The sequence below is a fragment of the Thunnus thynnus genome, chromosome 8 (assembly GCF_963924715.1).
Source record: "Thunnus thynnus chromosome 8, fThuThy2.1, whole genome shotgun sequence".
Classification (NCBI taxonomy): Eukaryota; Metazoa; Chordata; class Actinopteri; order Scombriformes; family Scombridae; genus Thunnus; species Thunnus thynnus.
The window spans coordinates 15229079-15289241 of record NC_089524.1 but is presented as its reverse complement, the minus strand read 5'-3'; the positions used below and the strand labels follow the sequence as shown (position 1 = coordinate 15289241).

General features: G+C 39.0%; 3 protein-coding genes, 1 long non-coding RNA gene and 5 other non-coding genes across 13 annotated transcripts; 2 read left to right on the top strand and 7 right to left on the bottom strand.

Moving 5' to 3' along the window:
* Nucleotides 1-8969: 8969 nt before the first annotated feature.
* Nucleotides 8970-13335, top strand: b3gnt7 (UDP-GlcNAc:betaGal beta-1,3-N-acetylglucosaminyltransferase 7). Its single transcript, XM_067596727.1, has 2 exons — nucleotides 8970-9216; nucleotides 10720-13335. Coding segments are annotated over exons 1-2 (1257 nt in total). The 5' UTR covers nucleotides 8970-9214; the 3' UTR covers nucleotides 11975-13335.
* A 5176-nt stretch (nucleotides 13336-18511) lies between these two features.
* ncl (nucleolin) lies at nucleotides 18512-28374 on the bottom strand. Of its 4 annotated transcripts, none has more exons than XM_067596735.1 (17): nucleotides 28217-28374; nucleotides 27001-27102; nucleotides 26786-26900; nucleotides 25050-25178; nucleotides 24605-24718; nucleotides 24136-24252; nucleotides 23769-23906; nucleotides 23253-23339; nucleotides 22948-23071; nucleotides 22362-22498; nucleotides 22071-22197; nucleotides 21682-21818; nucleotides 21250-21379; nucleotides 20639-20781; nucleotides 20260-20386; nucleotides 19582-19874; nucleotides 18512-19279 (listed from the first exon to the last, which is right to left on the bottom strand). In XM_067596735.1, the coding sequence occupies exons 1-17, from the start codon at nucleotides 28232-28234 to the stop codon at nucleotides 19215-19217; spliced, it is 2103 nt and encodes a 700-aa protein (XP_067452836.1). In that variant the 5' UTR covers nucleotides 28235-28374; the 3' UTR covers nucleotides 18512-19214. The 4 variants fall into 4 exon arrangements, with proteins under 4 accessions (XP_067452836.1, XP_067452837.1, XP_067452838.1 ...); XM_067596736.1 differs by having other exon boundaries at nucleotides 23253-23336; XM_067596737.1 differs by lacking the exon at nucleotides 24605-24718.
* LOC137188539 (small nucleolar RNA SNORA75) lies at nucleotides 20102-20228 on the bottom strand. Its single transcript, XR_010929429.1, has one exon. It is a non-coding gene; the product is annotated as a small nucleolar RNA SNORA75 (small nucleolar RNA).
* LOC137188540 (small nucleolar RNA SNORA75) lies at nucleotides 20992-21125 on the bottom strand. The gene has a single exon (XR_010929430.1). It is a non-coding gene; the product is annotated as a small nucleolar RNA SNORA75 (small nucleolar RNA).
* LOC137188542 (small nucleolar RNA SNORD82) lies at nucleotides 23149-23205 on the bottom strand. Its single transcript, XR_010929432.1, has one exon. It is a non-coding gene; the product is annotated as a small nucleolar RNA SNORD82 (small nucleolar RNA).
* Nucleotides 24406-24544, bottom strand: LOC137188545 (small nucleolar RNA SNORA57). Its single transcript, XR_010929435.1, has one exon. It is a non-coding gene; the product is annotated as a small nucleolar RNA SNORA57 (small nucleolar RNA).
* On the bottom strand, nucleotides 24850-24988 carry LOC137188544 (small nucleolar RNA SNORA57). Its single transcript, XR_010929434.1, has one exon. It is a non-coding gene; the product is annotated as a small nucleolar RNA SNORA57 (small nucleolar RNA).
* On the top strand, nucleotides 27110-34023 carry LOC137187669 (uncharacterized). Of its 2 annotated transcripts, none has more exons than XR_010929254.1 (3): nucleotides 27110-27496; nucleotides 32778-32823; nucleotides 33173-34023. It is a non-coding gene; the product is annotated as an uncharacterized lncRNA (long non-coding RNA). The 2 variants fall into 2 exon arrangements; XR_010929253.1 differs by lacking the exon at nucleotides 27110-27496 and adding an exon at nucleotides 28472-28901.
* Nucleotides 34024-34918: 895 nt separating this feature from the next.
* nppc (natriuretic peptide C) lies at nucleotides 34919-38710 on the bottom strand. Its single transcript, XM_067598101.1, has 3 exons — nucleotides 38467-38710; nucleotides 37043-37336; nucleotides 34919-35550 (listed from the first exon to the last, which is right to left on the bottom strand). The coding sequence occupies exons 1-2, from the start codon at nucleotides 38557-38559 to the stop codon at nucleotides 37064-37066; spliced, it is 366 nt and encodes a 121-aa protein (XP_067454202.1). The 5' UTR covers nucleotides 38560-38710; the 3' UTR covers nucleotides 34919-35550; nucleotides 37043-37063.
* Nucleotides 38711-60163: the final 21453 nt, after the last annotated feature.

Sequence of the window (60163 nt, the reverse complement as noted above, 5' to 3'; positions counted from 1 at the left end):
AGTTTTGGAATATAATACTTGTGTATAGCATATAATCAAACTGCAGTTCATTCTCAGCACACAGATGCAAATGTAATGTAGTTTAAGAGCCGAGCCGAGCGGCATAATGTGATTTTTTTTTTTACAGTTGTGCAGAATAATTTTTAAGCACTAAGATGACATGACATTGCTGGCAGCAACTTTTCCTCACCATGTTCAGGGTGTATTATACTGATCATCACTGATGGAACTGGAAATGATGGAATGAGAAAAGTGTGTAATTTGAAAATGGAAATCAGCAGAAATGCAGGATTTATGTTACTGCTTCACACTCTTTAGTATCACCAATTCTACATCCATGTTCAAGTTACATGCTCAAATATGACAAGTCAAAATGTCTTCAATAAAAAAAGGCCTACACCTTAGTTTACTATACTTTTTACACACGCCTTAATCTACCAAACATAAAACCTTCTCTCTTGAGTAACTACAACTTAAGTTCCTTTGACCAAGATGCTCAGTACTCTTTAACACCTCAGCAAGACATTGCTGAAAACAATTACAGTCACATGGTCAGTCAACTTCCCCCTGATATATAAAGGCTACAGGAATTACACAGCTAGTTTTGGCTCTGTAATGCTTACTAACTTTCACATTTGGTCTTCCCAGGGGTGACGTGTTCAGCCATTAACATTGCAGACGCTGCCAGTGAGCAGCAGCACAATGCGAGGAAACAGGCCGCACATGACAGACTGACGCACTTGCAGCCAGGTGGCCGTGTAACCCTGAGCTTGAGCCACGCTGGTACTGTCCAGCTGTAGCAGCGACAGGGAGGAAGCTGCTGCTTTCTATCAAAACAAAAGTGTGAGTAAAGAGTAGGGGATAAGGCTTACAGATATGGAAAAGTTATCAGTAACTTTGGCTTTTATTGCACTACAGGGATTCTGACTTGCTCCATGACTCACCATGTGCCGAAAGCGACATTTCATCTGTAGGATTTATCAGACTTGCCATTTAAATTTTAAAAGGTTGTATCAAGACAAACCCCAAAGGCTGGATTATCACTCAAGCAAAGCGAGCAGCTGCCCTGAAGCCCCAGAACTCCAAGTAATGAAAACTCCAGGTTTAATATGTGTTCTTTTTTTCTTACTTAGTTAAAAGTTGACATGATGAGGGCCTTAAAGGATGGGTTCACAATTTTCAAATCTGTCTTAAAACAATAGTCAGGTGCCCAAATGAACATTGAAACAGATTTTTCTTGCCATCATCATTCCTCCTGTTCATACTGGCCATTAGAGGACCCCTTCATTATGCACTTACAATGGAAGGAATGGACAAAATTCACAGTCCTCCTCCTGTGCAAAAATATAATTAAAAGTTTATCTGAAGCTTTATCAATTCAGTATCTTTCAGCATTGTAGTCTTTCTAGTGTAAAAGTCCCTCCTTTTGTTTCCATTGCAGCTCAACGGAGAAACACTGTCCGAGGAAACACAAAGGGGAAATTTTATGCTAAAAAGACTGTACATGTGGCAGATATCCACTTGGTATGACTAACACAGACTGCTGAAGCCTCATATAAGCTTCAGATGAATTTTTGAATGCATTTTTGCACAAAATGACTCTGTGGACACACTGGATTTCAGCCCCCATCACTTAGATTGAAAATGCATTTGAAGGGGGTCTTTTAATAGCCAGTATGAACAGAAGGGATGATTACAGGAAAACCTCTTTCAGTGTTCATAGGGGCACCTGACTGTTGCTTTAAGACAGACTTGGAAACTGGTGAGCCTGTCCTTTAAAGTCGTTTTATTGCATAATCTTGAGGTCCACTATGTGCTTCTTATCTAATCTTGGACCAGGTATTATTCTAGCATAGACATACTGTAATTACTGTACAGAGAGATGGAGGAAGGAGGAAGGAGGATTTACAAGGTTTAATCAAGATATGATTATTGCTCAACAAAATGACGACATTTTCATGTCTTTATTGTGATAATTCTGATCACCTGGATCCTCTGTAGTTTTCGCTGCCACACCTGTCACTTACACCTTGTCATTTGTCAGTGTACTCACCAGTTTTGTTGTTGAGATCTAAGGAAGCAACTTGGCACAAGACAGCGTCCACAGAGCAGGTGTTACACATCATCGCCAGCAGACAGATTGTAAACAAATTCCAAGTTACCTTTTTTATATTTGAAAGTAGAGAAAAGTGGATTTGCATCTGTATTCATATAGTAAGTACAGTGGGACAAAGCTGAACCGGGAAACAGCTTGTGTTCCACATTTTGGGTCATTCTGTCTCTTGTAGAGAGTCAGATGAGACAACTGATACCACTCTTACATTTGCTTGTGGAATATAAATCTACAGCCAGCAGCTGGTTAGTTTAGCTTAGCACAAAGATCGGAAACAGAGGGAAACAGGTTGCTTGGCTTGCTTAGGGGCATGTTTTTGTGGAGCATTATCAGGATTACTGGCATCCCTCTCAGATATGTTTATCAGTAGACACCAATGTGCTCTACTGATAAAAGGTGACGCCAACCAACTAGAGAGAGCATTTCAGTGTCTCTGTCTCCCGACCCTCCTGTTTCCTCCTGACCAATCCTTTTGAACAGACTGATTGAAGTGACCCCCACAACTGCCCCTTTGTCACAGATACTTGAAGCTGTGTGTCTTTCCTTTCAGGCCATGTTTGGTAGTTTTGGTAAGTGTAGCGAACTAAAGAGCGAGGAAAACAAAACACTGTTTAACTTTCATATTGACAGAGGGCGGCGTTCTTGACAGAGCTTCGAATATGTTCAAAAACACGATAATGTTAAAGATCCAAGAGGCCACTCATCAAACAGAATAAAGACTGGAGCTTATTTGGAATTCACCTTTTAAATTTCTGACCTTCTCAGGAATGTCCTCACAAAACTATCCATTAACCTTTAACGTGGATGCACTTTCTCTGTGTGTACACAATTGCAAATCCCAGCTGCGGGTTAGCATGTTTTGTGGGACGGTGTTGGTCTAAGGCTGTTGATTCTTGAACAGGAAAGAGATAAAAGACAAATCACTGTTGCAAATGACAGCTGCATCGATTTAACAGCAAGCCAGGCTAGTTGCCTTCCTGTGGGTCTGTATGCACCATGGGTGACTTATCTCTTGATGACAGCGACATTTGTGGATTTGAGCTTGACAATTGATACTTGACATCAACAACAGCAGTTGACTCAGTTCCACCTAGGTCCACATATGTGCTTGTTCTGGGGATTTTGACAGTATCACTTGGTCTTCATCAGCAGATGGAATTTGCTAGAATGGAACAGTAGATGTTCAAACTTTCCATTACTCTGAGCACTTTTAGGACTTTGGGCTTGATAGTAGATTATTGACATTACAAACAGCAGTTGACAAAACAATCTCAATTCAAGGTCCACTTATTTGCTTGTTCTGGAACTTTCAACCGTATCACCTGGTCTTCAGATAGAATTTACTCAGTTGTTGCGGAACGGTAGATGTTCATGTACATGTACATGTTATCTGAGCACCCAAAGGTCAGGCTTGATAGTTCAGACAGTTAGATAGTTGATAGACAAAACTACCTCAGGTCAACATCCAATAGTCGCATGTTTGTGCTCCGGAAAAAGCGAGCAAGTTGACATTGAGTTGAGACAGTGAGTAAATTTCTCTGATTGTTTTGATGGTGCAAAATGCTGATCACACAATGAACACACCAGGTTTCCCAAAACAGCGTTGTGTAAATCATTAACATAATTCTTGTGACTTGTCACTCTCTGCCTGAGGCACACTTAAGCCTAAATCAGTGATGCATTTGAAACAAACAGCAATGTATGTCAGCACTACCAAAACCTTACCAGAAATATTTGCCAGAAGAAGTCATCAGAGCATGAATGAGTATTTCAGATTATGCTTTGTAGCTGGTGACCTTGTTAGAGTGCTAACTAGACCTATATGGGCCTCTGGCTGGTTAGAAAGGAGGCAAGTGTTTACCTTGAGCCACAACGGACAGGGGCATTCATAACACATTCTGATCACATCTCCTTTGTTCTATCAGCCTTTTCAGAGAAGAACATCCTCAGTTGATGGCTGAGTGGAAAAGAGGGAGGGGAAGGTGAAAAGTAAAAAGAGGAGGGAGAGAAAGATCCCCTCAAGCCACTTTTTCTTCCTCAGCAGTAAATTCTTTCATGGTGACTGAGGAGCTAGCAGCCAGGGCCCCTCACTTATCTAAAAGAGGAGGGACACATGAATTTTCTGAGGCTTGTTCATTCTAGGCAGATAGCTGACAAGAGTCGGACAGACCAAAGGTAATCCTCTCCCAAGTCTCCCAGGTGTGCTAAACCCAACAAAGGATTAGCACGGACTTCCTCTGGGCCAAAAGTATCAGCAAGGTTTTCCATTTCTTATTAACAGTCTATTTTTCTTACCAGCCCAGCCCCCTGTCCCCGGCTCACCTTGAATTCCTCATTCTTGCGTAAACTACAACAAAAGGTGAAAAGGAGCAGTTGAGTAGAAAGTTATCACTGATGGAGTGGTGGTGGGAGGGAGTTGTGTAAAATGAGGGTGGGTCAAATTAAATCATTTCATCACTGAAAGGTTTCATCAGACAGGGACACAAGATTTCTTTAAGTATTAACCCCAGTATCTCGATTGTGACCTTGGACCTATGTTCCATCCATGGAAAAAATACTTATTTTGAGATTTCTGTGATTAAGAGCCCTCTTCCTTACGCACCCTATCAATATTCCCTGAAAGTGCATATTTTCAACCACTCAGGGATATAGGAAAGTGCTATGCACATTTTAGTATGAGGGATAAAACATTAAAAAATATATAATATAATATAATAATAAATATAACGTTGTATTTTAGACCATCTTTTTTCTTGTTTCAGCTGGATCAGGAAGTCTAATGATCTCTACTGTAATATTGTTTTAGTTTCTCCATTTATGAGAACATGATCATGTGGTCACACAAGTGCCTACGTAGTGCCTATGCCTACTTGTGTATGTGGAGATAAGGACTATCATTTTATTGCAATACCTACTGGTCCACAGAAGTCATTTAAAGCCATAGATTACACCATACTAAAGTAAGTTAAAATAGAATTTATAGATGTTTTTAACCTGTTGGAGGCAGCATAACAAGCTGTAAATACAACATTGACATTATTGCCTTATAAAGTTGTTAAAAGAACATGTCTGGCAATTTTCTATATTTCTTTTTATTGTCAAGAAATCGAATGTGCAGAGCCAAACCAACAATGAACTCATCCTACATACAAGTATTGTGTGTGTATCCAAAGCCTGATATATCTTATTCCTCTGTGCCATAGACCTCCATTGTTATTCAAAAAGTATTAAAAACACATCAGTGAGCCACACCACTGTAGATGAAGCACTGTAAATGGAACCACAGTCATCCGTAGTGGCCCATATGTCACCCAGTGCAACAATTTGGCTCATTGATATCTTTTTAATAGTTTTTGGACAACCACAGAGGTCTACGGCACAGAGGAATACAATATATCAGACTTTGGATACACACACAATACTTGTAAGTAGGATCAATTAATTGTTGGATAGCCTCTGCACATGAGATTTGTTTACAATGAGAAAAATATAAAAAAAAATCACCAGTCTTATCCTTTAAGCAAACATGTTTTCTATACATTCAGAAGACACTGAGCAACATTAACTTTCATCTGTAGTTGTGTTTCTGGCCACTTGATGAATGTAAGTCAATAAGCCAAGTCAATATTCATTCTCCTTTTAGCTGTTTTGATCTTCACCAACTCTTAAGGGGAAATATCTGTCTCTTTAGTGAAAGCTTCACTATGTTCGTCAGCAACTTCTTTTGTCTGCCGTTTGGTGCTGGGCAGAAAGCACACAGTGGGCACATCAAAGCTTTTTCACTGAAAACAGCTGCCTGGTGCAGCTGGGAACAAGATTGATGAGAGCAGTGAGGGTGAACCAAACCAGTAAAGTTGTGGGATGTAAAACTAAAACAATGAGCTGAGAGATGCTAAAATGGTCCATAGAGGTGAGCTAACTGCAGAATAGGGTGAAAATTATCTGTGGGTTTGTCAGTACAAGCCATTGTCATTGAATCCGTTGTTAATATAAAAATATAGATTAGTGCAGCTTTAATGTAGCTGTTTTCATATGAAAACCAAAAATATAGTGATCAGGAAGCTCAAGAATCGTTTTGCAATTTGTAGAAGAATCATTATAAGTTAAACATTATCAATGTTTTTTAAAATGCCAGTACAAGGTCATATCATCACATCAATAACACATAATGAATCATTGTGCTCACAGAGCTCAGCTTTCCTTAATGGCCGATGACTCCGTTAAACATCAGTGACAAATGTCGCCTTGCCAGCCAAGGGAACGATGAGGGGCTGAGGTGTCCATCACCACTCCACTTCAGCAGTTTCAGAGTCTGAATCCACAGAGAGGAAAAAAAATCTTAACGGGAAAAAACACTGCCGGCAGGCAACAGGATGCACATGGCTAGGGAGAAGGATGGCTGGTTGGATCCAGGAAATGGAGAGAGAAGGAGAGGAAGTAGGGATTTTGGATCACAGCTGTGTTCGGATTGAAAAATTCCTGTTTTGAAGCGCAGAGAGACATTTTGTTGTTCTTTCCCCAGACCATAAAGAGGCGGAAGAGCACAGTTTGCCACAACAAGGGTTAAGTGTGGTTGTGGTGCCATCACCACTCCTTATTTTGTTTTCATGGCTGAGAGACCTTAAGACTGAAAATGAAATACAGTATTTACAGTACTTTGTGATTTCTTAGATTATAACACCTGACAGAAACCAAAATCCTAAGTTTTTTTTTGATATCCAGTAACTGTAGGCAAGATGTGTGAGTCCTGTTGCAGATATGCATTCATCAGAAGTGATGACCTTCTTTTGGTAGGCCTATAAAAGTGATATGTCACTTTTATTGGCTGTCAAATATATGAAATCCTTACTTACACAATGGCTGTGAAAGGCTGGCAAGCTGATAAAAACCAGTGGAGTTTGCTCTGTGACATCACATTAACACCAGGACCTCTTGCTGACGTCAGTGACATACCAAACAGTACAGAATAATACCACTAAGAGTTTAGCAAATTATTATGGCGCAGTTAGTTATTGAGGCTGCTCCCTCAAGGTCAATATCACAAGCAAACAGTTTATATAAACCGAAGAAATTCACAATTTACAAGTTTCCATTGTCACCTCATGGTAGACATTTTGATTTGAAGTGGTTTGGTCACTTTATATATTTAGCTTCACATAAAGTTGCATTTATGAATTTCTGGCCACTAGAGGGCTGAAAGCCAACAAAACCAGCTGACAATTGCATAGTCATCACTGTATCACCAGCTTGTAAAGTTGTTGTCGCGAGTGTGTTAGAAAACACCCATTTACACATGAAAGAGACATGGAGCAGCATTCGCATTCAATTGCAGTTTCTCACCATCTGATGGATGTAAGTATATGGTTGTACCTCAGACCCAAGTGCACAGTAAATGTGCAAAGGTTATGACACTAAAAAAGCTGACCTACATAGCAACAGGGATGTGTTAGGCAGAGGTGTGTTTAGGGTATAATTAGATGGTTTGAACAGTTATGTGCATTGAGCTGTAACAGTGTATAGTTATTAGGCAAATAAATTTGTTTTTTATTATCTGTTTCTTGTGAAGGTATCATACAGTAGCATCTAGCTGCAAATAGCAGTAATAGTAGAAACGAAACTACTGGTGTCAGTTAATGTTATACAGTGATAAGATATATGGCATAAGTATTAATATAAGATGTAAATAGCCATTGTTCAGTGTACACTGGTACCTTAGTGTGTTGAGTTGAAGAGATGATGGGCTTTTCAAAGATGTTACTTAAGTATAAATGGGGATTGGTGCAATAAAAATAAGTTCCTTCTATGTCGTCATTTTAGTGGGAAATTATTAATTGATTCTGATAAGTGAACACGCCTGGAGCAGCGAGGTAAGTTGTCACAGTGGTGGAAAGTAAGGATACATTTACTCAAGTAAAGTATACTTGTGTAAATGTGTCGTTACTTACTTTAGTATTTCCATTCTCTGATATTGCTACTTAAGATATGATTTTAGTTCAAAAATATGAGGAGACCAGGATAACTATTTATTACAGGAAAATGCAGATAGAAGCAGGAAAAAAAATCAACGCATGACTGTGTCAACTATGGAGCTTTGGAACTTCAGGATACGTTTGGATTCAAAATATAAATCACAGGGCTGTAACAACTATTGAGTACATATAGTCCTCAGCATTGTTTGAGGATTTTTTTCAGGTTTTTAAACCTGAAAAGGAGTTCTCCATTCTAAAAGTATGATATTTTTATAATCAGAATTCTTAAATTTGACTGTTTTGGGCTAAATGTATATATTAAAATAAAGGGATTTCATATTTCTTGAAATTTATATATTATTCCTGCAAGTGTGGGTCTGTGAAACACTTTTTACACAATAATGTAGGGAGATCAAATTTGCAGAAAATGCAGTTTATCACTTAAAGTGGTGTAGAAAATGCTGAAAAACTAAATTTTACAGTCATTTTGGTGGTTGGTTAAACCTCGTGTCAGAGCCGTTACAGGGAAGTGAAACTCAGTTTCACACGTGAGAAATGATATGCACGACATGATTGCATCACATGCCAGTTCCCCTTATCACATCCAGAACCTCCAATAAAACGAATAATACTTGTTTGGTACATTTCACTCTCACAGGTGACGGTAACAAAAGAAATCCAAGAGGCTATTTTTCTTTGTCTTAGAGGTTATTGTAAACTATGATGGATCTTGCTTGTGGTGAAAGTCCTGTGTGTACACTCACGGACTCTTGCCTCCCTCCATGTCCATTCATCATCCGCGTCCTGTGAGTGTGCGTGTGCGCGCGCGCGCGCGTGTGCGTGATCCACGTAACGGGGGCCGAGTCTTTAAAAGGGGATCTCGGCGAGGGGGTGAGAGCAGTCCTGAGCAGCGCTCATTACACAGCGCACATCTGCAGCTTCTCTGCTCCCTTATCACAACTCAGTTTGCAATAAGACTGTATCGGATCTAAAGGATTATCTTATCATTTTGCCCCAAAGCCAAAGCGACATAAACTCAAAGCCATTCGACTTTTCTGTGCTCAACAATCAGCATTTTATTGGTTTATTTCCTCGAAGAAACCCTCACAGATCGGATAAATCATTAGAGAAAATGTAAGTGCCTTTTTAAACATTTCTTTTAATAGTAGGCTATTTAACTTTTTTTTTTAACGCTCGTTATCTATTTTATCCTCTCTGCATATTAGACACAGAACCATCCTTCCAAAGGTGTCGGACAACGCAAAATGTTAAAACTGCCTTGAAGTAGGCTAATTCATCAAGATTTTAACTTATTACTTTTACGGAATACTTCTTGCAATTAGGTGAACAATATGTCGCTCCAATCAAAGAGCAATTTTTGGGAAAAACAAGAGCAACAAAAAAAAAGACAAGGATGAGCTTTTAAAGCATGAAGCTCTGATTTTCAGGCAAATTTTCAAGGTGATACCGTGGATCTGTAATAGTATAGAAGGGGGTTAAAATATGGAAAGAATTCGACAATATAGACTTTCTTGAGATTGTCTGAAGTGTCCCGATCGATTCTGCCTTCGTTTGAAGATGTATCTCCAAAAAACTCTGAAGTGAATTGTCATTGACAACAAGTGTAGATGGCTCTAATTTAAAGGCTGGATTTCGTTAAAATGACCTTTTTTTGATTGCATGGACCTGGTTCCAGAATTGGCTATATAGAATTCACACTGTTTGTAGTTATTAAAGGAAAACTCTCCTTCAAAGGTAGAAACCAGGGGGCCCCACATGGGAGTGTCTCTGGGGTCGTGTGAGTGTAACGAGCCCTGGCATGACATGATGGAAACGTGAGAATTTGACGTGCAGTACTTACTTCACTCTCCAAGTACATTCCACATGTTCTTTCAGAGGTGACAATGGTTCAATAAAAAGTGACACCTTATGTGAGTCAGTCTGACTGTTAGCGTGTTGAAAATTATATTACCCTGCTGCTTGTCTTTTATTGTTGGGCATAGGTTAGATTACTGTAAAACCTAGGCTATGATGGAAACAGTTACCTTTTATATATATATATATATATCATATTTTATGGTGTGTATGCAAATATGAATTACAGAGAAAGCTCATTGTCATCATATTGAAATTTTATTCTCTCAATATGCTGTTCTTTGCTTTACCGGCTACACATAAAACAACAAACATTCCTCTTTAGGTATAGTAAACATGATTCAAAGGATCATTTATTACTTTTGTGCATTTTCATCTATATTTTCATCGTTTTTTGTTTTTTTTTAATTTTATTTTAGACCTAATGTATGTCCATGGTATCAATGAATAACTAATTTCAATCATTTGGTATGTGATTCTTACTATTAGACCTATAACAGTTAAATAAATAGAAATAAGACTATTAAAAGATTAATTTCCACATTTTAAAATAAAAACAAGACAAAAAACAAAAAATCTCAGCTAACTTTTAAACTCATTGTATAATACACTCAGTAATATGTAGGGCTTCTTAATGTATCATATGATGTATCATGACATTTATATAATTCAATATTTACCTTTTCCTCTATCAAAAGGTATATGAGTTTCATAATTTTGCCGTATCTGTGACCGACAACTGTGATCTTTGTCTTCACCTAGGATGAACAACAGAGATCGCTGGAAGGTGTACAAGAGGGTGAGTGTCATGTTTTTCCTGGCAGTGGTGGCTCTTACTGTCGTCCAGAGAGGGAGCATCAATATGGGGGCTTCGTTTGAACTCGAGAGGCAGGCTCGCATGGATGCCTCTGAGGAAGTGGAGTCTGGTGCTGCCCTGCAAAAGAGGACAGATTCCTACCTGGGGATGAAAAGCTTCTGGAAGGTTAGCAAACACCAACCACTGCCTCGATCTCGGGCCACCACACAGAAACCCAGTGTCACTGAGGACAACAGCCCCAGAACCTGGGATGTAGCCAGCTCCAACTGCAGCGCCAACCTCAATCTCTCTGGCCAGGATTGGTTCAGGGGCCTGGAGAACAATTTCAAGCAGTTCATGCTTTATCGACACTGTCGTTACTTCCCCATGCTCCTCAACCACCCAGATAAGTGCTCAGGTGAGATATATTTACTCATGGTAATTAAATCGGTGGCCACCCAGCACGACCGCAGGGAAGTCATTCGAAAAACCTGGGGTAAAGAGCAGGTGGTGGACGGCAAGAGGATAAAGACCCTCTTCCTTCTTGGTAAACCTTCCAATGAGGCGGAGAGAGCAAATCATCAGAAGCTTGTGGAGTATGAGGACTACATCTACAGGGATATCCTCCAATGGGACTTCTTGGATAGCTTCTTCAACCTCACGCTCAAGGAGACCCACTTCCTCAAGTGGTTCCACACTTACTGCCCAAGAGTGCGCTATGTCTTCAAGGGGGACGATGATGTCTTTGTCAGCGTAGAGAACATTGTTGAGTTCTTAGAAAGCAGCAACCATGCAAAGAACCTGTTTGTCGGGGATGTGATTTTCAAGGCTAGGCCCATTCGTAAGAAAGAGAACAAATACTACATCCCCCAGGCTTTGTATAGTAAGACACACTACCCTCCATATGCAGGTGGAGGGGGTTTTCTGATGGATGGCACCCTGGCGAGGAGGCTTCACTGGGTCGCAGACACCCTGGAGCTCTACCCCATTGATGATGTCTTCTTGGGCATGTGTCTGGAGGTGCTTCAGGTCACTCCTATAAAACACAATGCCTTTAAGACGTTTGGCCTGGTGAGAAATAAGAACAGTAAGTTGAACAGAGAACCTTGTTTCTTTAAGAGCATGATTGTCGTGCACAAGCTGCTCCCTTCGGACCTCATGCACATGTGGAATCTGGTCAACAGTGACCTGGTCTGCTCGCAGAAAGTGGAGATCCTATAGCTTGACAAAAGCACCGAGTAAGGACAGCGCTGACAAGCTGAGCTGAACCTCGGTGGATGCTAGTATGAAAGTAAAGTCAAAAGTAAATGTTAACAGCTCTGTTAACTCTCCTTTCTGTGGAGAGGGACCAGGACGGTATTTGCATTCACTGTTTCTGTGCAGTAATGTGATTTTTGGAGGAGCTTCCTTAAAAGTTAAGTAAATTATACAGAGTTTTATAAGTTGAAATTAGAATTGTGTATTTATATTGGCATTTTGAAGGTCTCACACTGTCGGCACACAGATTCAGAGACAATAACCAAAGTGACTTGCCCTTCAGTAACAGGCTTCTTACACTGTTGCACCATCAGACCCCCTCCCACCCCACCCCCAGTAAACACCTATTATTCTGTTTTTTTATCAGCCAAGAACCTGAGAATCTTGTGGCAGTGAGCTGACACCGAATCACCAATTATAACACACCCCTTAATGTGAATACACATCAAATATTTGGGTAATATTGATGATGAGGACAAGTGGTAAACAAATGATGAATATGTTTTATCTGCTGTAGCATAATGTGTTTTTGGATTGTTCAAAGGGAAATAATGCATGATTTAGTTTTATCTAAAGGAAGAAAAGGGTTAGTATTATTGGTCCCCTAGAGGCCTGGTTCTGAAAGCCATTGCACATACTGCACAGCTGCTAGATATGCTAGCATTTTGGGTTTGTACAAAGTCTTTCACAGTACTTCCACTTGGACCAGCAGAGCAAGCTGCAGTGGATTAAAATGTTTTCAAGCAAGAGAAAGAATCTCTCTACCTCAGTGATTCGGTCCAAAACTTTCAATGTCATCAGAAATCACCTTTCCTACAGGAAACCATTGTCTGCATATACATATTCCTAAAGTAAGATTTTAATCACTTTTTTATTGTAGAGGTCCTTGCACTCATTTTTTTTGGAATGTGACTGACTTGATCTGGACGTCTACTACTCCTATACTACTGGAAACTTTAAAAAAAAAAAAAAAAAAAAAAAGTCTAAACTTGTGATATGTATGCTGTCAATGGATTTGAATGTGCTGATATACTTGACATGAATTTGGTAGAAGGTTTACAATGACATTACGAACTAAAACTATTGCTGGTACGAGTGTATGACATGTTAATTTAACAAAATGGGGGCAAATGTGGGGTTCTTTTATTTAATTTAAAGCATCAGATGAGCATATTAACGGAATGTTCAATGATTATTAAGCGGAACATTGTGGGTATAGTGGGTGATGATTATGTCTAGGTAATGTAAATATACTGTATGTTAACATTAAAATGTACATAAAATGTCATTTGTAAATAAACGTCTAAAATAAGCTTTGGTCATAACACTTGTCTTTTCAAATCTGTCCTAGATTGGCTGTTTTTGTGTTTGGACTTATCAGCATCCAACATCAATGTGAAAATCCATAACAGGTCACCCAACAATAGTGTCCAGTGTTGACATGTGGGTATCAGTTACGCAACTAAAGAAAACATAAATCCTCAAACAACCATGCAGGTAACAACGGTGTACTCCAAACAACATGTAAGAGTTCATATTATCAGTGTTCAGCAACTTAACCCAAGTGTCTGTTCTGTTTTCTCTAGTGTCTGCCTGTGATATCAAAGAACTGTCACTTGTGTAAATTATACACTGTTTGAATAGAAAAGACAGCTGCGTTATAACTTTTAAAGAACATTCATATTGAGCCAAAAGAAATATGAAACAACTTTCTCTGATAACCTTTTGTTATTTGGTATGGGAATCCTTTTTTTTTTTCAATGCATATTTTGTATTAGTTTCCAGAAAGCAACTGCACATGCTTCTGACTGGTGTGACATTTCACACTGTTTATGTTTCCCCTGTAAAATAGTGTGTCTTTTCACTTAGCAAAACCGCTGAGACTTTTATTACCAGACAACAGTGAAGAAATTGTTCGGAGCTTTAAGTTGGCCCAAAAAGACAAAGAGGGCATCACAAAACAAAAGGAATACCTTCCTGTTGTTCTTTACAATCACTGTCAGGACAAAGACTATCTAGCCACACAGAAACTGAATCTTCTCTATATTGTGTTTCATGAGGGGTGCACTCGCCAACACAGAAGCATAGCTTAATAAAGATAACATCCATACAGTTGAACCAGCACAAAATTAACATTTCAAAACTAAATAAAATCAATTGACTGAACACAACTGAACACAAAAATTAGTTAATGTCATAGCAGTCACTATATCTGGCTGTTACATATTTGTCACATGCTGTACTTTAAGCAGTTCCTGTATAAGTACGTTAGGATGCAATAAGTTTTATAGCAGGAAGTCACAGTTTTAATAGTCAAGTGTGTAATTCATGTCTGTGTCACTTCCTCCAAGCTCTGGCTGACAAACCCGATAGAAGAAAGCAATATAAAACCAACAGACAGAACTTATTTCAACATTCATTTGGGCACCTGACTATTGTTATAAGAAAGACTTGAAAAGTTGTGAACCTGTTCTTTAAAGTAGTCTCATTGAATGTCCTGAGAAACTTTTTCTCTGCCTTTAGGTGACAGGTGAACTCATTCTGAGGTTTTCTCAGCCAAAATGTAAGTTTGGTGTCCATAGGTTAAAAAAAAACCCTGCTAGCTTTGTGGCAGGGAGAACAGACTTATCAACCACCAGCCAAAATTTACTGTCATCTAGTGTAAAGTTCCCACTTCAGTGATGATATTTGACTCAGTGTGGGTACACACCCAGCTTTCCAACCTGTCTGCAGACCAGGAGCTGTGTATTTGTTGACACTAATTGGAGGAAGCTTTTGATGTCAGCATGGTCATTGGGGTTGGCTGGAAGGGGCTGCAAGCTTTCACACTATCCCTCTATTTTTTTTTTCCAAAGGCCTCTGGAACACCATCATTGGCATGGCTAAAGATGGGAATGTTGTTGCTTGGGCTAAAATTAAAAAGAACATTCCTCAACCTACAGGCGGCCAACTAGCCTTTCTATCAACTCAGGCATCACAGAATATCTCATACAGTGTAACAGTACAGTACAGTAGAGTTATTACAAATTCTGTATAGCCTACTCTAGTTTACATTACTGTGTCTTAGATCACCACGTGTCTTACCTCCACTAGTAAATTGATTTATTTTTAATGGATTATGCAAGTCTCTGCAAGTCTTTATACTGAAATAAATGGAAACCAACGGCTGCCTGGAAGATTGGAAAACAGATTCTAAAAAGAAAGCATGCAAAAACATGTGTATGGTCCTTTTGAAAAAAGCCTGAACTGAGGAAGTAAATAATCACCATAAACACCAGTGGATGAGAATGAAAAATATGCCATTCCCTGCTGCAGTTAAAGCATTCATGACTATTAATTGTACACTAACTATGGAGCTAGAGGAGGCGGCTAAGATAGCGCAGGATAAAGACTAGAAACAGAAGGAAACAAAATCTACCTACCAGCATCATAAAGCTCAATAATTAACTCAGATGGTGTGACTATTTCTTTTCCTGGCAAGTAAAAAAAAGAAATTGAGATAAAAGTTTAAAGGTTTTTTATTTGGCAGATTTTATTGCCTTTATATAGAACCAGGCTGCCTGTTTCAGTCTTTTATTCACTGAGCGCTATCAATCTTCTCATCTAATTATTGGCAAGAAAGTGAATAAGCACAGTCCCTAAAATGTCGAATTGTTCCTTAAAGAGCCATGCCTGAGGGTGACAAAAAATTGCTCTTGTCACAAAGTACCAGTAAATAGCACAAGGGGTAAGTGAAAAAAGGATGTTATTTTGTGAGACTGACCCTTTAGGAAGAAATTCAGCATTGTCACAATGTAATTGTGGTTTAGTGTCCACACCTAAAGTCAGGCATGTAACAGTGACATGACTCTTCAAACAACAAAACTGTTCAGTTGACAAAGGAATCGTATGTTAACATCATGCAAATACAAATATGAACATTACTGTCAACATTGGAGTCCATATGACTCAACTACAGTAAATTCTAGGCACTCCAGACGAAATGCTCGTTACAATCCATGTTTGAGGTTCTGTTCCACTTTATGACACTGGCAATGATCCAATCTGTACTGTAACAGCAGCAATAAAGAGCTTATGTCTTATCTTCTGGGCTACTGATAAAAGCAGTTACAGTAAGTTTTCTTCCTTTTTGTCATTTCTTAATCTTCTGACATACATCAAGGAAATGTGAAGAAGATAGAGTCTTCCTTCTCAGCTACATGGACAGTGTATTCCCTGACTCCCCATATCACACTGGAAAAGAGGCCAAGGCGATGCAACTTCATAGTACAGCTGTGCCATAGGACACCATGTACTTGACAAAGATCCATTGTGAAGAGGACTCTCTGAGCAGTTTACTCCCATTTAAAGAGGACCCTATTTAGATCAGCCACTGCGCAAATGAGATAAAGTATCAGTCTCTGTCCTCTCTGCTCTTAACAATGCCCTATTGACTCAGTGTCAAGCTGTGTTAAAGCAGTTAATGCTTTCATGCACGGTTTGACAATTATCAGTGAAAAATCTAAAATCAAAGGATAAAATCTCAGCACACTCACTCTCAGAATCATATTCTTACCCATAGCTTCTTCTATCACTGAAAACTTTTCATAGGACTTCTCTCTTAAATATTACTAGACAGCTAGCTGTACTGAAAAAAAAGGACCCAAAGGTGAACTCAAATAAAAGATAAAGAACACAGATCATTTGAGACAGCTGACATAACGCCACAGAGAAAAGCTAGCATGACCTCTGTCACTGTTCAAGGCGGGGGGCAACAAATCTCTAAATGGAGGTATTCAGTGGTCCCATCATCAGTGCTTCCCGCCCAGGCACCTTCAGGAACAAAGATCCTGTTCAGCTACCAGAGCCACGGGAGCCACGGATGACAGCGTACCACTGTCCCCTGTCTGCTAGTGTCACTGACAAGAGAGACCTGCCCAGCAGCTCAGGGTCACTGTAAATCAAGTGGCACCGAGTCCTCACTGCCATTTCTTGACAGTGAGACATCAGAACACACTGACAGTTTGTTTTCTAAGTGTCAAATAGCTTCATCTGTATATAGACACTGTAATTTTATTTTTTTTACCTGCTTGCCTGTAATAATTGCTGTGTTTATGTTGGTTTACCTTTGTTAACCTTGTTGCAGCTGGTAGTCTATGTGCATCTTCTTGTACATTTATTCTTGGCACTGTGTGCAAGTATACTGACAGCCAACAGCAACATGAGTTAATTCCTTGTACACCTCAACATACTTGGCCAACACGTGGCGAGACTTGCCTTTCAACCCTCTTTCGCACCTGTACTATTTCGGAACAAGGACTTGCTACTTTCATAGCCTTCTCTCAGCTTCTCATCTTCAGCCAAGTCTTGCAGGCATCACTGAAGTACTGGGAGCAAATCCTGGATACTTAATTTGCATTGGTGTGTACAAAACCATTATGCTAACCAGTTTAATTAATTAAGAGTATGAGGAAAAAGTGAGGAACAATTTAAAAACCTGGTAAAATTGGTAGTTTTTTTAAGGCTATGAATTCCCATTTAATGTGTATGCAGGAGGTTCAAATACACATTCCCTACAGCTTCAAGCACCTTCACTTTGGCACTTTCAACCACTCAACACCAAAAGCATTGACAATAAAATTAAATTGTTCCTCGCTGATTTTGGAGTGGCACACTTCATGACGGCAGAGTCTCAGCTTACGTGATTTCCTTCATGTAGAGCTTCCCTGCTATTTATAGGATTTGAGTGGGAAGTTAGATGAACAAATCTCCTTTTCTGATGTCATCAATCTTTCAATGTGTTTGGTGAATTGCCAGAGTCAGACTTTGCTATGTACACAGAATGACATGCAAGACTGTCGCTGCCAAGGCCCTCTATGTTAATCTTTATGCCTGCCAATGTCCAATTACAAGTCACTTGCCTACAGGCTCTGGCTACTGTCTAGAGGTGTCATTACATCTCTGGCATCTGTTGCAGACTGCCACCTGGTGGAAAGACCTTTTCTGACATCTATCGGCTATTAAACGTCTTCAGTTCCCCTAATAGTGATGCAGCATTTTTATAACAAAGGCTGCATCAGGTTGTTTTCAGTCATCACTTTACTTTGCCTTGTTGACCAATTATTTGCATTGGTTTTTGGGTCTTTTATAATGCATTTAGACTCGAGTTTATTCATAATGTCCTTCAAATTGGCCCATTATGTCGGTTTGGGCAGATATTTTGAACACCTTTCAAGATGTTTCATCATGATTTGTGAGAACCTTCTGTTACAACCTAAAATAAGTTAAACTAAGTAAAATTGAGCTGTTGACAATCTTGACAAAAACAATTTGATATAAGCTTCACAAAAGATAGAATTTATTGCAGGGCAATGGCTTTGGATTGGATTTTATGCAGTAAGATTTTGCAACTCAACAATGACCGACATAATGCCACATTCAAGAATATTTCAAGTCTCTGATCCCTGTTTATAACACTTAAGTCACTGGTTCAGACTGACTAGAGTGCAATGAGGACAGCCATTTAAAAATCACCACCTACAAGGTTTTATTCAATCACATGAAAATCTTCAGATTCTCAGATGGGAAAAATTAGTCAATGCACTACAAATATCTTTTATGTTACATAGATTAGAGGTCTTTCATCCTCTGTGAAAGAGACACTGACTGTGCCCCACCAAACAAAATGGAACATCTTTGCCATATTAAACACCCAAACTCTTCTCTGAGCACTGACTCAAACCTATCAAAATATGCTTTGCACATTACAGTAAAACTTGGCACCTAAAGCAAACTAAATGACAAACAATAAAAACAAAAATATATGGATACAGGTGTATTATTTTTTTTACAAAAGGTAAAATGAAAATCATACAAACTGTTTAAATTTACACAATGTTTCTGACAAAGACGAGCGAGTTTTTCACAGCAAACTTGTTCGCCAGACCCATTCCATTTTACTCCTCCGGAAAAGCAAGTAAGATAATGAGGGTGAGAGGTGCAGGTTTGCATTCAGGACATTCAGTACTCACATGTAGCACTTGAGCTGAGGAGGTCAACAGTACCATTCTGGCACAGAAGGGTGGGAAAGGTTTTAGGAGTCTAAATAAAGGGCTAAAATGCCCATTAACAGTTAAATATATATCAATGACGCTTTCTGGAATGTCCAAAAGCTCTGAAAATTCATGAAACCAGAGTCCATTCAAAAAGTAAAATAGACTAAGATTTAGTCATCAAACTTGATTTTCTTCCCCTGGGGTTTGACTCCAAATCCACCGCCACCTCTTCCACCTGAAATGAGAACAAAGGAATCATAGTTTACCAGCCAGCAGCACCAAGCTCAGCTCTCCTAAACGAGTCCACATTTCAGGCAAAAAGCATGATTGAGTCCAAGCACAAAACGCAACACCATGAATATACAATACAGTTGACATTAGCTCCTTAACATCTGACGTGTTGATGTGTTCACATTAGACCTTTTCAAATAGAGAACCATTAAGAAAACGTATTGCTTAAAGCTGAGGATTGAGGTTAACATTCAGCTACTTCTATGTATATTTCCCTTTCAAGCAAACAACTTTAAAATCCGTTACCTCCAAAGCCACCACGTCCTCGTCCACCTCCACGTGGGCCTCCCCTTCCACCTCTGCCGCCGCCGCCACGGCCTCCAAAACCGCCGCCGAAACCACCACGACCTCCTCTGCCGCCACCCCCACGGCCGCCGAAACCGCCAAAGCCTCCACCCCCTCGGCCTCCACGGAAGCCGCCTTCACCCTTGGGCTTGGCGTAGTCCAGGGTCACCTTGCTGCCATCTATCTCACCGTCCTCCATGGACTCCTTGGCTGCCTTGCAGTCATCCTCATTGTCAAAGTCCACAAAGCCAAAGCTGAGGAGAAAGGAAGGAAGGGGTCACTTTGACATAGTTCACTACAATTAAAGTCTAAACTTTTTCTAAATAGATTTCAGTTACTGAAACTATGAATGCCTTCTTACACTGTTGTGTCCTAGAGATTTTTAAACATTAAAGTGATAGTTTAACTAATATCTTTAACTCAAATATTATTTAACCTAAGAAAGTGAATCCTTTTCAGTATACTGAACCATATTTTACATGATTGTTTCACATCAGACATGGGCAACTCCCACGAAGGTAGGTGCCTGTTTAACTGTGACTTTGCTCTACTTCTCATGCGAATCCGTGCACTGTCACTGCTGGACAGAGCGGTGCTCACGAGAAGAATATTTACATATTTACAACTCTCCAAACTTACCCTTTTGATGACCCTGTGTCTCTGTCTGTGACTATCCTGGCTGCTACGGCGCCCTCAAAAGAGTCCTTAAGGGTTTGATCTGTTGTGTCCTCTGAGAGACCCTTGACGAAGAGGGTTTTTGTTGGACCTGGTAGCAAAGAAAAGCGGTTAAACTATGACTTTCATGGCTCATGTAGATTATATCCACCACAATGATCATTATCTGAACAAATAAATGCCTAAGGCCAGATCAGGACTTGACTATCCTAGAAATCAACATAGAGTTTCAGGAGGAGTTGTCGTCATCACATCTGGCCAAGCTGAACTACTGAGCACAACCCGCTAACCTGCATCTTTATGTCAATTTGGAATGATATCACTGTCCAGTTTCAAGACCTACCCGAGTTTCCTCTGCCCCCATCTCTGCCACCACTGTTCTGGCTGTATTCCAGTCGGATGGACCGGCCTTCAATTTCTGTGTTGTTCAGGTTATCCAGGGCTTCCTTGGCATCTTCTGTGCTCTCGAACTCTACAAAAGCAAAACTGGAAAAAAGGAAAAACACTTAAGGAAAGCTGAATGTGCACATTAAAAAGCCCTTGATAACTTTGTCCACTCAACCACAAAAGTGGTGGAGCTCCAGGTTTTTTTAAAATCCTAGCGGTTTACCAAATTAGGTGTTCCAATATAATTTTTTCTTCAAATACATGCCAATGCAATGTCATTCACTGACTATTTTAAATGAACGAATCTCATCTTGTTTCACAGCAGACATAGGCAACACCCACATGCAAGTAGCGTGAGCCTGTTCTAACTGTGCATTTGCTCTGCTTCTCGTGCGAATCCATGCAGAATCATGGGTAAGATTAAGAGGAGCTCATGAGAAGGTGTAGCAGTTTAAGTTAAATGGCTGACTGTTGAGGACATATAGTGAGAAATCTATCAAACATGGAAAATCCATGTTGCACATTAAAGTAGAGAATGCTATACCGGTCCATGCCTCAGATACTTACCCTTTAGCTCTGCCATCTTTCTGTGGAATACGAATGGAGACAGCCTTTTCAAATGCGGATTGCAGGACTTCTTCTGTGGCACTGAAGGCAAGATTGTTCACCACCAGTGTTTTACTGGCTGATGCTGCCCCTACAGGAGGTGAAGGAAGAAATGAGACTGTTGAGACCAAGAAGACTGAGAAACATTTTCTTTGATCTCAGACAGTTGCTGACCTTGTCCAGTATCAATCTTAAAGATAAATGTAGAAATTATAGCATCATGTGAGGCTTCATTTAAATACACTTTTAAATTCTTTAAGAAATTATTCAGAAACCCCATGGCTGTAAATAGGTGTCCAGTTTGTTACACCGTTTTATAACCAACTTTATAATGAAAAGCTGCATTGTCACTAAGTAGTGCAGAGAAATTCACAGATACATGACGGACTTTACCTCCTACTTTGGCCCCTTTCTGGCTCTTTTCTCCCACGAAGTCGACCATGATGGACCTCCCCTGTACATCGGCACCCTGTGCCTCCTCCAACATCTTCTCTGCTTCTGCCTCTGATTTGAACTCAATGTAGGCAATGCTGTCAAAGGAGAAGGGAAGGTTAAACTACAATAGTGCAAGAATATTGCTAGCTTTAATGCTGGCCAACTATACAAGATTGGTGACAGGTTTGTGTACAAGGGAACAGATGAAAACCCATTTCCTACAACTATAATCCTAAAGGTAATTCAGTTTACTAAATTGTCTTGGATTCTAGGTTGGCTTGTAGGATTAACAGAGCTTTTCTTGTGTACCTTGTATATTCACTATAAAAGTACAGGTTTGTTCTTACCCTCTGTTTGAGCCGTTCTGGCCTGGTGGTAACCTTACATCAACAGCATCTTCGAAGACTTCCCTCAGATCATCAGTCGTTGCAGAGAAGGGGAGGTTTTTTACAAACAGTGTCCGTGCATCCCTCTCTGTAGGACAAATGTCAATGTCAGAATGAGCATTGGAACAAACTTCTCTCCAGTATTCTGTGAATTTTTTTTTGGACTGCCAAAGCTGGTGGCCTGGAAATGCACCAGTCGTACTTTTAACTTTAAAAGATGAACACGGGAACCCTGATGAAAACATCTTTTACCTTTCTTGCCCTCCTGGGAGCTGTCCTTGCTTCGGGCCCTGTCCAATTTCACCTCCTGACCCATGACCTTCTTGCCGTTGAGCTCCAGTGCCTTCTGCATGTCCTCCTCAGATGCAAAGTCCACATAGCCAAATTTCCTGTTGAAGCAAGTCATTCAAGAGACATTAGACATTCCTGCTTTCACAAAAAAAGCCAGATTTCAAAAATAATGACTTGGGCTGCATATACAGATCAATTTCACAGGTTTTAAAAATATGATAGATCTGAATCCAACTTAAATTACTTCAGGTGACAGGGTTGTTACCAATGCACATACTGATCTAATCAATCACAAGTGACAAATACACATAAAATATTGCTTCTTAGGTCACTCATTTAATAATGTAGAGATGTAGCACTGGCAGTGGATCGGTACTCATATCAGCTAAAATCTGAGTTTAGGTATTTGAAATTGATACGAGAAGGAAAAAGGATTGTTTATTCCTTATACTTTTCCATGACATTACCCTCCATCTCATTCCCACAAACACACACCTCTGCATCACAAACTAGTATACTTATCAAATTTTTAAAACTCATTACTTACTTTGATCCGCCTAACCGGACATCGACAATCTCAAGGCTGTTCTTGGAGAAGAATTTCCTCAGGGATGTTTTGATTTCATCAAAGTCCTTACTGGAGTTCAAGTTTCCAACAAATAGACAGAACCCTGACAGACAGGAGAGTACATTTACTTTTCAGTTCCATTTTTGTGTAAAATGGTATTAACAATTATGCCAGACAGGTTCAGAATAATAAAAGGTGACATCACACATCAGTATTAAGTCCCTTGTTGATCATCACGAGAAAATGTTGAGAATGGATTAATGTGTCTGTGCATTTATTTTTACCTTCACCGTCTGACTTTGCTTTCTTGGCAGGTGGTGTGTCCTTCTTGCCCTCTGCCTTCCTCTTTGCAGGGGTGACTGGGGCATCTGCTGAGAAAAAAAAAAAAGCATACTTTTTAATTCACAGCCAACCACTCAGCCAAGACGGAGAAAATCTGGAAGCAGATGTCAAACAACGTGGCACTAAAGGCTTCGGTCAAAACTACGAACACGAAATTTAAATGAATGTGCTAAACTTAATTACTTATAAAAGGTAGTTTTTGGGGGCTTTCTGGGGGGAGGGGGGCGGACAGAATACACCAATATTGTGTTTAAAAAAAAAATAAAAAAAAGATGTGAGAACAGGTTCTTCCCACTTCTCTACTCATGCACCGTAGCCACATCTTAGGCACTTCCTTTTTCAGACATGGACATTTCCTTCAATATGCCAACTTAATGTGCATTGGAAAAACACTGAAGGTTGACATGTTTCTGTGAAAAGTACCTAAACGGCAAATTTTCCCCATCACCAAAACTCACCCTCTTCATCCTCATCGTCATCATCATCGTCGTCGTCGTCATCCTCCTCCTCAGACTCTTCCTTGGCCTTGACCATGCCTGCTTTCTTTGCTTTGGCGGCTGCTGGAGCAGGAGTGGTGTCCATTTCCTCCTCAGAGTCTGAAAGCCACAAACATTGAGCATTAAGTCAGAGTCATGACCAAATTCAAACCACTAAAATCTGCCATTAACCGGCATCAGATTCATTAAAAAGGTGACATCATACATAATCAGTATTAAGTCCCTTGTTGATCATCATATAGTTAGGTCTGTGGTTTCCAAGTCAGCAACTCCACACCGACTAACTCAACATGCACCTCCTCAAAAAACAAAAAAACAATTGTCTCACCATCTTCGTCGTCATCATCGTCAGATGACTCCTCTTTAGCTGGCTGGGCCTTTGCTGCAGGCTTAGCAGCAGGTTTAGCCGCTTTCTTGGGTGGTGGGGCCTCTTCTTCAGACTCATCTAGAGACAATATACACAGGAAAATGAATTTCAATGTTTTTTTTTTTTTTTTTTTTTTTTTTTTAAAAAGTGCGTACACGGCAATTTCAATTTGTAAAAATCTATAAAAAACAAAAAACTTCCTTTGACTTTACCAAAAGCCATTAAGGGTAATGATGTCACAGCGATTGAGGATAGAACCGGCAGACGATAAAAACACACCGGTACCGAAGACATAGCACTGCATTTACTTTTCCTCCGTACATTACACACATGGGTACTAAACAACCACATGCATGCCAAGAAATAGAGGGTGTGTAGTAATCATCACAAAAGATCTTTTTTCTTCTGTAATCAATACTGCAGGACCTACCATCATCATCGTCATCATCGTCAGAGGACTCTTTTGCAGGTTGGGCCTTCACTGGGGCCTTGGCAGCAGGTTTAGCTGCTTTCTTGGGTGGTGGGGCCTCTTCTTCAGACTCATCTAGAGACAATATACACATGAAAATCATGAATTTCAACAAAAAGTACATGGCATACATGGCAATTTGAAATGAATGAAACTCTGCAAAACAAAAAACTTCCTTTGACTTAACCAAAAGCCATTAAGGGTAATGATGTCACAGCGATTGAGGATAGAACCGGCAGACGATAAAAACACACCGGTACCGAAGACATAGCACTGCATTTACTTTTCCTCCGTACATTACACACATGGGTACTGAACAACCACATGCATGCCAAGAAATAGAGGGTGTGTAGTAATTGTACACAAGAGATCTTTTTTCTTGTGAAATCAACACTAAGGAACCTACCATCATCATCGTCATCATCGTCGTCAGACTCTTCAGCCTTTGCAGGGGCTGCCTTGGCTGCTGCGGGTTTGGCAGGTGCTTTTGCTGGGGTCTTCTTTGGTGGGGGAGCCTCCTCTTCGGATTCCTCCTCTGTAGGTTGATGGACAAAACATATTATACCCCACTCAAACCCACAGTATTCAAAAAGGAATACAGATTTGTGGACAACCTAAATAAGTCAACATGTTATGTTATTCGACCCGGTTTTGCAAACCTTGTTTAATGAGGCTTGAGGTTGCTCAGCTTCAATATGGGAGGGTGAACATGTATTTTTAGAGCAACTTAAAAAAAAAAAATTAAAAAAATTCACTTGCTAGCTTTCCATGTGGTTAGCAAAGAAATCCATTCAGAATTTCAAGTGTAAAAACGATACTATTTGCAAATTTACATAGTACTGTCTCCTTTTCAATTTAAATCCTGTATTTTTTGTTGTGTGAAACTAACAGGATAATTTTGTCCGAGTGTAGGATTAGATGACGAAACTACACATCTGTCACAGGGACATTTTAAAATACCAATATTAATGTTAGACTTGTCCAAATTTAACTTTTTCCTGAGGGTTTATAAAATTGCATTGTGACGATTTTATAATAAGGTGATAAAGAACAGCACTGCAAGCGGATCATTTTCATATTTGTGCAAACCACCCAAATAAATATTCTCTCATGCTGAAACATCGTTTTGTTGTTTTTATTGCATTCTTTTACATGTTTGATGAAATGCCAGTTCTTAAAACTGAAAATTGTTTTCATTATCAGAATTCGACTTTCAATGCAGTGCTATCTTTCGGTTGACTCTAGTGTCAGAAGGCGGAACTTCCCATCAGCACATGATAGTACTGAGGTTAAATTACACAATGTGAAACTCATTGAAGGGTCACATGACAAAACCTCCACTAGGGGTGTAACAGTTCATGTATTCGTCCCAAACTATTTAGTACAGGTTGTGTGGTATGCGACTTTCTTTGGTTCGGTATGCTCCCTGACCCATAAAATAACTGTCCAAATAGTTTAATAATCCACTTACTCTGACGTGCGGAACAATAATTCTTGCACTTGAGTTCCACCCATAACGTTCTGGCAGTGCACCACTTAGTTGTAGCACACTCGTGGATGTATGCTCGCTGGCTTAGCCAAGTTACCCTGGTTAACCATGTGTCTCTGCACCGTTATCTCTGTAAACAATATTGCATCTCCCCAGTCCCCCTCCCCTCTCTGTGACAGTCAGCCTTTGAGTGAAGCTGTTCTGAATAACATTTGATTTCCGATGTGGTTGGACAGCATGTCGTAAGAATAAGTTCTGAGTGACTGTAAATCTACATAAAACAGCTGTCGGCAGGTGTCGTGACCCCTTGCAGGAAACAGAAGGTGTATTTTTTCGTTTCCACTGCAGCACAACTAAACTGTTTCAGTAATGGTTTCCACTAGCACAACTTACGTGTTTCAGTAATAGTTATGGCCAATGAGCCATTGCTGGATGTTTACATTTTGTCAACGGATTATTTTCTTCCTCTTTTTTGCTGCTGTACCGAACCGTGACCCCAAAACCGAGGTACATACCGAACCATGAATTGTGCACCTTTACACCCCGATCCCTACTGATGTTACTGAATCGGCTTCAGACCATTTCTGACAGTTTTTTTCCCCCCCTAACTTTGAATCCAACTTACTTAGATTTGATTAAATGCAATTACTTACCAGAATCATCATCGTCGTCGTCGTCTTCACTTTCTGCTTTTTTGGCAGCAGTGCCATTTTTAACAACCGCTGCTTTAGCTGGTGTGGCTTTCTTCACCACTTTAGGTGGAGGAGTCTGCAAATTTAAAGAAATGACTTAATTAGTCTGCTTTTTAAATTACTTAATATGTCTAAAACTACCCCAAAAAATACTGACAAACTCAAATATACTGTACCTCTTCCTCCTCATCACTGCTGTCCTCTTCACTCGATTCCTCCTCCACTTCTTTTGGGGGCGGAGGGGCTTTTTTCTTCTGAGTTGCTTGTTTATTTGCTGCCTACAAGAAGAGAAATACAACAAAAGTAAAAAAAAAAAAATCCTTAAAAATGAACTCTGCTTGCAGTGGTCAGAGCACGGGTTCAACTACAGAATACAATCATCCAAAATAACAGCAGTAGAGTGCTCTTAAGACGTCTCATCGTGTTTATTCGCATTGGGGGGGTGTCTAAGTAACACCATGTGGTACTACAAAGTTCAAACATCAGGACCCCCACCTTCCCCAAAACTAGTGATTAAATCTTTAAACCAAATATTTAACGTGGGTTACGACATGAGCCACGTTTGGCGACAGCTATCTGGACGACATGCTCTTTTCTCGGGTTTGGGGGTTTTCGCCTCGTGTGTCACTAAGGAGGAGGCGCAAAACCCACGTGGAGCTCAGGAGGCAGGAGGTCGGGCTATTAGCATAGTGGCTAATATTACAGTTTACAGACAAGCCGTGAAACGCTTGTTGAACGGCTACCAATTAGACGGTTGTGAGGAAGAAATGCAATGAGATACCGTACAAAACTTAACAGCATTTCAAAAATGAATTACAGGAAATATTGATTTTTATGCGAACACCTCGGAAGGAAAAAACAACTGTAGCTCTGCTGCATTTGGACTGTTCACCAACGTGCTAATGCTAATCAGTTAGCCAACTAACCATTTTCAAGCATATAGTATTGAAATTAAAATATTCTAATTACTTATGTTGGCATTAGTCGGCAAGCTTGTGCGACATTGCTTTTAATTAATCTTCTATGTATCGTGCTTACATCGAGAACGCGCATGAATGCCATCTTGAGTCGCTAGCAGGACAGCGTTAGCAGGCCAGGCTACAAAATCTACAGCAAGGCACAAACATGGCTGATGTCGACCAAAGAGAAACGTTGGTTTTGAGTACAATTCACCCAGGCCTTTTCGACCAAGCACACCTAGACAGAAAGTGTCTAATTAATGAACACGAAGCATTCGCTGTGGGACATGAGCAGACATTTCCCCACGATGTCGGTTTCCTTTCTCTTAAAAACGCAGCAACTTCTCCGTAAAGGCCTCATGCGTAAACACAACCTCATATTTTAAATACCGCACACATTTTAAATAGTAAAATAGACGTCGTTTAGTCTTACCTTTGCTAACTTCACCATGGTGCTGTCGTGTGTTTCAATGAAACACAAGGAACTGGACGTTTAGGAACAAGTAAGCAAATCGTCAACGCATGCACGTGGCTCAGCCTGCTCGGCGGGGCATTGGGCAGGAAGGAAAGACAGAGAAGATGAAGACGCGCTCCTTACTCTCTTGCTTTGCGCGTTCACGCCGGCCCTCCCACATGACCGTGTCCTCCAATCAAAAGTGAGAACATTTGCATCGTGCCCGTGCCTCGCCTACACATACAAGAGACATGGAATTTATTACCCTACAAATAAACCTTTATTTGTTAACTCTGCTCATGAATAAATACACGACATGAATAACCACATGGTAATATGTTATTGTCAAAGCTGCTACGAAATATGTATTTATTGCAACTGAGGACGTTTTTACCGGCTCCATGCTGAAATTAAGGGACCATCCAATTATTTTCATATGGTAATGATATAACTAAACATGATGAAAGACAGATGAAAACTGTACGGAATTTAGATTGTATTCATTATGTGGTCAGTCAGCACAAAGCTTCTTTAAGTCTCATGCAGCTGTTTATGGACCACGTGGTTTGAACCAGTTGCCGTCAACCATCACCCTCATGTACCATGCACTGCGTTACCAGCTGTGAGCAGTGGTGGCACGCGACTGTAGTTTCGCAGTTTTTAGGTACTGGAGTGTTTTCATTTTATGCAGGTTTATACTTACGCCCCACTGCATCTAAGAGTAAAAAATGTGTGTTACTTTGCAGATTAAGATTTGATCATTGTATAAAACATGGTACATTGTTAGATTGAGTACCCAGCAGTAGGCATACACCATTAAAATGTTGATCATAGTGCATCAATAAGGAGGAAATAATAAATATACACTGACAGATGCTTTGTTTATAATGAATTTTAGCTTGATACTTAAAGCACCAGTGGCGGATCCAGAGTATTGTACATGGGATGGCAACAGGTAGGCAAGAGGTTTTGGCCGGGTGACATGGAAGAGCAGTGGGTGGGACTACAGTGCTGCTTGAAAGTTTGTGAACCCTTTAGAATTTGCTCTATTTCTGCATAAATATGACCTAAAACGTGATCAGATTTCCATTCAAGTCCTAAAACTAGATAAAGAGACATAAGTTAAACAAATGAGACAAAAACCTTATACTTGTTCCTTTATTTATTGAGGAAAATGGTCCAATGTTACATATTTGTGCGTGGCAAAAGTATGTGAACCCAAAGGATTATCAATTCATTTGAAGGGGAAATTACAGTCAGTTGTTTCAGTCAATGGGATGACAATCATGTGTGAGTCTGGGAGGCCCTACCTTATTTAAAGAAGAGAAATCTGGGTTTTCACTGTCAAACTCTGAACTTCACAACACAGGTTTGTTGAAGTGTATCATGGCTCAAACAAAGTACATTTCTCAGGATCTTAGAGGAAGAGTTGCTGATACTCACCAGGCTGGAAAGGGTTACAAAACCATTTTGAAAAAGTTTGGACTCCACCAGTTGACTGTCAGGCAGATCGTGTACAAATGGAGGACATTCAACACCATTGTTACCCTCCCCAGGAGTGGTCGAACAACAAAGATCACACCAAGAGTAGACAACAACCCTAAACACAGAAGTCGTTTTACCAAAGAATGGTTAAAGCAGAAGAAAGATAATGTTTTGGAATGGCCGAGTCAAAGTCCTGACCTTAATCCTAAAGAAATGCTGTGGAAGGACCTGAAGCATGTATATCATGTTGAGAAGCCCGCCAACATCCCTGAGTTGAGACTGTTCTGTAAGGACGAATGGGCTAAAATTCTTCCACGCCGATGTGCAGAGCTGATAAACAGTTACCAGAAACGTTTGGTTGAAGTTATTGCTGTAAAGGGGATCACACCAGTTACTGAAAGCAAGAGTTCACATACTTTTGCCTCCCACAAATATGTAAGATTGGATAATTTTCCTCAATAAATAAATGAAAAAAATGTTTTTTTTTGGTCTCATTTGTTTAATTGGGTTCCCTTTATCTAGTTTAAGCACTTGTGTAAAGATCTGATCACGTTTTAGGTCATATTAATGCAGAAATACAGAAAATTCTAAAGGATTCACAAACTTTCAAGCAGCACTGTATACTGTTTACTACTGCAGGTATGTAAATGGCAACAGAAAACAGCCAATAACTATTTTACTGTGTATGCAACTGTAGTGGAGTTTATATGACCTGAGAGAAAACATGCCATGAGGTCCAGATGGAACTGTGTTACTTAAATAAAAGATATTAACTAATTTGTCCGCCATTGATAAAAAAAAGGAAACTATAGAAAGATAGAAATAAATGTGGGCCATAGAGTTGCAGAGTGGATAGCAACCACAGACAGAAGAGTGACAGTTTTTATGCTTCTATACTTTTTGGGCCAAATAAATAAAAAGTCTGAAATGTTTGTGTTTGTTTGTGTGTGTGTGTGTGTGTGTGTGTGTGTGTGTGTGTGTGTGTGTGTGCGTGTGTGTGTGTCTGTGTGTGTGTGTGTGTGTGTGTGTGTGTGTGTGTGTACAGTAAACGATCCATCCAATAGTCAGTCTGTTGATTCCCAGGGGACATCAACAGCACATTTCAGTAATTAACCCTCAACACCACACAGAGGCAGCATTGCATTGTACATCCTTCACTTACTTATTTCACAGAACACTGGATAGAGAAAACTATTCCACTCTAACCAGCATACTGTATCTCTTCCATTGAGCATATTGCTGGAGTCTCACAGTGAGACTGCCAATAATTTTATTAGTGAGGGGTAATATTGTAAATATAATGTTGTGTTACACCAGACATAGAGGGCGAATCAGTCTTTGAGTTAGTGACTCCTACTTTGTTTTGTAAGTGTTTCCTTCATCATTTTTTTTTTTGTCTTTTTCACTTGTAACACTATCTTTTTAGTAGACCATATGTTTTGAGGAGTTTTTGCACACTTGTCTCTGATCCCCTGCATAGCAATAAGCAGTGACAGAAACAGTAAATCCATACAACCATTGTCATGACTGAAGCTTATTTTACACTCCTGCTTGACATTTCCAAATAGATATGTCTCTTTGACAGAGTTTTTGGTCAAGTACTACCACAGTACTTTTGCCAGTGGCTCTTTTCAGCCCTATAAGCCTGTATTGTACCATTGTACAATAAATAAAATAATTACCTGAGTGAAATGTTGTAGCAAGCAGTAGAGCATATAACTGAAAATGTGCAGAAAAGAGAATCAACACAACATCTGCCACCATTATCCATTTAATTACTCTCCTTTCGTTGTCTTTCAATTAACTATGTTGAATTCACAGGATGTACCAAGCAATTGTCCTCCTCAAACCCCCTCCCATTCACCATGTGCTTATACCTATTATGCACTGCTGGCGTGGAGGACGTTAGTGAATCCAACAAATAGAAATGGCAGGGAGGAAAAGAGAAGAAGAAGAAGAAGAGGTTTCTTTTATCATGAGGGAACGTGCATTTATTTCTGGACATCTTTTCTTTTTTTTTTATCCCCATGTCCCCTTAGGGGCTCCGTAATAGTAAGATTTTCAGCTGTAAATTGCTTGTAAAAAACACACAGAAGTAAATCCTTTGTAATGTTTCATAAAATGTCAATATTTGTCGCTAATGTCTTTCTAATGGAGTTAAAATACTAAAAAGCTGCTATGAGTTACTGACTGCAGTAGTTCTACAATGGTGCAGCAGCATAACATGATCAACGTGTTTACATATACGTCAGGTGGACAAAATAACAGAAACACATACAGTAATACGTCAATATCCCAAAACAAGAAATGAGTTGTGTCACTGATTTTTTTCAGAGCAATTTCATCCTCTTTTCTTGACTTAAATATAGATACTGGATCATTTTTACCTAAAAATGTATTTCTTTACATTGATCATTCAGATGAATATAAAGCACATTTTACACTGCTGACCCAAACCATAGTACAGAAAAAAACAGATAACCAGGGCTATAAAAATGGAAGAGGTTTGTTTAAAATGTGATTTGTGATATTGCAATCACATAAATGCTCAAGGCTTGCAAGAAAGGGCTTATAATTTGTCATATAAACATCAGGTGGTGTCAAAGGCTGAGGTATACAGTTTCATCCTGGGGTTCACATTTGGTTTTTGAATTGTCATCTTGGAATATGGGGCAACTATGAGGGAAGTGTGTTTGAGCCATACGAAGAAGAATAAAGTATTATCCTATAAAATATTCTCAATATACTGTACCTCTGCTGTGATGAAACCCTTTGGAACAATATAAGATTTTAAAGGTTTTATGAGACTCACACAACATTATTCATCTTTGTATGCCCGCCTTTGATGCAAGGTTTTAACGAACGGCTACTATTATGAGCTTAACAAAGCTCACAGCATGAAGCAATGAGATTGGCACCATGGTGTTGATTAAGTTCTGTGGGGTACTTTTAGCAGCTATCCTGAGTATGTCCCTCCCTGTCATGGGATTTCAGGTTGTCAGAAGCCTTTATCAAGGTGTTATGATTCCCCACCCTGCTTCTTTTCCTTTCTCAGGTTTTTGTGACCAGCGTTGCTGCAATTTGGACACCAGCTATATGAGGTGTGTGTTGCCTTTGTGTTTTTCAGTCTAAGTGTTGCTCTAAGCCTCTATATCACTGTTAGGTAAGCAGACATGTACAGCATATTTGAGTTCTTTTCCGTTAATACCTCACCTCACATATGTCGTGTGTGGTTAAGTTTTTATGTGTTTGAGCCTCCCACATTCATTCAAAACAGTTTGCTCTTTGTCAGTGATCACTTTACAAGGAGGTGACATGCCATGCATAATAAATTGCATATTACACAAAGTCACTCAAGCTTTACAGTGGTAATATTTTTCATAGATTGCCAAATGATAAGGTCGATTTTGTGTGAATAATGTCTTTCTTGACTCTTTTCCCGTCTATGAGAATGGTGTGATGTGAGTCTCCCCTGTGTGCATGTGTAGTCTGTCCCCCTGCCAGGTCTCCATGATGAAGGGGGTTGCGTGGCTCAAGTCCTGTTCTGTTCTGGTGGCACCGGGAGACTGCTTGGCATCCTCTTCATCACATGCTTCATATATAATATAAATCCATTATGATTTTGTTATCCTGTTCAATGCTATATTCTGTCATTTGTGTTCTGTTCTGTACACACAACATCCATTGCATGTCTGTCTGTCCAGGGAGAGGGATCCCTCCTCTGTTGCTCTTCCTGAGTTTTCTTCCATTTTTTTCCTATTAAAGGGTTTTTTTTAGGGAGTTTTTCCTTTTTCAAATTGAGCATGTAAGGACAGAGGATGTTGTTTTGCTATACAGACTGTAAAGACCCCTGAGGCAAATTTGTGATTTGTGATATTGGGCTATACAAATACATTTTAAAAAATGTGTGTTTGCAACAAGTGTCCTCTTTTTCTTTGTTTCCCTTAGCTTGATTCTGCCCTCTAGTGTGAGAGAATCTTAGTGCAAGTCATCAATGTTAAACCACTTGATTGAGCACTTTTTGCACTATATACAGTATCAATCAAAAGTCTGGACACAATTTCTCATTCAAGTTGAAGGGGAAGCCATAAACCCATTTTCAGTGGTGTGTGGGCCTTTTAACACGGATATGGGATGTACATCATTTAATTTGAGACCTCTAGCTGACCTTGGTAACTTATACTTGTATACTGTGTAAAATAAGAGCCTGCAGATCCCCTTTCAGGGCCTTTCTGACTCTCAACCTCCTCTGGGTGATAACACCATGAGACTGTGGAAAACAACCTGTCTCAGAAACTTCAGCTAGCTAATTCTTTATCACGTTTCCCTCATAAACACACTTTTATAGACCTGCCTTTATATGTTTCCATCGTATACTCTAGGGTTGCTTGTTTCTTTGGATATTTCACATCTTTATATCTTTTTTGTATACTTTACTGATTTCTTTTATGCCTTTTAGGAAACTATGCTTTTAGTTAAGTGCCGTATAAATAAAGATAGTTATTATCAATACCATCGTCATAAAACTTGAAGCTGTGGAAGTAACGGCTTGACTTGGTTCCAAGTTTACTGACCGCCAGGACAGCAGAGTTACTGCTCAAAGAATCTCTCCATTTCATCTCGACACTAAATCTACCAACACCAATTTTCCTCATATTTATTCTTCACACTCCATTTGATGCTAATACACCACACACAGGGACATCATGGACATCTCTGGTATTGATTGCCCCACTGACTTCCTTAATATTGGTTATTAACATGATTGGTGACTGAGGAATTAATTATTACTCTCACTTTAAGTCTTACGTGAAAGTAAAATGTGATGAACAATGCGCTATTTCTCTTGTAATATTGCTCTGTATTCACCTCAATAAGCAATTTACTGATTGAAACTTAGAGAGTTGCTTTGCAGCAGCTTGTTTAGTGTAAAAGCGCCACCAATAACGGCATGGTGTCATACACCTCCAGCTCTCTGTGCAGGTCAAATGCAGGAGCATTAAATTAACCATCTAATGTGTTCCTGTGCAGATTCATATGCCATAAGTCTGTGCATATGGCATACAAACACACCTATTTCATACAGACAATATATTCCTCGGCTCAGTGATTTTAATGTTACATGAGGCCCTATTGGTTTTGATAGTTCTATGACTCTTTCTGCTAATGAAGCCCTTTCAAACTAATATGTTCAAGATACCAGTATTTCACCCACAAGCCAAAAAATGTCCAATGATTAGAATTGACCAATTTCACTCAAACATAAAACAAAGAGAGCATACGTGTAAGTGCACATGGAATGTTCTTTTTATCATTTTTGAAAACATTTACAACTATTTGAAACAAAAGAAAAAAGTTACAAACAGAATTGACCTGCAGTTTGCATCCATTTTCAAAATGTTACATAAATAAAACTCATATTTATAAATATCTCTTTTTTTATAAACATATAAATAGTTTTTAACATAAATACATTTATGCAGGGAAGATGAAGTACATGAATGTACAGCAGCAGCAGCAGCAGCAGCAACAATATACAGCTTTGCGGTTTGTAGTTTTTACACCATTGTCCGCCATCTTGTAGTATGCATCTGTGTTTGTATCTGTTGACCATTCCGTATGGTATACATATATGTATATATACCTGCATATTTATAATATATATATATTTATATGAGGGTTTTGTAGCATTGTCATCTCAGTCTCTCTCTATGCTGGTCATGGTGACTTTCGTACCGAAAATCTGTCACTTGATGAGTTTTTTTGTTTTTTTCCCCTCAGGTAAGAACAAACTGAACCTTTGTTGTCCAAACCCATCGTCCAGAGATCTAGAGAAAGAGAGGAAACAGGAGAGGAAAGGTTAGACTGAGCTTTCATAAACAACTTTTAAAAAAAAAACCACAAGTCCATTTATTGATTTAGCAGTTATTATCTATTATGTAAAGTCAGTCATCCAGCATCCAGGCTCCCATCATTCTTTGCCCCCCGGTCTCTTTCACATCTCACAGACTTCCAAATTTACGAAACATCGGAGCCGATGGGAGGAAAGACGTGTCAACTCATGAAAAATGCTCACTAACTTAGTCACAAAATCACACTCCCCCATCAGGATTTCACACTTTGCCACAACCACAAGGAGGCCTTGAGCTTCAGGGCTAATTCTGCGTCACCTAGATTCCTGATTACTTCATTCACAAACACAGCTACTTAGTTTTTCTTTTTATCACTTGGGTACAGAGAATGGCTTTCCCAGAAAGATCCCTGCCACAACAGGGTGCTGTGTTTTCAAGTATAATTGTGTGTGCGTTTGCACCTCTTCCATCTCTCCCTGTCTTCTTATTTTTCCTTATATGCTTCTTGTTTTCTAGATGAAGCAGATGGGATCATTCATGATGATGTGCACAGTTACAAGAGTGGACTTCCTAAGTACCCACTGGATTGCTGCCCACACATCAGTTTACATCAGTTTAAGTGGGCTTTCCTGCTGTCTCCTGGGGGGGGGGTGGGGGGGGGGGGGTCCTGTCTAAGATCAGAACACTGCTAGAGTATAGGTCAAGGTTTGATGATATCATTAATTTGAGACAGCTTAGCATCAACCCAAGTATGTAGTAGTAGACTGTGAATTAATGATACAATGCAACCATGCTTGGTCATGGATCTGCACTTGCTATTGCTTCCACTAAGGCCTATTTTTTATTCCAGCTGGCCCCACAGTGGCTGCAAAGCACACAGAGAGACAACCATCAAGAAAAACGATTATCTGACTTGAACCTCTTTTCTGTGTTTTCTTTTCTTTCTTGCTTTCTTTTTCTCCCCCCCCTTCTTTCCTTCTTTCCCTCCTTCCTTCCTTCCTTCCTTCCCTTATGGTTCGTTTTGCACATGAGAACATTTAGGACATTTAATGAACACAAAGCAGCTTTTCTCTTTCTTTTTCTCTTGCTTACATCCTCTGTTCCTCTTCTTTGTTCTTTCATTCTACACGGGGTCCTTAGTTGACCATTAACAAATGTAATTTTAAGGCTTTCCTCTCTCTTTTTCTTCTCTCTTTCCTCATATTATCATATTGTTCGTTGTCCTGCCCGTTGATCCTACACTTTGCACCATCCCTCTATAAACTAGACCATTCGCTTTGCTCTCTCGAATGTTTCTCCCCCTTCCTGTCTCTGCCCCTGCTTCCCATTACCCCACAATTCTTTCATCTCTGCACATTATTTCCTCATTTTGTCACTCCTGGTTGTGTCTGCATTATGTTAGGTTATAGTGAATCTAAGTGTGAAGTGGGACTCTAGTATGAAAAAAAGGAGAAAAAAAAACACTCACCATCACAGCGCTGCTCCAACCCTAGCAACCCATGCCGCTGATGGTCCCTATCCTGTCCATCTTGTGTCCGAAGCAGCCACTCCGCGATGTGGACCCCCCTTTCTTGTTTCCAGTTTTGTGTCTCCTGGGTGCGGGCTGGTCGTTAAGGAGTCGAGCCCACATCCCTCTGGCCCGGGTGTCCATGCGTAAATCTCGCAGTAACCGTATCCTTGAGCGCACAGTGTCTAGCCGCCTCTCCCTCTCCTCCGACTCCAGAAACTCTGCCAGCTCCTCCCCCAGCAAACTTCTAAGAGACTGAAACAAAGATTTAGAAAATAAATGAATGATTACTTCCTTCGGCAAATACGTTGTTGCAAAATGCTTTCAATACAATTGAAATGCACATTTGGTGTCTGAGCAGAGCAGCCGTTTGCATAACGCTTTCATTTGAATTTGGGCATAAATCAACTTGTTGCAAATTTAGGCACTTTCAAGAACACCGTGAATTGACTGAGAGGGAAAGTATTTGTTATTTTAGTCAAATTACTGAGATGACTGGGATGGTGTTTCTGTCTGACCAAAAACTGCCGGATAGATTCACAGATGCCGCAGTTAACTACTCCATTTAAACGTCAAGGAAATCCTTTATATAGTTAAATTTCATGCAAAGTTACTGTATTTATATTTTCACGATGTAACAGGTCACCTATAACATTTAAGACATCACTGTCGCCTTCAGTGGAGAGTCATGTGAGGCAGGTGCCTGTAGCTCGCTCTGGTCTGGACGCAGAGTGTGGCATCAACTTGCGGCCATCCTAATTCAAAATATCTGTGCTAATAACGAAAGTCTCATTTCAAATGATAATTTCTGTTATTCAGTTGATTCTAAAAGCTAATTCTATGCGTAAAGGGAATTTTACGCACAAAAACCTTAGTTTGTTGCAGTTCAATTCTGGCAAACAATCGGAAGATTGAACCTGAATATCTTCATCATGTAAAGTCGTTTCTTAAAGCTTAAAAACTTTTTTTTATTTTAGTGTTTCCTGCCTAAAGGCTTTGGCTTATTTTTTTCTTTTGGAGCGCTTTTCAAATGACTTCAAGGCGCTTAAAACCTAAAACTGACAAATGATGCCGGGGAGCAAAATACGGTCGTTTAGATCAACCGGGGTTGGACATAATTGGGTATAAAACATGCTGTGTCTTTAAAAAAAAGAAGAAAACATTTGCCGGGATATTTTAGATTCAGAGAGTGGAAAAAAATGCTTTCACAGAATTGCTAAGCATGACTGAAATTATGAAATATGATGCGTAAAACAACAGACTTGAGCGGCTGGACCACAGAACAGCTGTTCACTCCTGAACCCAGCATTCAGTTCTCACAGCTAACAGTGCGAATCAAACAGTGTGAGTTCTCAGTAACATGGATATTAATGACTTCTTCTTACCTTCTGCTGTGCCTGAGATAAAGGTTTTGCCCCCATCCTTACTGAAAGCAGGGTGACCATAAGTCCACAAGCTACCAAGTACGACAAGTTCATTTTGACAAGTCTTGTATTCTCTAAGGGATTCCTCTGCGCTGAAGTTCAGAAAGAGGAACGGCTGTAGCAGACAATCAGCTGTTAAACATAAAAGGCTTCAAGTCCGTCCTTTACTCCAAGGCTCCTCAAGTGCTCTTCTAACTCTGTGTATTAGTCCTCACCGCTTTATAGCCAGCCCATGGTGATGTCATGACAAACCTGCGTAATGGTCCTCCTTCCTCGCCAACTCCCTGTTTTCTCTACCTGCCTTTGAGCACGTCATGTTAGGGATTAATTAAATGATACAAGCTCCGGTCATCGGGGGTTTGGAGGAAATGAGATAGGCTATTTGCTATCAAAATGTCCATTTTTTTTTTAACTTTAGACCTCTGGCTGAGATGCAGCAGCTGAAACTGAAGGTGGTTTCAAAGGCTGCGCCTTAAGAGCTGAAGAGCGACTTTGGCAGAGAAATTACTTCTGAGATGCCAGCCAACCGCCTGCCCTGCGAAACATCTTAGTAAGTCAAACATTCTACTGTGCAAATGTGAATGACATACTTTTTTTTTTCCTTTTTTAATCACAGACCAATTCTGCCAGATGAATTAAAGAATTTAAATTATCTTCAGTGCAGTTAATGGACTTCTCCAGGATCAAGGGTAATTTTCGTAATCTAAACATCTTCTAGACACATCTAAGACATGGAGATATCTTTTCCCAATCACAGCACCATCAAAAATTTATTTGTAAGAAAAGTTAGACTCTGAATGAATGCTAATTAATGGCATATCAGATTTAGGCATTTTTGCTCAAAGAGGTTAATGGAAAATGAACTTTAGGCATAGTGGTGACATCTGCTACCACAAGAGAAGTGGATCTGATGGTTCACACAGTAAAATGATTCAAATTAAATAGAGAGCCTCATTAAAACTGAGTTATCAATGTGTATTCATGAGAATGAGATTGTCCCATTGGTAAAAATACATCATTAGGTCAGATGCAATTTGTAAGGTCATGTAGATCTTGGAGATATCTTGTATATCTAGTAGTTTTTTACAGAGGGACCACAGAACACAGCCCATGCTGGGGATCACGATTTATGTTTTGACTGAGGTTGCCTTGGATGTGTGTGCGTCAGTGTCCAGACAGCCACCTGTCTGCACAGAAAAAGGAGGTTGAGTAAGACTCCTCAAGACACAGACTGTGATAATAATAGAACATGATATATATAACATAATATTTGTCATATTGCTGATATACTACTGTCTTAAATGAGTCTTTACTGTACCATAAAAGTCGTTTTTTAATTGGGTGTATAAAAGTCTTTTAAAACTCTTTTGATGTTATAAGAACTTTATGTTGCAAAAGGCTAAAATAATCCATTAGTGCTTTAAAGAATCTTTTTAACAGCCCAGGAAAAGGTTCTTGGGATTGCTCATTCATTTTAGGGTTATATGAAACCTTTTCAGAAAAAATCTTTTGTAGCACCACAGAGGTCCAGTGAACGAGCGATTTAACTTAGAGCATAGATGGTTTTACTACAATACAGCAACCTAAAACATACAACCGTGAATCACTGTCTTTCTGATATGTTTTAGAGCCTGACACTGATGCTTATAGCTACCTGCTGAGAAGAATATGTACATCTAAGAGACTCATCTAATTTCATAACGTGTAATCTAATCTTATTAGTTGTATATTAACTTTATTTCAACTTATTTGCAGTGTTTAAGGCTTGAGCCTGAGTAGGAATGTTCTAGAAACATTACATGTTCAAATATGTTAAAATTGGTACATTTCTTAATTAATGCTAAAAACCTTGACTGAAACCTAGAAAAGTTGTTTCACTCATTTTAAGAAAAATATGTATACACTCTGAAACGAAATAAAAGGCCGCGTTAGACACGGATACTTTTTGCAGTGTGAGATGATTCTGGAGCAGTCTGCAGGAGCGGGGTTGTATTCTCAGGCAGCACCATCTGTTTTGGAACACAGAGTGGCAGTATTTGCTGTGCTGAAAAGCGAATACCCCTCATAGTCGCATGTTTACTGGATCAATACCACCCTAAAAAAAAAACAAGTAATTTTGTTATAGCAGAGCATGAGCACATGAAAATCCCCAAATGACTGTGCAGAAGATTTCAATGTGATGGAAGAAAATCAATAAATCCCCCAATTTTCTGTGCAATATATCACATTTATCTTAGAGTTATACCAGCCTGAAAATTTGATTCTAATAGGTGTGTTGGATGTGTTTTGTGTGTGCGTGTTACATTCTGTAGCAAAAGTAATATTAGGATGATAGACAGCAGCAGTGCTGTCACACAGCTGACATTCACTTGCTTAGGCAATCATATTTTGTCAGCCTTCACAACATGCACTGCTTATTGTCTTTGGTGGCACACCAGGACTTGGCTGATGAGGACAACTACTTACTGTATGTATTAAATATCACAATAACTCACTATGAACCCAGTAATTTTTAAAGCAAAAACTTTCAGTCTATCTTCCTGCAACTATACTCTAAAGAGTGTGGAAAAGCACCTAAAGCAGCACTTATAACATCATTGGGTATTGAAAACCAAACTACAAAAGCAGAATTTAAGAATATTTGGTTAAAAAACAAATAAAGAAAATCAAACAATTGTAGTCATATTTTTCTGCAGCAATTCTCAGGAAGGAACCTCCTTTATTCCAAGGAACATGACACAGCCACTATGCTCTGTTGTAATAACAAGCTGCTTCTCTGACACCCATATGAAATAATGTGTATAGCTTTTTTAAAGCAGCTGTCATTACACGTCTGCACTTCTAAGCAATCACTTTGTGAATAAAACAGTGTGACATCATACATGTAGTCCTTTGATTAAATTTGAGTTTTAGCGGTTGGCACTTTTTTCTGTTCAGCCACGGTGATTATCATTACATTACATACCACTTACTGTGCCCAGTGCTGAAATTCTTGTATGCACAGAAATAAATAGGAGAACCGCTGGGCAGAATTTTCCCAGGCAGGAGCAACCAGACACTACAACAACAGAGTCAAAACCTCTCACGAACTGGGAAACCCTATTGTGTTATATCAGTCAGCAACAATATGTAGCAAACCAGGCATTTGCTGATATGAAAATGTTGAGTATTGCTATAAATGATTGTGTAAGAGAAATTAAACTACCAAAACTATATATATGTGTTTGTTCACTAACTGGGTCTGTTAGGACACGAGGTTTATTGCAAGAGAAAGACGTCAAACACCTGATTAGAGGTGAATTTATTAATTCAGAGAATGTTTACTGAGCATGCACGCCCTACTTTACTCAAATTTGCCCTTTCTATCACAGCACAGTGGCACAGTTTCATTCATTCACCCTGCCCAGCCTCTACCACTGCCCGCTAAGTAGATTCAAACAGCACTAAGTAGTTTCAGGGCTAAGGGGCACTTTGACAGTCAGTGATGAGTGTTTCTTTCTGTCCAAATTTTCTCAACAATCTAGGCTTCTAGCTAGTGATCATCCAATAAAGTCCAGTCTTTGATTTAGCAGTTGCCACAAACATATTTAAGGGTATTATTTTCTACAAAAACTGACTGCAATGAAATAAAATATGTGGGCAGCATGAAATGTGGTAATGATCTACACCTCTCAGTGGTCAGCTAGGCCATGTTGAAGATAGTGGGAGGCAATGAAACAAAGAAGGTGATAATTTGATGAAACTCCTCATTACACCATTTGTGGTTATTCATTGAAACTTGCTTTCAGAGTTGATCAGTGGATGAGGTATGAGTGTGACTGCATTTTTGTGCAAAGTCAACAAAAGCCAACTACATTACAACTAAAATCCACATGTACTACACACAGATGGTGCTTTGCTTTATGAAAAAGACATATAAAAAGTTATTGAAAGACAAATGTTCCTGCAGTCACGAATAACATGTCGTCTTCTGAAATGAGTCATATTGTATATCCTTACTTGAGTGACACACTTTGATGTGATGTTACTACTTTCACTGACTCACCCATTTGTCGTCACACAGACAACCAATTACTGTGTATTACATAAAACAATATGTAGCATCATAGACCTGATGCTCTTATTTCATTTTAATTAAGGAACTTATGGTTTGTTACCTAACTGTCTATTGCACAAGACTTTCATATGAGAGCCTGTTGCTTTTTTGAGGAAGAATATGCTGTAAAAATGCACTGTATCTGTCGTCAGTCTGTCTACTGTCACCATGTTATATCCCTCTGTACATTAAATGTACTTACAGATGCTCATATTTTTGTGGTGACTAGGGAAAGTTGGATGCAAAGGCCCATACAAAATCCTGATATGATCAAGCACAAGTTTCTAAATCCGTTTCCAGACCTGGGCTTGCCCTGTCATCAAGATTTTGTCCAAAAATGACAGATTCCTGCTATTTTGCAGGTTTTTGTGGCAGTGGGGTGCCGCAGTGTTAGCTATCATCAGGAGAGATGCTTTTGTTTCCCATACTTAAGACGAAAAGAAGTATAATTGAGTCCTTTCTATGAACTAATTGAGGGTTTTCCCCTTTCAGCAACTGCAACTGGAAAATCCTACTCGTATTCTGAGGTACCTGTAGAGAGAAGGAGTTGAGGATGCTGGGACTCATGGAAGAGCCATTTCATATCTTAACTAATTCTCAGTAAAGTTTGCTTTCACAACAGTGACATTGTGGAGCTTCTGAACTCTGCTGACCCTGTGTCTGTGATGACTTCTCTGTTTTTTTGCAGAACCTTTTTCTCTGATTGCTAATTCCTTTATTTTGAATTTTAACAAGTGATTGACACATTCTTCCTTGACGCAAGTGTTGTGTAATCAGTTTGCAGTGGTGGGAAATAACTAAGTACATTTTCTTAAGTACCATACTTAAGTACAGTTTTGAGGTACTTGTACTTTACTTGAGTATTTACGTTTTATGCTACTTTATACTTTATGCTACTCACTACATTTCAGAGGGAAATATTGTACTTTCTACTCCACTACATTTATTTGACAGCTTTAGTTACTTTTCAGATGAAGATTTGACACAACTGATAATATAACAAGCTTTTAAATTGCAGACAAAGATTAGACCAGTAGTTTCCAAACTTTTTGGCGTTTGACATCTTACAAAAAGCAGTGTGTAGTCAGGGTCACATTTCAGATTACTATGACTTGTTAACAGCTCCGCCAAAAAATAAATAAATAAATAAAAAAAAATCCCTCAAAACTTCTCACATGGTTCCATTTCAATAAATGTTCAAATGATCCAATATTTCACCAAAAATCAAACATTAGAGAAAAAAATCCAAAAACTGAAAACAGATTTGTTTAACTTTGTTTTTTCTTCTTTCTTCTCCCATTAATCATCTCACAACCCTTAAGATTTATCTGGTGACCCTTTGGAGGGGCCCGACCCCTAGGTCGGGATCCACTGGACTAAACTAGCTAACTGTATATAAAGTAGTTCAAACTAGCTCCACCTCCAGCAGCTACAACAGTAACATGCTGCTTACACACTGATGCTTCAGTATTAATAATCTAATGATGTCACATGTAATAATATATCGGTCAGACAGACCAAACCACTACTTTTACTTTAACACTTTAAATACATTTTGCTGCTAATACTTATGTACTTATAATTAAGTGGGAGTTTTCATGCAGGACTTTTACTTGTAATGGAGTATTTTTACATTGCTGGATTGGTACTTTTACTCAAGTAAAGGATCTGAATATTTCTTCCACCGCCGCAAGTTTGTCTTTTTTTTTTTTTGTATAGTTTAACAATATTACACACTTTTCCCAATGACATCACACGGGTTACTGAGAGCACCTATTTTGCTCTGTCCTTTTGTTACCCCTTTCTTGCTCTCCGCTTTTTGCCGCAAATTCTTATCCGCTTAATTTTCAATAAAGTTTTAAGCTTTCATGTGGGTGAAAAAAATAAAGAAGCAACTTCACTGCTTTGCATCAGGAAGCTATACAAACCAGCGGAGGGGCCATGTGTTGCAGTAGCCTTCGCAGTGAGTGTCTATGGGAGGATTGAGTGTCTTGGTTCCTCCTCTGGGGTTTGTGTAAGACAAACTACAAGGCTGTTACGGTCCTATAAATAACAGTTTTATTGCGCGGGGAATTTTAATGCCTTTTACACAAGTGCTCTGAAGGCTTTCGCATGTGCCAACAACAGACTTGCCTTCAACAGCAGGGTGCGAGGGATGGATACTTAAGACTCTTGTATACACACAAATCAGGATAAAAAATTAACTTATTTTTCAGGAGTAAAGTTTTGCCCTCTTGATTTAATGCTTTGTGGCATTTTTTATGCAGCAGCTTTAATGAACTGAAACAATATTACATGTTTTAGTCACATTACATGTTGACAAATAAAGATCTTTTGTATCAGTTGTTTAATTTATTTAGGTTATGATACACCACAAACCCCAAACCACTCTTTTTCCCCACTAGTGGTAAGCAGGCCTTACGAAAGAGTTTGATGCCATTTTCCCTTCTCTACGGCCAACCAGTCCACCTCAACCAGTGAGTCTTTATTACGATAGTGGTTGTATTATTTTTTGCTTAGGCAGTGGTTTATGTGGGGTAAGTTTTTTTCTTTTTTTTAAATGGCTGGCTGTGTGGTGGTAACATTTTCTGCTGCAACAAAATGTGAATTCAGTTTGCTGATCAAAATACACTGAATTTCTTCCCAGGACAATAACCTGGAAGGGGTTCGAATAAAAGTCACTTTTATAGTGCAAATGTGATTGCAAGGGACCCCGACAATCTCTTGAGGCATGCCTGGAGATCATCAGACCACACCATGGGAACTTCTCTACTTCATATAATAGAGCAATTCCTGTTATAAAGCCACAATACCATATTTTTTGAATGGATCTAAGAATACCCTAATAACTCACCAAACTGCTCCACGTACCAATTATATTTCAATCAGCAGAGACTGGCTGAAAGAAGGGCTTAAAGAGTAATGGAATCAATTTATTTGACATTTCTCACAACAAGAAAAACTGAAGAGTCTTTGGAATCATCATTTTATGGGGGATGTTACAACAGCAGAACAGGAATATCTCCCTAATGGAGTCTAGACACTGGTGCTGGTGAAGATGTGGAGCAAGATTCCTGATGAGCTCAGTGGAAGGACCCAATGAAAGAAAAAATAAAATAAAATAAGCATGAAGATAGTTTTCCCGATTGAACTTTCGCTAAGTGACATGTCACAGACCCAGTAATGCAGGTGCAGCAGCCTGACAGATGAATTGTCCTCTGAACAGTGGAATCCCTTCAAAACATTGTTCAGCGTTGGTCATGGAACCAAACACAAAGGACGAAGAAGCCACAAGTGGAATATAGTTATATAAACAATAGAGTTTTATTGCCCGTTCCACAACATGCATTTGTGTTTTTACTTTGTTTTATTGCAATTCCATAACCAAAATATACTCATGATTTTTTAAGCAGACATGGAGATGACTAAAAAACAGAAAAAGTTTAGTCATCTATGAACAATTTGAATTGTTTGTGAGATTTAACGTCATATATCACCACAGCATTGTGATTAAAAACCACAGGCAATTTTGAAAGCATGCCAAAAGACATCTAAAAAGGTTAAATGACCAATCATGTTTGTTCCTTAGAAAGATTTTAATTTAGAAAAGGTTGCACTACATATAATGGAATAACACTGCTGACTATTTACCCTACTGTTCATATATTTAATTCATATGCCAAAAAATATACCACAGATTGTTTCCTGTGTGTAATTTATGCTCTTATGGCATATTGCCTCAGTCGGAAAAACATTCCAATCTGGAGGCACGAGGAAAGAACATATGAGAGACACTTAGGTCAAAAGCTATTCTTGCACAGATATTTTGTTTTCTGGACCACAAGAGATGCTGTCTGGCTCTTATTTTACTGGTTTTGTGTTTAGCAGTTTAAATGAGTGTAACTGCACATGCACAAATTGCTAACATCACCAAATACTGAGCCAATGACATCAGTGTGGCAGCAGGATGCTCCTCATGGTATCCTTAAAAAAAAAAAGAAGCTACAATCAACATAATAATTATTCAGATTTTAAAACCACCCTCATGATTATTTTTACTATTAAAATCATAAAAGTGAATAATATACAGGCCATTTTATTTATTCCAGTGTTCACAGCATTGCCACACATACTTGGTGGCAGAAATGTTTTTCTAAGCCACTCTAACACTGGTGTGTCACTTGTGTCTTTCAACCCATGTGGAAAAACGCGTGTTTGGGGTTTGGGTGGCACAAGCTGTGACAAAACCACATGGAAACAGGACATTTCATCGCAGATATATAATCTTGGATCACGGTTCCAAATAATTAGCTTGACTGTAAATGAAGTGTCCTTTTGCTAGATAAATGCCACTGCACAAAAAACACAGTAACACACTGTTTCCCTAATTATTTTTTTATTTGAGAGCAGTATTTCCCATGTATCTAATTTATGATTGCTTTTAAAACTCTCAGTGAGTCACGAGGATGTAAAATATGTCATTCATGGCTTTGCAAGTATTAACAGTCATTTTATCGGCGCTGAACAGAATGACATTCGCTGCTGCTGTGCTTGATTCCACTGAAACACAATCCTATAATCAGCAGTGTCCAGCTGGGTACGTACAACTCTACTGACAGACTAGTATGTAGTGTAAACTAGACTATTTCATCAAATGATCCATGCACAGCATCGTGTCATTGCAGAAAAAGAGCTCTAAAATGAAGTGCATAGTTTCAGCAGGGACCCACGCTTGCAGGGGGAGCCCACATTTTGAGCTTACACAAGTGGGTATTCTCACATCTCAGGCATGATTGATACATATATCCCCTCAACCCAGTGTCATTAAAGGAGAAAAAATCCCTCAGTTACCACTGTGCCACTGTTTCAATACAGCCAAGACACCAAGAGGTATAATATAATTACTTGACTTACGACTAAAAAACAACTTTTTACTCCATGTGACAGATTATTTATGAGTAATTCTTGTCAACATGTCTGAGGACAAACTGCATGCAGGGAATGATGTAACTCAACATCATGAGCTGAACCACAAATCCAGAGCTGCAGATGCTTCATGTGATGTAACTACTTCACTCCACTTGCAAAACAACAAGGAATGTGTGTCAGGATGACCGCAAAGAAAATTCAAAGGCTTGGTAGTGGGTTTTCGGGCATCAAGCTAATGTTATTAACTGAGAGCCACTTAAAATGAGTCAACAAGCAAAGACTCTTGGACAGGGAAATTTACCAGTGCTTTTATAGAATGAAAAACTAGGTATTAAAATATGTTTTGATAAACTGATATAAAATAAAAATTAGGCCTGAAAACGACTAACTGGGTGTTCAGCCTGAAAACTGCAGATAATACAAGGGGTGTGGTGCTTCAGGTACTGGTGAGACAACTCACGAAGGTATTTGGGAAGATTTTACAACTCTGGAAAGTTATCACGGCAGCAATCATTTTATCCTCTGTCTCGACAGATGTGATGCACAAAATGATCTATCAAAAACGTGAGCTTGCATGTATTTAAGTTATTGTGCCAACACAATGGTCTCATTAAAGTTAATCTGTCTTACTCTAGTTAAATCTGTCTAAACACTAAAATCAAAGTCCTAAAACTTACCGAAGGACCATACCTGTAATTCTCCATGTTTTATCCCATGCACCGCAAATTGCACATACTAACAAATTGCATACAACATAGTGTCTTAGGGTTTTTGTAATCAGTCACGTAGAACTGCAACAAACAATTATTTTCATTATCAATTAATCAAATATTATTTCCTCGATTAATCAAGTGATTATCATTTCCCAGAGCTCAAGGTTGTCTTTAAATTTCTTGTTTTATCCCGCCATCAGTCCCAAACCTAAAGATATTCAGTTTACTATCATATAAGAGAAAGGAAAGCAACAAATCCTCACATTTAAGAATGAAGAGAAGAGAATGTTTCCATGGCATTTTTGCATGAAAAATAAATTAAATTATTAATTGATTATTAAAATATTTGAACATTTTTTTCTGCCAATCAACAGCTTGAATAATTGACTTATCATTTCAGCTCTATTTATTAATATAATATAATTTCCATTTATGTTTTACTAGAAATGAAAGCGTAAAGTAGTCTTCACTGAAACCCCTTATCTGCACCTTTCAGTTGACATGGTCCATAAATTGTCTAGTAACCAAGAAGCTGCAGGGTTAATTATCTAAATGTGGCCATCCCTACTGAGGTATGTTTTAGCATCACACCAAGCGTTGTACCTGCTCCTGGAGCTCTACAACTGAAAGGTTGTGTGCTCTGACCTCTCTGGTAATATGCATTTACGTTGTATGTGTAAATCATAAAAAAGCTGTTGGCTGGAGTGTAGTGAATGTCAGCTTGTGATTGTGGATTGCATTGTGAGGAAATTGACTTTCCTTCTCCAAGGAGTACAGATAAGGAGCACATGAGCAAAGTTTAACTTAGCTTTACCCCCAAAAGCAGAGTTACAGAGTTGCCATGCCTCTGTTTAAGAAGAGCATGATCAAAACATATCTTGTTAAGTATATTATAAGAAAAAAATAATTAATTAATAATAATTCATGTGGATAAAATTTCCTTTTGTGTCTCCACTTTCTGAGAATATGTTCACTGTACAGTCATGTATAAAGACACTTATTATAATCAGTCAGTGAGTGAAGTGGTTCCACTGAGAGATTTTCTCTGCATGTCACCATAACCTACATGGCCAGATTGCCAGATTCTCTCAGTGAAGAAAAAAACTTTGTTGGAAAAGTGAGAGAATGTTCTGGCTGACTGGAAATGAGGTGCCATTATGGCTTTGCCTTTCACTGCACCCTGCATTTAGGAGTCTAGCTGCCACTGGGAGCTGTGATAGCCACTTGCACACCAGAGCAATTTCAAACCAGATCAAACATTTGACAAGTGGCGTGGTGACCATGTGAGGTCCAAACCAAATCAGACAAACCAAGCCAGTCTGGCATGGGGGTTTTCAAAATAACCTTCACTCTTAACTCCCATGTGCCTCCTATTTAGTGGGTGATCTCTGACGTCAAGTTAGGTAGACCTGCGCAAAGGCCACACAGATCTATAATGAGCAAGTTAGCGCAGAGCAAAATACAGACTCTTTATATTTACACTATAAAGTGTGTGATTTGCATATTCTGTAATTTTTGTGTTCTTTGATGGAGCGAGTGTTTGTGTTGGTGAACACAACACAATGAAAGTGTTTAGGAGTCTGGATCTGGTTCATAAACAAATTTTGCCTCAGGTTTCATTTAATATGCATGGTTTTAATGTTGTATGATCTTGGAGATGTAATGTTGTTTATTCTATTTAATTTTATGATTTATATGAGTAAATGCCTGATTTACTTCTGTATGACTGTGTACACAAAATGACAATGCAGAGGTCTGGGATCCTTACGCAGAGTAACCTGCTGGCGTAAGACCTGAGAAGAAGTTCTAAGCTTGATGCAGTTAACTCTACAGTCAGGAGCTAATTCAATAAAGATCTTTTTTCACCCAGTATACTTCTGCAGCTGAGCTTAAAATGAGAGAGGACAGGAGACAGTAACTTAAGTGCTGTGAAAGGGCGTCTTACTTGCCACATTTAAGGCAAACTCAGGCTGCTGTCAAGCAATGTTAAGCACAGCTCTCATAAACTCCTGTCACATACTATATACTCATTATGAATGAACTGCACTATAACCTCTGGATGACCTCTTCCTCTATGTCATAATTCAGAGGTCAAAGATCCAGTTCCAGACAGAGTGGTCAGTGTTCTTCCACAGACATTATGTTATTTTATCTGACTGGCACATACTGAATCACTACATTTTCCTACCCAAATTAATTGTAACCATCATATTAACTAATAACCACAAACATGCCATCAGCCAGCATGTGAGGATCACAGTTAAGGATTTTGGCCAGTGTGGCGAACTGGGGTGCGGTTGTGACTATGTGACTCAATCAACCACCAGGCAGTACATATTAGTACCTCCACGTGAAGTCATGCTCACAGCTGTAGAGGACAATCCAAAGTAAAGAGATGGGTACAATTAAACAGGTAAACTGTGGGATGCATCACTCTCAATTATAATCAGGGAAAAGCCATAATATACTGCATGCTCACCCAGTTATAGTGTTTTACTGTATGTGCTGCATCCCTGCAAATGCATAGCATCCTCAAAACAATGTGGTAAAGGTTTATGTACACAACAAAATAATATTTTATGGGGTAGCAAGACAGACCTTAATTCAGTCTTTCATTTTTATCATTCCCTGTACAATACGAGCCAGAGTTGACAAGTGCTGCTGATTAATGCCAGTACTCTTAGTCGCATGGCTGCTGGGATTTGTCTTAATGTCTGAAACTGGTCATATTAGTCATCCCTTTTTGCAATCAAAAATATTGTAAACATTTTTTTTAATTAGTTGTCAATAGCTTTTTATTATCAAAAGGAAGAAAAAAGGGTCTTTAGGTAAATATCAGCAATACTCCCTTTTCTTCTCTGCTGCTGGAGCCACACTCACAAACCGCATCTTCCTTATTTAAAGTCTAGACATTTAACATGTAATATTGTGGTTTAAGGAGCAGCCAGCTAATAGGTTGGAGCTATTCATTTCCCATCTATCCCATCAAAAGCTAACAGGTGACTGCATGCAGAATCACAGAGGTCCTGTGCTCACAAAAGCTGCTAACTGCATAAAAACCAGGTGATTCCCAGACAGATGCATTTTTCGGTAGAGGCTATCCTAACATCCCCCCCCTTCCCCTTTTTTCTGAATAGAATACAAACTTTAAAGTACAATGGGTTTTCCCAAATGTTGAATGTTATAAAGGAACAGATATCTAAAATGCTAATGTTTTATAACCAATGCTATGTGAGCTGTGAAAAAGGTATAAAAAAGGCCTTGTGTCAATCAACATTCATAGGCTACAGGGCTATGACATAAACTCAGTAAATTACTCGGTAGCATTGAAGTTAACAGTGTTTCTCCTAGCAACGCCAGCCCTTCGATGTTATGTCATGGGAAGTTAGACTTTGAGACAATAGTCTTGAATTGTCTTAAGTACTCAAAAAATTTAATTATGTTCGCTAGCCATAGCAATTAACTACCTTTGATTTTCTTTGCAGTAAAAGTAGCGAATAATAAGACAACAGGAGAGCCATGTTTGACGTTACAAACATCATGTTGATCGTAATGTTGGTTTCGCTCTGGGTATAAACATTTTGTCATTGCAAATCGTCTGCAAATATCACAGATACCTTCAGAGATGCATGCTGCTGCTGATAAATAGGTGAATAAATAGGTAAAATGCTTTTTAATTATTTCCTTAAGGTTGGAAAATATGACGCTATGTGACTAAAACATGGATTAAAGTTCAGACTGTTGGTTTGAGAAAGCCTTTCCAGACACGCATTAATCTGATGGCAATTTAATATGTTAGCTTCATGTCTGTAGGCCACGTCTGAGTCAATACATAAAAGTCACAACATCAATCTTACTAGGTGGGATCTAGTGATATTTCTGTTACACTTTCAACACAGCATAAGTCTGTATTCTAAGATCAAAGTTATTATCTCAATCATATCGATTAAGCATGAAAAAAAATAAATTGTGTTTAATACTACTATGAAACACTGTAAGAGATCCAATTTAAAGTTGTTAAGGAGATTCTTCTTATATCAGATCAGTCTACAAAAAAATATTTTTCAACAGGTGCAACTGGTGCCTGGTGCAAAAGAGGTTAAAAAAACCCGAACCCTCAATACAACCACAATAATCTGACCAGCACCTTCTCTGTATATTTCAAATTTCCATTCATGCCAACTGCATGAATGAACAAATAAAGTATCAAGCAAAACACTTACATACAGCATCTGAGCAAAAAGGAATTAAACGAGTCTCAACTTAACATCCTGTCAATTCAATGCTTATGCACTATTATATGCAGCAATTCACTCTGATAATGTTAAAAGATTAAATTGGTGTGAAAATATATGATTGGATTCATTGTGAGGAGTGGAGGCAAGTATCCCTCACGTTCAAGATGATCATTAACCCTCATCCTACCTAGGACTACTGACTTTTTGTTTCTCAGAACATTATTACTTATAATTAATGTCATCTGAAAAAAAAACATTATTATAATTTTTGGAAAGTTACAGTTAATTTAAATATTGTATAAAAAATATATACTTTTCTTTAATACAAATTGCAGATTTTATCCCAAGTACAGTCTTTCCACAAAGCCTTCAAAATGACTGACAGAGTGCCCCCACCTCCCAATAGTGTGTGATATTTTTAATTAGGACCCATGGCAAACATGAACTCAATAAATAGTTCCATGTATTAAAACTACATAGGCGGAATTGGGTGCTTTTGACTGGGGTCCCCCAGGACCCCAATACATTGATATTTTTAAAAAACACTAATTAAAACAAAAACAGAAAACAATGATATGAAGACTTTAGGAACAAATTGACAAAGTCATGAAAAATTGGAATGATAGAATAAAGCACATGTGAGATATGATAAAAAGTATACCTCTGGGGTCTGCGGGTACCCCAGTCAGTAGGATTAAGGTTAATTAAGGCTTCAACAGAAAAATAAGTTAAAATCCATCAGTGATGCAGCCCGTGAAAGAGAAAAAAACAGTCTTCATACTTCTAATCATTACGCTTTTAACTCACCGCTCGCTCTCTTTCTCTGCTACCTCTCACGCACCAGGTGCCAAATATTGTGCGGACGTGCAGTTCTTTCTGTAAATGCCCTGTCATGTCTGAATAAAGCCGTGAGGAGTATTAACATAAAAGACACCTTTGTCTGAATAGGAAGAAGCCATCACTTTAACAGATAGGCTAAGCTAGCAAAGTTATATTTCATGTCTGAAAAGGGCTAAAGAGCAGCACTGAAACACTAAACAAGCTATGTCAGCAAGTACAGAGGTAAGTTTTGATTCTTACTCAGAAAGCTCCAACTGATTACTAACAGTAGGACGTAGTGTTAGTAATGAGTACTTTATAATTGCTTGGAGATCCATTTGGGATCTAGCATTAGTGTTAGGTTGAAAGTAAAGCATTTGCTCCAGCTTTAGCATCAGGTTGGAGGTACAGTATTTGGCCAGGGAGGGGCAGGGGACTGTCTCTGCCTAGCCAGGCCTGACGCCTTACTCAGGCTTTTACGGTAGGAAGGAGTGAAGCACATCGAGGTTTACCGCCATGCTGGGATCACCAGTTTAATGGAGGCTCGCCCTATCCCACATTCAAACCCTGCATCTCTTGGCTCCCTTCCGGCAGCTGGGGTATACTGGGGAGCGTTCCCATGGAAAAGCTGTTAAACTGGCCACGGTAGTGAGGATGAGGAACAAGTTTCCATCATGTTCTAACCAGCTACAAAGAGATTCACATATTGGACTGCCATATAGACGTCTCTACTGTAAGATAGCTCTATTAATTGTGACGCAGTGGGTATTTAGTGGGCAACTGGAATTTTTGTCTGCATTTTTTTCCTTCCTTTTTCCATTCTAGTGGCGACAGGTGTGTGCATTGTCAGGTCTGTTTCCCCCTGATGTTTCAGCTGACCTATAAGGGGTCTGAGCAAGCTTGTTTTTGCATCGTCTCCATGTTGCTATGCAGACTGACTTTTCCATTGGCTGGGTTTTACCAGTCGTCCTTAAAGACAAGCCTGGTCCTGATTGTTCCGGATTGTACAGCAGATCAAATTAGGGACTTGTAATGGCCATAAAGTCCATGTCTGAGGCATTATACTTAAGGGTGTGGGCCCACCTCACATTTCCCATCCCCATTTCCTTTCGTCCCCATTTCTGAGTGGGATTGTCAGCTTTTTTTCATTACCAGCTAATCTGGAGGATTTGTAACTAAAACAACAAACAGATAAAAAAAAAAAGGCACAAATCAATGGGAGAGAGTTATGTTCCATAAATCTTTTTGTTCATAATTGGCCAACGTATACATTATGCTTGTTATTCCATGAGTGGGCCCCCTGCTTTGCAGTTGTTTATAAAACCCAATAATGTCCTATATCACCGTTATTCAAGGTGAATGTCCTACTCTGTTGTGCATGTGTATGTTTTTTTCGGGAAACTCGGGAATCCCACAGCATTTAGCCACTTCAAAACCATTAGTAAAGTTACATACCTAAAGTCTCTGCATTCTTTTTTTCCCCTGATAATAACCATGGGCACAATGTGGGAGCATTTTAAATTACTTAAATATGTAAACAGTAGCCAACATACAATAACTAATTACTAACTGTTGACTGTGGCTGTTGGTTGGTTAGTTTTATCCTCATTTACCCTCTCCTGTGGGCATGTGAACACTGAATTGTTGTTTGCTTTGAATATAAATGATTAAAAAGAGCCAGCAACCAATTCTGAAATGCTTCCAGACTCCTACTTGTGAAATATTGGAAACATTCTTGTTATAATAATATTTTTTTTCTACTCTGCAGGACCCTTAGGCTTTGGAATTATATTGCGGCATTTTGCTGGCGCAGTGATAACAGGTAGCTATCAATCTTACGTTTCTAAAAATGTCTTCCACACTCCTTTGCTTGGCTTTTGATGTGTAAGATCAGCAACGTAATGATTACCTTGTTGCTCAACACCTGTCAATCTAGTTCAGGTCCTCGCGTATTCTGACTTGCAGAATTCTCTTGGAAATAAAAGCAGATATGATCTCTGTTTATGTTGCTATAGCTGAGTAAGTATCTCTGCTCTGAGTGCCTAGATTAGAGGCCTTCCTAAAGGCATCACAGCAGCAACGTGCCAACATTTTACTGCAATTCAACATTCATTTTTTCCAGATTCTTCTAAGACATAACACTTATCTCTCAATATGTGATTCAAACACAAGAGAGATGGGCATCATTGTTTGAATTATTACATGGGTTGATTTAATTCAATGAATTTACTTGAAAGCGACATTGCACGTTAATAAAGGGTAACCATTATACTGTAGGTCTTGGATGTCTGACAGCCTATAAAAAATGTTTTTATGAAGATATTTTTGATTACTAATTCATTATTATTATCACTACTTATTTTAGGTAATTTTGAAAGTTTGGCTGGGCAATAGCTTAGTGGTTACATTTTTCTGGGTTTACACCTTATCCAGCTGGTCCCATTTTCCTTCTGTGTTCTCCCCTGTGTGGGTTTCCTCCTAGCACTTATTCAGATGAGGTTGATTGCAAATTGCATGTAGGGGTGAATGTGGTTATCTGTCTGCATGTGTTAACCAGTGATATACTGGCAGACTGTTGAGGGTGTACTGTGTATCCTGTTGGGACAGGTTCCAGCTTCCAACAATCCTGCACAGTAGTCATTAAAGAATACATTGTGAAAAACAGTGAAAGAAGTCCTCATAACTGATTGCAGTTAGGGTATATAGTGCCAGTCAAAAGTTTGGACACACTTTCCCATTGTCCAAACTTTTGATCAGTACTGTACATCTATTAACAACAAAAATGATGTCAAGAAAGTGTTAATACTGTGTAAAATGGTCCTACCCTGTGCTTTCTGAGGAAAGTTTCGTTTTCCAACATATATTAGGACGATTTACACAAAGTGTGAGGCAAGACCATGTCTGCTTTTATTATTTTTGTTTCAGTGTGACATTGAGCTATACTACATATTATAAAGACATTGACATTATCTTTTCCATCCAAATGCATGCCTACAGTATTTTTCTGATTTCTTCACCTAGTTCACAGCTGAACCCTAATTGCAAAAAGTATGTCTTTCTCATCAATGAGATTTGGAATTAATATTTGGTGACCGCATGAGTTGTGATTCTTTTTGTATGTTTATCTGCTCCATGAGTCAGAATGTTTTTTTAGGGCCTGACGTTCTCGGTTTAATATGACAATTTAAAAAACACACCACTTAATTCAGAGCATGTTAACATGTGGCTAGCAGTCATATCCAGAGTGACTTTCAGGGACTGAGTGAGTGGTTTCAGCATCTTGCTGGCGGGCTTTCGGCCAGGACGTACGGCTGTTACTGTGATTGAACCCTTGTCCTTTACATGATGGGACGGTCACTGTAACCACCAGGCCACCCTGCCACCCTGAATAATCGTTATAAGGTTCTCCAAATAAGTAATATACTTGTGGAACAGAAGGGAAACCTTTCGGTGGACGTTGAGTGGGTGGTTGTAAAAGCTAGATTTCTTCACTTTATAAGACCCGAAGCTGCCCTCACATCTGGGAGGAGCTGTTTCCTAAATGATTGCCATCATTTGTCACTGCACTAGCAGCTGGCAGCAAGCATAGGAAGTGGACGTTTGTTTCCTAAAACAGTGCAGCACCGGATGGTGGTGTCAACCACCGAAGCAGTCAGGTTCCTATGGCATATAATTAGCCATGGAGCAGTGTGGTGACAGCATTGCTCCTTTGTCATTCAGAGCTAATATAAGCTTACCTTACCTCACTGGCAAACTAGCCATGTCACCTTTTACTGAGTTCACATTAGCATAAAGCTAGTCTGCGGCCACCATCATCTACGTGTCCTGTAAAATCATCTTAGTAGTAGGAAACTGAACCTCCACCTGCTCATTTCTGTGGACAATATCAGTACCCAAAATATACATGTACTCTTTTGTTGCTCTATTCTTTTTCAAAGCCTTACAGTCATTGTTACAAAATGGACAAAATCTTAGCAGTGCTCAGGTAGTTTGGCCAGCGTACAATAAAAACCTCCAGACACTCTGCTGCAGAGAAGCTGTATTGTAGCTTTTGCCCTGCAGCTATAAATGTTGCAATTTTAATGTGAAAAAACAGGAACAGATAATTTAAGAAATGAAAATAAAATATGACTCTTACAAAGGCCAAGGACAACTTATTTGTAGACATCGGATATGTTTTTGACAGCTTGTTTAAAACTCTTGTCAGCATTGTCACCTCAGTGATAAAGTGATAAACTCTAATGTTTACAGTTCCTAAACTCAGTGGTTGATTCAGTCAAGCACATTTAGTGATTTCAAAGTAAACATCTTGATAATTTGAGAACTCATCCTTGCTGTGATCATCACAATATGTGCACAGCTAAGGGCAGTCCGGGCAATGCAAAAATACGGTCTTTAACATAGAGAGTGGCAATTTATTTAGTTTTATTTTATATATATATATACACAATATATTATTGAGTCATTTGACTGAGAATCCTTTTGCCCTTTGGTTTACAATAAACTCATATGCCTTGAAAGCCTATATCATAAATATCATAAACAACCATAATTTAGCAATTTGAATAATGACATATAAGAGTCATGACTTTGTTTCTGTTTTGTGTGATGTTATGTGCCTCCCTCAACATAACATGAAATGCAATTGCAAGAAGTTAATATAGCCAAAGTAACACAGCAATTAGTCCTTGGAGTCCTTGTAAAGGTACCTGTTAATAATCACCTGCAGCAGAGCAAATATTTCTGTAATCATAAATATTTCACATTTACAGGCTGCAGCCTGTGTAGTTTCAACACATAGTACTGATACTTGATAACTGGATGAAATACAATTCTGTTTTACACCTACGCAGCTTAGTGAGACCTTATTTTGATCCTGCTAATCAAATCTTGCATAAAGCGATAATGTTTTAACATATAGTCAGAGCAGGCCGTCACACTGAGCCTGACAGTAGCCTGCTACACAACACAAGAGCCGCGGAGTCTGTACAATAACCCACATTGGCTTTCCTGCTAAAGTCTCCTTCTTATCAATGTACAAACATGAACACACATCTTGTCCTGCACCTTAGCCTGTTAAACGAGACAAACATTTACCAGGGAAAAGTGCACTGCTAACGTCAGTTTGTAGGCTAGGTAGCTAATTAGCTACTCAGCTGCAGCACATAAACCCTTTCATACATTGTGGTCACCACAGTGGACAGCTATTCAAAAACTGTTTTCTTGTATATGCATGGGTTTTGATGGTATAGTTGCACATCAGCCACCATAGTGGACACTACTGAATCATCTAGTACACTGCTATCCACTGGCCAGTTGTTGTGCCCCATAAATTTCTCAAAACCAAGATGGCTGACAGACAGCCAGAAACTCTGAGCAGCTCAGGGATATCTTGCTAATCCTTCCATAGTAGGAGACCCTTGCAGGTAAATAAAATTTGGTAACATCAAGTAACAACTAAGGAAAAAATGTACATTCAAATGCTAACTTTTTCCCTGTTAGCAACACACTGTCTGCCCATGACTTGTAGCAACAGCAGTTTGTGTGCTTTGTCTCCACACCGTGTAACACTCTGGCAGCCTGCCAGCTGCTGTCAGTCAAACACAGACACTGACACGCCCCACCAGCTGGGTGAGACAAAAAGGAGCATTTCTGATATTTCCCCAAAGACCCTTTTTCTTCTTAATAATATAAAATGTTGTTTTATTTAACATGTCATTATTTTTGACTGCAAAGAGGGATGATTAAATATCATTTCAGTTGGGCTTTAAATAAGAATATTTACACTCTACTTATATAATCAATCTATTTATCTTGTCTTGTCATGCTCATTTTGGCTGGGCTGTAGTAGTTATTCAATTCGAGGATACACTGTACTTGCACTAAGTGTACTGTGTTTTTGATTGTGTCTGTCTGTGTGTTTACTATATGTGAGTATACGGTACTGGGTACTGTATGTTTATGAGAGGCTGTCTAGGCCAGAATTGCAAATTTGGTTTATATACATGTATGAAGTATAAGTACATGCATGACACATAAATACAAACTTACATACACAAACATACACTTAAAGGCATACAAAATATATTAAAAATACTAACAAATAAATTGATCCTCCAAACTGCAACCTCTCAGATCTCAAAAGCAAATCAATTACAGGTATTAAAGTGAATGTGCACAGTTTCACATCACTGAAAGCTTGACTCAGTTGATTTTTCACACTGTCGTCTAGCTGCAGATACTGGTCCAAACTAAGAGCCCAATTTGGCTTTGTGCCCTCTATTATACCATTACACAGTGTTAGGCAATAATGACAAAATCATAGTACACTCCATATCGATATAATCTGGGGCATGATGCTTTCAGAAAAAAATGAAAAAGTAATAATTTGTAATTCCGTTTAATTTTGATATGATGATCAGGTATATACAGTTCCAAGATAAGTTTTTAAACATTTCCCAAAAATCCTAGTTTCCAAAAAACTGCATAAGTGTAACTCAACGACAGGCTGAGGAGCTCGGATACCCAAAAGGAGCTTGGAGCAGAACCATTACTCTGTCACATTGAAAGTGGGTTTGGGTATCTTGCAGGATGCATCCCATATAGCGCCCTTCGGAGGTCTTCCTAATGTGTAAAAAGAAGATGGATGGATGGATCTTGAACTACCTTCAAACAACATAAACATAGTCATCTGACTTTTATATTAGACTTTTTTTCAAGCACAAGGAAATGTTCATGTTTGACTGTGTGTGGCTCACTGATGAGTGTTCATTGTTTCATGTGTGTGCATGTGAGTTTTTCAGTTGTGTGAGTATGATTTTTCATTCATTTGTGTGCTGTATCACTTTTACAGTTTGTGCGTC

Coding starts and splice junctions, on each gene's coding strand:
- ncl (XM_067596735.1), bottom strand. Junction 21,380..21,681: donor GAAAGGGGCCAAAGTAGGAG/GTAAAGTCCGTC, acceptor CACCTCCTGTAG/GGGCAGCATCAGCCAGTAAA. Junction 20,387..20,638: donor TGGGGGCAGAGGAAACTCGG/GTAGGTCTTGAA, acceptor CTTTGCTACCAG/GTCCAACAAAAACCCTCTTC.
- nppc (XM_067598101.1), bottom strand. CDS start 38,559: ATGAACTTGTCGTACTTGGTAGCTTGTGGACTTATGGTCACCCTGCTT. Junction 37,337..38,466: donor TATCTCAGGCACAGCAGAAG/GTAAGAAGAAGT, acceptor TCTTTGTTTCAG/TCTCTTAGAAGTTTGCTGGG.